This window comes from Leptidea sinapis, chromosome 12 (genome assembly GCF_905404315.1).
Source record: "Leptidea sinapis chromosome 12, ilLepSina1.1, whole genome shotgun sequence".
Taxonomy (NCBI): Eukaryota; Metazoa; Arthropoda; class Insecta; order Lepidoptera; family Pieridae; genus Leptidea; species Leptidea sinapis.
Genome location: NC_066276.1, coordinates 7,568,078 through 7,640,166, shown reverse-complemented (window position 1 = coordinate 7,640,166; position 72,089 = coordinate 7,568,078). Strand labels below are relative to the sequence as shown.

At 33.5% G+C, this 72,089-nt stretch overlaps 6 protein-coding genes across 6 annotated transcripts in view; 3 read left to right on the top strand and 3 right to left on the bottom strand.

Moving 5' to 3' along the window:
- Positions 1 to 31,529: 31,529 nt before the first annotated feature.
- Positions 31,530 to 37,850, top strand: LOC126967327 (uncharacterized). Its single transcript, XM_050811786.1, has 5 exons — positions 31,530 to 31,533; positions 32,351 to 32,434; positions 33,244 to 33,330; positions 35,174 to 35,209; positions 36,636 to 37,850. The coding sequence occupies exons 1-5, from the start codon at positions 31,530 to 31,532 to the stop codon at positions 37,793 to 37,795; spliced, it is 1,371 nt and encodes a 456-aa protein (XP_050667743.1). The 3' UTR covers positions 37,796 to 37,850.
- An 11-nt stretch (positions 37,851 to 37,861) lies between these two features.
- LOC126967249 (signal recognition particle 19 kDa protein) lies at positions 37,862 to 40,286 on the bottom strand. Its single transcript, XM_050811742.1, has 4 exons — positions 40,067 to 40,286; positions 39,807 to 39,984; positions 39,193 to 39,332; positions 37,862 to 38,001 (listed from the first exon to the last, which is right to left on the bottom strand). Exons 1-4 carry the CDS (start codon positions 40,132 to 40,134, stop codon positions 37,929 to 37,931), a joined length of 459 nt encoding a protein of 152 aa, XP_050667699.1. The 5' UTR covers positions 40,135 to 40,286; the 3' UTR covers positions 37,862 to 37,928.
- Positions 40,287 to 42,810: 2,524 nt separating this feature from the next.
- Positions 42,811 to 44,173, top strand: LOC126967209 (tRNA (guanine-N(7)-)-methyltransferase non-catalytic subunit wuho). The gene has a single exon (XM_050811700.1). It carries the CDS (start codon positions 42,989 to 42,991, stop codon positions 44,078 to 44,080), a length of 1,092 nt encoding a protein of 363 aa, XP_050667657.1. The 5' UTR covers positions 42,811 to 42,988; the 3' UTR covers positions 44,081 to 44,173.
- On the bottom strand, positions 44,165 to 57,106 carry LOC126967138 (uncharacterized). The gene is made up of 14 exons (XM_050811574.1): positions 56,728 to 57,106; positions 54,632 to 54,836; positions 53,969 to 54,165; positions 53,585 to 53,831; positions 53,061 to 53,235; positions 52,129 to 52,268; positions 51,495 to 52,032; positions 50,977 to 51,158; positions 50,027 to 50,313; positions 47,745 to 49,719; positions 47,421 to 47,668; positions 47,203 to 47,299; positions 45,590 to 45,759; positions 44,165 to 44,682 (listed from the first exon to the last, which is right to left on the bottom strand). The coding sequence occupies exons 1-14, from the start codon at positions 56,853 to 56,855 to the stop codon at positions 44,508 to 44,510; spliced, it is 4,764 nt and encodes a 1,587-aa protein (XP_050667531.1). The 5' UTR covers positions 56,856 to 57,106; the 3' UTR covers positions 44,165 to 44,507.
- A 4,537-nt stretch (positions 57,107 to 61,643) lies between these two features.
- Positions 61,644 to 72,089, top strand: part of LOC126967221 (zinc finger protein 830) — a 10,744-nt gene continuing 298 nt past the window's right edge. The window contains exons 1-3 of the mRNA XM_050811712.1: positions 61,644 to 62,444; positions 65,317 to 65,414; positions 68,880 to 69,049. Of these exons, the coding sequence (XP_050667669.1) occupies positions 61,982 to 62,444; positions 65,317 to 65,414; positions 68,880 to 69,049 (731 nt within the window). The 5' untranslated portion in view covers positions 61,644 to 61,981. The remainder of the gene's footprint in view (positions 62,445 to 65,316; positions 65,415 to 68,879; positions 69,050 to 72,089) is intronic.
- On the bottom strand, positions 64,555 to 68,142 carry LOC126967213 (ATP-dependent (S)-NAD(P)H-hydrate dehydratase). The gene is made up of 3 exons (XM_050811706.1): positions 68,004 to 68,142; positions 67,759 to 67,932; positions 64,555 to 67,110 (listed from the first exon to the last, which is right to left on the bottom strand). Exons 1-3 carry the CDS (start codon positions 68,061 to 68,063, stop codon positions 66,367 to 66,369), a joined length of 978 nt encoding a protein of 325 aa, XP_050667663.1. The 5' UTR covers positions 68,064 to 68,142; the 3' UTR covers positions 64,555 to 66,366.

The window sequence follows — 72,089 nt, the reverse complement described above, 5'->3', positions numbered from 1 at the left end:
GCAAATATGTTGGTCTCAGTGAGTCATACATCTTTGTGCCGTTTGGTGTCGAGACACTTGGCCCGTGGGGCCCAGAGGCGCGGAGAATGTTCAAATACTATGTTCAAAATACTATCTTCGCGCCTCAATAAGGCTACTGGAAACCCAAGCGCTGGCAGCTATTTCGGTCAACGGATGAGCCTTGCTATCCAACGCGGTAATGCTGCCAGTATTCGTGGTACGCTTCCACGTAATGATAGTTTTAATTTTATGTAGTCGTAGTATTGTAAATATTGTTATAAGATTTGTTTTGATTAAACCTATATATTAATTAGATTGAATAGAAATACGCAATTATTTTTATACTTTTTAGTGCATATTATATCTTTTGTTTTGAAATAGTGTTTTGAAGTCGGTGGTTTTTTTGTTAATTTTTTTTTTTTGTATTTTAAGTTGTGGTAAGGTTTCGAGGTAAATTCATCGTAACAGCAATAAATAAAGAATGTACAGCTCACCATTTGTTACTCCCGTTAACATCTTGTCCGATTGATGTGTTCTCGTGTTGAATGTGCATGAAAGTAGTCGAATGGCGTCGTAAAAGCAATAATAAAGTTTAGTCGGTGCTTATGTGTAAGAGCGTGAAGAGAATGTTTTGTCCAGTTTAATGCCGCTGCGGTACAGAGCATACTAAATTTAATTTCTTATGTCGTGTTTATTTTGTGTTCTGTCTTTATTTTGGGAGACTTTTAGTTGTGTAATCTAGCTTTGCGAATATTTTTTCTCCTTTTTCTTATTTAATGAGTTTTTTTCGAGCGTTAGTTTCCGGAATTTCAGTATTGCAAATGAAATAAATGTAAAACACCAACGCATACAAAACAGGAAATTACACGTATTTCGCCTTCAATAATTTTGATATCTTCCAAGCTGTACTGTACTGAACCAGTGGGAGGCTCCTTTGCACAGGATGCCGGCTAGATTAAAGGTACCACAACGGCGCCTATTTCTGGCGTGAAGCAGTAATGTTTAAGCATTACTGTGTTTTTGTCTGAAAGACGCCGTAGCTATTAAAATTACTGGGCAAATGAGACTTAACATCTTTTGTCTCAAGGTGACGAACGCAATTGTAGTGCCGCTCACAATTTTTGTGTTTTTCAAGAATCCTGAGCGGCATTGCATTGTTATGGGCAGGGCGTATCAATTACCTTTAGCTGAACGTCCTGCTCGTCTCGTCTCCTCAATGTAAAAAAAAAACTGTGGATACTAAAACTGCTTTACAAACCTTGACTATAACCATAGCGTCAATATCAGCATTGTTATTCTAAATCATCATCGTTTAATATCTAATTACTTCATATTGATAAATTTTTATCAATATCCAAAAAAAAAATATTGTTGTTATAATTATATCAGAATATTTACTAGATGTGCGATACAATGACGTTCTGTGCGATATCAAAAACAAACCGTGATCGATGTTCAGTTTGTCCAGGCGATTAATGTTTCGCTTTGATGCCGAAGCAATATTCACTGTGTCGCCCACATATGACGTTTGACAATAAATATTTATACTCCCGGCCCAATTCAGTACAATATCTTGTTAGTTTAGCATGTTATTTTATTTACTTGCGTTTCTGTTGTTTTAAATTTAAGTGTTTTTATAGTTTTGACTTATAATCGCAGTCACAGTTATCAATTACAATAATAAAAGTTAAAACTTTTTGGATTTTAACGGTGTAGTTTAAATTGCAGATTAATTATGAAGATATAAATAATAGGTTTAGTTCGTGAACTTCCTTCCAACCGATGCGAGTGAAATAGTTTCAATAATTTAATTTTTATCTCGATAATATCCACGTTAATATCGCTATTTAGCGTGACAAAAGTTCCAGATAATGCAAAAATTTATTTAAATATTTCAGATTTAACAATCTTGTAATTAAGTGATTGTAATAACAATAACAAAAGTATAAATAATTTTCTACAGTTAAATAATAAATATGCTTATTGAAACCAATTTTTATATAAATCATTGAAAGAAACTGTTACTCATGTATTTTATACGAAAAAAGGGTCTATATGGTACCACCATGATCACAGAACAGTTTAAAAAGATCTCTTTAAACTGTATACACTTTTGTATATTATTTGGTTTGACATTTTAACTAATGGACAGTAGGAATGGTTCTATCAGGATTGTTTTCGATTCTACAAGTATATGATCGATTTCCACGGGAGAATTTCCAGACACAAAGCAAAGCTACTGCTGCTCAATTAATTAATTTTATCGATATGCGTATTTTATCAAGAAATAGTCGTTGTTGTATTGACATAGATATAGATATATACATTTTTTTATTTCATATCACACAAATAAATATTTTATCAAAATAAAGTCAAACAATGGAATTTAATAGTATAAATTTACAGTTTCATTAACACCTTAAATTAAAATATAGCAATATCGCTTAAAGAAAAGTAGTATTTATGAAATAAAATAATAGGTGCTGCGCCCAGTGAAGCTGCAGGTCCAACTACAAATGCTCTCAGGAAGCCCAAATGATGGAAGTTTTGAGAGAAGCGCTTTGTGCGATACACGATCATAGGCCTTTGCTATATTTCCCTCCCTTTCTTTTGATAGCCGCCACCATCTATAAACAATAAACTTACTATAATTAAATGTAAATAAACTTTAAAAAAAATGTATTAAGTTTTCAATATGAAATGTGAAGAATATTTTTGCCAACCTATTATTAAGACTTAGGTGGAGTTCGTATATATTTTACAGAACATAAATTAAAACAGGAAATGAGCTTCCAGCTCCCATTTCACAGAAAAGGAAGTATTAAGATATATTATTCAACATTCATTTAGTTACTTGGTCACCTTAAAATACAAGGTATAATATAAGAATGATGCGAAAATGGACACCGCTCAGCGTTTGCCGTAGCAAGTGCTACAGCGCTGATTTTCAGCGTAGCCCATTACGAGACAACTCGCGCTGTGGTTTAGAAATGCTAAAATATTTTTAGATATTGAAAACCTATCCAAATAACTTATACATAGAAAATACAAACAACATTGAACAATAAAGAAAGAAAAATGTACCAATATAAAATATTACAACATATGCAAAAGATAAAAACGAAATATGATACACAACAAAAAGAAGAAACTAATTGCGTAATCGTTGCGATTAAAATATAACATTAAAAACAGCCAGTTTAGAAAAAAAATATTCAGTTTACCTAAATTTGTGTATATTTACTAAAAAGTCAAGCATAAATTATACTCTCTGCAATAATAAAAGACAGCAACTTCATCACAACGACTTTAAGTTTTAAATACTCCAGAGACATTTCTTTAAATTTGAGTTGGACTACGTTGAACTAGTATTAACTCTGGAGCTTCTCTTCATTGCAGTTATTAAAACACAAGTCGTAATTTAACTGCTCATACAAAAACTTTCCAGCTTCAAGGAATAAAGTGGGCTATTATAAAACTGTATTCTCATACCATTTCCAATAATAATTTTACTGTCAGCTTTTATTCCCTTGATACATGGGGTACACTAAAAGTTTTGCACTTCTAGCTATTCGGAACTATTTGAATTTCGAGTGTTATATTTTTTGAAACGTTGCAACCTTCTTAGCAACAAAAAAAAAACAATTGGCGGGCAATTATTTGTCTATTGTTTTTTATCGCACATCAAAGTTCTACCTACAAAGGCCAACAAAAGTGAGGCAGGCGAGAAACGTTGGTAAAAATATGATCGCATTTTTTTTTCTCAGCTACGGGGCCCATTTGCACAATTCCACTTGTAGATTAAAAGAGTGTTAGTGCCGAATGGTATTCTACGATTTGTTTACCCAGGGTATTAAAAAAAGTTCGCGAAAAACGACCAAAAAGCCGCGTTCTTCTACATCACGACAACGGTTCTTCACGCACGGCCAACAAAACTAAGTCATTTTTAGCTTCCGAAAAAGTACAACTCGTCACCCATCCTGCACATAGCTCCGACCTAGCACCCTGTGATTTCTGTATTTTCCCCAAAATCAAAGATTTGATAAGAGCTTTCACTTTTACCAATTCCGAAGAGGCAGTATAGCAAGTTTAAATAAAGTCATTTAGCTAAACAATAACAAGGATTGAAATTGCGTGCCCTTGAATATTATTCTATTTAATTAGGCTTTAAATTATAAAAAGGTAATACTCATATTATATGGTGATAGATTTTGAATTCTCTTCTATAATATTGGTACAAGTGTACTTTTAAACCTTTATTCTACATTATAATAATACTCTAATTAAAAACTTTACAAGCGATGCTGTTATAATTATTGAGCCCTGACGTCACTCAATATTTAGAAAAGACGGCTGCTTGCCGTATACATTAAAACTTTTATTTTATTGACTTTTAATCTATCTAATTATCACTAACTAAATTTAAATATTTTATTAAACGTTGACTTATGTCGAAGGCTTATTACAGTATTGACGTATACGTAAACAATATTACAACGTGGAATTGAATAGTATTATAGTTGTTATTTTTTATGGATTTTATGCTTCAGCATTGTATTGTTTTACTGGTTTGCTTTATTTTTAAAATATATATGTTTAAGCTTTTGTGTAATTAGCATGTATTGCAACTCAATATATATTCAAACAAAACAAATCTTATAATTATATTTACAATACTATGACTACATAAAATTAAAACTATCATTACGTGGAAGCGTACCTAAAATATTGGCAGCATTTCCGCGTTGGATAGCTAGGCTGATCCGTTGACCGAGATAGCTACCAGGGCTTGGGTATCCAGTTGCCTTATTGAGGCGCGAAGAAAGTATTTTGAACATACTCCTCGCCTCTGGGCCCCACGTGCCAAGTGTCTCGACACCAAAGGGCACAAAGATGTATGACTCACTGAAATCGACATATTAGCGACGCTTGCCGTCTTCGGCAGTCAAAGCAGCAGCCCCAGCATTAACTGACGTAACTTGGACATGAGAAGGAGCCAGAGTGTCAACCCAAGTCGCGTCCCACACCAGCGCCCTTCCCTGTGCATAACATGTATTTGAATTGTATTTTTGGCAATCTACGTTGACGAGCAATCTGTTGATTTTATATCAATAAAATAGTTTCGACTTTGACTTTGACTGTACTATGATTAAGAATATTGTTTTTTATTCATAATAGTGTTTTTAAAAAATTAATGACCTTCGAACAAAACACCTCATGAATATATTTTCATTCATCAGTCATTTGGTATCTTTCTGTAATTCTTTTAAATTTCGGAGTTTGTATTACTGATGAAACTCATCTTATTCAACTCATCAATTTCTTTAATAATTAAGCTTTCGAATCGTATATATAATGAAAGTTTGTACATGAATGATTAATATGAAGCTACATTTTGGTGTTGTAGCTTCATATCTCCACATGCTGTTGTCAATATTTTTTTGAATTATTTTTATGACAGAAAGGGACGAGACGAGCATGACGTACAGCTGATGGTACTTGATACGCCATGCCCATTACATTGCAGTACCGCTCAGGATTATTTGCACAAAAAAATGAGTATTATTCATATTCGCATACAGAATCGTCAGGCTAGGCGTTAAAACATCGAACGACATTCAGCTATGTGGTCACCTTCAAAGGAAGGCCTAATGCCCCTGCAGATTTGTGATTTATTAGGTAAATAAATAAAAAATGCCTTTAAAATTAAAGTTTGAAGCAAGGAGGTAACAAACATGAGTTAATTACTAAGAAATTGTATGACTAATCCGAACTGTATGTCGTTAAGATAATATAACGGCTATCGAATATAGACTGATGATATCTTGAATCAGAGATATGAGTTTTACGGAAAACTTATTTCCCAGAGCACGAATAAATATAATATATGTGGAAAAGAATTATGAGTGACTAAATCATAGCTATAAAACTCGGAATAGATGTGCCGTGGTAATAACATTACAAAGGCAACGTAATGAATGTTTATCTCTTTTACATAAAAAATTCTTTATTTGAATTTGTGCTTTAATACTACCCATATCTTTTGACGTGATTACTTCATTAAATTTTACCAGTAGGAGGCTCCTTTGGACAGGATGCCGGCTAGATTATGGGTACAACAACGGAGCCGATTTCTGCCGTGAAGCAGTAATGTGTGAGCATTACTATGTTTCGGTCCGTAGCTAGTGAAATTACTTGGCAAATGAGACTTATCGCCTTATGTTTGTTGGTGAAGGGTGCAATCAGTAGTAGTGTCGCTCAGAATTTTTGGGGTATTTCAATAATCCTGCATTGTAATGGGCAGGGCGTATTAATTACCATCAGCTGAACGTCCTGCTCGTCTCGTCCCTTATTTTCATTAAAAAAACTCTAATATCGCGGTTCTTGTGAACTTAGCATTTCTTAAATGGGTCAATATCTAATTCTTCAGCTGTCTCGCCTTATTACTTATGCCCCGATCTTGCTCCACTTTTTCAAAAATTGCCTCCATTTTATCAGTAACAGGGTAACCAGACTGTGCATGTTTGACATAAAATTCCTGGATTGAAAACAAACTTTATGCTTCTCTTAGTGACTCTGCGTTAGGTCAGAAACCTCACAAATATTCTTCGCAGCATTTTAAAATGCATCGAATTGCTTCGTTAGATTCGGTCACTTTGACAGACAGATAAACAAATAAAAAATTGCTGGAAACAACATTTTACTAATTTGGTTCTTTTTTTAAATGTAACGTTTTAACTTAGATTAAGAATTGGTCTCCGTTGCGCTACAACTAGATCGGTAGGCGTAGTCTTTTAAACTTTAGTAATAATTAAAAATAAAATGTCGAGTTGCGTAATAAAAACTTTATTAAAATAATACAAGAAATAAGAAAGACACACACTAAGACACACACAAATACACACACACACGCGCGGGGAATGGCGCTAGTCTAGGACGCGACTTGCGTCGACACTCTGGCTCCTTCTCATGTTCAAGTTACGTCAGTTGGTGTTGGGATTGCTACTTCGATTGCCAAAGACAGCAAGCGTCGCAAATATGTCTCAGTGAGTCATACAATTTTGTGCCGTTTGGTGTCGAGACACTTGGCCCGTGGGGCCCAGAGGAGCAGAGAATGTTCAAAATACTATCTTCGCGCCTCAATAAGGCTACTGGAAACCCAAGCACTGGCAGCTATTTCGGTCAACGGATCAGCCTAGCTATCCAACGCGGAAATGCTGCCAGTATTCTTGGTACTCTTCCACGTATTGTAAATATAGTTATAAGATTTGTTTTGTTTGAATAAGAAAGACACTTGGATCGCATAAGATGAGTAAGTATTTTGTATTTTATTAATTTCAATGTAAAATAATACAAAGCGTATGTTACAAAATCTTAAAGATTTCATTGAGTGTCAAGATGCCACGTACACAAGCATCTAATAGTTCTCGTAATAAAAAAGCCACTTTTCTTAGGTAGTGCAGTATCTAGTTGGGGCGCAGTGGAGACCAATCCTTAATCTAAGCGTTTTAATGTCATTAAAAGTAGCAAAATACAAATAGTATAGCTAACTGACATTTTATTACATGTTTATACTATATGCGAAAATACATTTTAAACGATCTATCACTTTTGATAATTCAAACGTAATAATAGATATAACAATAACAGATATCTACATTGTATAAGTATTATTTGCAAAACATGAACTTCTGTACCAAATAAACAATTCACATCACAATGCTGCACGGGACTAAAAATAACATCAATTAGCAAACATAAGGACAGACCGTTAGTGTTGTATATTTTATTATTCTTCGTGAAAGTTAAGTACCTTTCAGTTAAAATAATTAATAGTAGAGAGTGTATTGATAAGCTTCCTGAATGTAGAGAGGACAAAGGGATATTTGGCTTCCTGCGTCAGCGAGCAAAAATGGTATTCCGAAATATTTATTTAAAGATTGGCATTACAAAATTAACTATATTTAGTAGTATATACAAGTAACAAGAAATTACGATTTATGAATGAAACTATCAGTTGAACGAAATTAGTGGCAATATGCTATTCTTATGAGAAATTTTATTTTGACATTTTTTTTTTCGTATTAAATAGGTTCAGTATTGGTATCCGATAATTGTATTTTTTTTAACTGACTTCGAATAGGAGGACGTTCTCAATTCGAAAGGTATTTTTTTTTATGTATGTACACCGATTACGCTGAGATTTAGTTTGATGAGGAATGTTTGCCATTTGGTCCAATAAGAGTTTGACATAGTTTGGCCCAGTAGTTTTCAATTTATGAAAATTTTTATGAATATTACATGGACGATGATATTAATGTTTGTATACTGCTTATTTGGAATTTTCATTTAGATCGATTATATATTATTATTATTAATCAGTTCAGTTCAGACAAATGAGACTTAACATCTATGCCTAAAAGGTGACGAGCACAATTGTGGTGCCGATCAGAATTTTTAGGTGTTTCAAGAATCCTGAGCGGGACAGCATTGTAATGGGCCTGCTCGTCTAGACCCTTATTGTCATTAAAAGAAAAATGTTTTACATATTTTGACATTAGCTTGTGTTTTAAATACTCTCCCTTTCAATGAATATATTATATTATTAATAATAGATAAAGTATTAAAAAACGTTTCATTACATATATGTATGTAATGAAAAATATTATTTTAACAGATTGTTTAAGACATCGTAATATAAAACATTTTGACTTCGGCTATATCGCCAATATTAACAGCACCATAACTTTCATCCGTAAAAATAGCCAACGTAAAAATTTTCTGTAAATTGTTTGGCCGTGGAATCTGCTCATTATAACTAACGATATCGTCGAGACGAAGCTAAATATAAAGTAACATTAAAGCAGCTTTGATTTTGTTATTAAAAGAGAGTCATAAAACTCTGTAGGGCTTACTTTAATTTGAAATTGTTATTGAGAGATGGTTGGTCTTTGATATTTACGACCGATAAGCTACATCAACCACTTGCTAGTAATTGTAGTGGATATATGTGAGAACAATTTGCCGTTATAATAAAGGTGAAAAAATAATAAATAAATATAGGTACTTATTTTTAAATTTTAGTTAGAAATAAATTAGTATATATGATCATATTATTTCACATACTTATAACAAGTAATAAATTTTATCCGTCAAATAGAATTGAAAGCTTGTCTCCTACCATCAATATTCCTTTGCGCTTATGAACAATTCTTAACTTTTTTTTCCACTGTTTATTTAAGGAGTTTTAAATTAATTCCCACTCAAACAAAATGAAAACAAAATTCTCATATTAACAAAATAAACAATAAATAACCGGACGACCGAGCCTTGATCGGATTTTTAAGAATGTACAAAACTTGAACAAAAAAAACTAATACGACATAATCACATAATGGATTCGAACCGGGGTCTTCTGCTTCCCGGATCAACCAATGTCCCATCTGAGCTATTATAGTCTTGTATGTAGTGGCGAAATTTACCTTTGTATTCTAATGATATTGTAGCTGTTCGTCACTAAAACACGGATAAAACTATATTTTTTTTAAACTGAAACCTAGCTCAATTTATTGCCCCTGAAATCCCCTGTATACTAAATTTTATGAAAATCGTTGGAGCCGTTTCCGAGTTTGAGATTATATGTATACAAAAATTCCTCGTTTAAAGATATATGGTATAAACACAAAAAAAAAACAAATTATTCAGTCTTCAACAATTCGTAACTTTATTTGCCATCAAGTCAAACGTGTAATATTAACAAGAAGCCTCACATTATCACCGACATGTGAATGTTCTGTTTACCGCAACCATTATTACTATTGCTCTGAATAAATTATGAGTAAACCACCATGTCACGAACACAGAGCAATTCAAGTAATTGTTATTTTATTTATAGTTGTTACCAAAGTGTCTTGCTTTAATTGTTTATTGTTTAAATTGTTTATGACCTATTGAAATATTTTTTTATGTTTTAAAGTGATAACCCTCACTTCTGTAATTAATACACAAATAAAAATTATCAAAAAATTTTGTTTTCAAATTTGATTGAATTTAATTTAAAATAACAAATTATTTCGATTTGCAAGAGCGTCATCTCAAGTCAATTTCCTAATATGCAAATAATGGGGTTGAGCAGGTTATCAACTGTAAAGTAGCCACAGCCTCAGAGTTGAACAAAGCATACAAGATTTTATGACGATACGTCACTCGAACGGTTAGCTCAGTTTGAAGAGCACTCGCATGGATAGGTCGTGGGTTCGAGTCCCGCATCATTCATAAAATTTTGATTTCAAATTTTATTAGTGTACCTATTGAAATGTAAATATAGTTTGCAGTGGCAGAAACATCTCCTCTTATAGCTTGAACAATTTTATAAGTAGGAACTTAAAATATATTATTAACTTAGTGCGAAAGAAAAATATTAAACATTGAATTGTATCCTGTGTGTCAAAAATATTATGATAATCGGTTCAGTCGTGAAGACGGCGTGAAAGCGTAACATATAAGCAAACAAAAACAGTGGAGATTAGTATTTTATACCAAATAAATTAACAATATTATCCTTAGTATCAAAACAAATTTTATAACTATATTTACAATACTATGACTACATAAAATTAAAACTATCATTACGTGGAAGCGTACCAAGAGTCAGTACTCTTCAGCATTCCCGCGTTGGATAGCTAAGCTGATCCGTTGACCAAAATAGCTGCCAGCTCTTGGGTTTCCAGTAGCCTTATTGTATTTATTTAGCCCCAATTTTCTTTCTGCTTTAAATTAAGTATGAGTCTAACTTTGTAAATTAAAGTAATCTTTAATTTAAATAAAACACTTTTTAAAGTATTACAAGACGTGTAATTGTAACTGTGTTTTTACAGTCAGTCCCCATGTTCAGGGCGACTGAAAACGTGATCTAGAAAGGTCTCAAAACTTCGGGGTGATTGAATAATAAAAATGTAACTATTACGCTTTGTTAAAACATAGTTACAATTAGACTCGTTTTAATCCTTTAAAAGTGTTTTATTTAAATGTGTAACACTCGCTTAATCAAAGAAAATACTATTTGCAACAGTAGGAACTGCATTCTTTAATCACGAGTTCCGGAATGAAACTGACGCAATAAAAACATCTCGACATATCAGAGCTGATAGGTACACATATCGACCTATTTAATCGCTTCCGTACAGGAATACCAGCCACATAGCTGATTATTTTATGGAAAAAGAGAACAAATAAGCGTACGGGTCACCGGGTGTGAAACGATCACCGCCGCCCACATTCTTTTGCAACACCAGAGAAATCACAGGAGCGTTTTCGGCCTTTAAGGAAGGTGTACGCGCTTTTTTTCTAGGAACCCATGTCGTATCATCCCGGAAACACCGCACAAGGAAACTCTTTCCACAGCTTTGTAGTACGTGGAAGAAAGCTCCTTAATAACCGCACTGTGGAGGACCGCCACACATACAGATGATGGGGATGATATCCAAATATGTGGCGAGTCGTGCGAAGTTGGAATTCAGCGGCAGGAATTAGGTGAATCAGGTGATGAATTGAATGCGATGGTAGAAGCCGATTCGCGATGAACGCAAGGAATATCCACAAAATTGACCTTATTGCATCCAATCGATCAAATAAAAAATCTTGATTAATCACCTACAGAGCGAAGTGTGCATCAAAGTTATTCTTATTTATTTTTATTTATTTATTATATATACAGACACTTTATCACATAATATTACATTATATTTGGTCCCTACACTAGGCGTGTCCTGTAGGCAACCAATTTACATCCTAAGGTTAACAATATGAACCGAAAGGTCAAAAAGTGCACTCTGTATATGTGTGTGTGTACACGTGTGTGTCTCTGGGTGTGTGTGTATGTGTTTGTGTGTGTGTGTGAGGGTGGGTGTGAGTGAGTGTGAGTATCTGATTAATCATGTTACAAAGTATTAACATATATGAATGCTAAGCTATCACTTTAAGAATAGCTTCCATGTCTGCATAAGTGAGTGTGTGTAACCATCTCTGTATTTTAAATTTGACCTGATGGACCGAGCAATTTTTAATAGAACATTTTAAATTTACCTTGTTGTATATATATGTATGTAAGAATGGGCTAAATCTACTTGCAAATGTTGTATTTATTATTGGTGTTGGAATCTTGTACGAACGGCTATCTAGTAGGTTTTTATAATTAGGCAAATTCAAGACCTCCTTATCATGCTTGTCATAACACGCAAGATAAATATACCTCGGACAGAAAGAAGTTCTAAGTCTTTATATAGTTTATGTGTTGGGTATCTAATAGGTTTTTTAAAAATCACTTTAAGGACGGCTCTCTGTGCTCTTTCTAAGAGTATCATGTGTGAAGTAGCCGCCCCTCCCCATACGGTGATACAATAAGATAATACAGATTGACCGATTGCAAAATAAATGGTTTTTAGCAGATTTAAAGATGCCGAAGCGCGTAAGTTCTTAAAAATATAGATCAGCTTGCGGACTCTTTTCGCTGTTGTATTAAGATGTTGCTTAAAGTTTAAATTTTCGTCCATGACGACTCCTAAGTATTTTATATGAGTAGTTCTTCTTATACTATTGCAAGAGCAAGGGCCAGATAGAGCAACAAGCCATGTGTGGACTTTAATATCAAAAATGTGGGAAGGGGATGAAGTTTTCGTTTTATGGAAACAGATGTACTGTGTTTTAGTGAGATTTAAGGTGAGAAGATTATTTTGTAGCCAAGTTGCAATATTCCTCATTCCTTGTTCCGCTGTGTGTAGTGCAGTATCCCAGTTTTTCCCGTAAAATAAAAGAGCTGTATCATCGGCATAACAGATGACGACAGAGCTGGATACTTTAGTTTTGATGTCATTTATATACAAAAGGAATAACGTGGGGCCTAATATACTTCCTTGGGGGATCACTTTATCATTTTGAACTGGCACAGAAACGAAGGGATTTTAGGGCAAATTGTGACTTGGAATGTAAAGTGGTTTCTAAACGATAATCGTATGTGAACATCACAATAGCTCACTCCAGATTACTTATCCATACAAAAGTATACATTGTACATAACTTGGAATCACGGTGAAACACACAATAAGTCATCCCTTCATAAAGCAAGACCTCACACAGCTCCAGAAATCGTTTCAACTCTACAAGACCTACATTTAATAACAAAGTTTAAATTTATAAAAAAGTTTCTTCTCAATAAGAAAAACAAAATGCGTTTAAAGAATTCATTATATTATTTATACTAGGCCCGCTAACCCGGTCCAACAGCAAAGACGTAAATGACCTTCAGGGAAGGCAAATACTTTGATTAAAAAAATATATTAATTTATCTTAAAAAAAGGTAGGAATTTTTCAGTATTAAACTGCAATGTCTTACTGTAACTTTAATACATATTATAGTCTTGATAAACGTTATTCAAGTAGAAATCATTCAGCGCTTTATTACTCTATGAATAATGCTAGAGCTATGAAAATGGCATATTTGACGATTATAGGGGTTAAATTTGTCATAAAATAATATTTTAAAGCCATTTGGAATGCGACGTCGACGCCGATATCTTTTTTTTATTTATGCTATTTATAAAATATTTTATTGCGACGCAAAATGTTCTGTCACAGACAAAAGCAAATCTCATAATGGCGGCCGATCGGCTTGTATTAGGGTAAGTGTGTGCAAAGGTCTATGTATTTACACGTTTACCGGCTTGTTTTGGTGCTTCACTGTTTTTTAAGGAGACACGGAGTCCGTGCGTAACCAAGTTGTGGTTAATTTGTGTTAGTAAATTCTTTTGGGTGATGTATATGCTTTTCAAATTCAAATTCAAATATTTTTTTAAATATGATCCCGGAAAATGTACAAAACAAATGTGGTACGAAATTTAAAAGAATTATTAAAAACGTTTGTGTGTGAAAGGTATAACATAAATTATTTTCTTAATGATACCACAGACTGGGGATGAAGCGGATTTTATTGCGACGCAAAATGTTCTGTCACAGACAAAAGCAAATCTCATAATGGCGGCCGATCGGCTTGTATTAGGGTAAGTGTGTGCAAAGGTCTATGTATTTACACGTTTACCGGCTTGTTTTGGTGCTTCACTGTTTTTTAAGGAGACACGGAGTCCTTCTTCGGTTCTTTTCAGGTCTGAGGCAGTATTTTGAATGGGAAGTTCAATAAATGATTTTGAATTTGAATTCATTAATACTAACTAAAAAAGTAACTTTTAGCGTACTGTTTCGTATTTTGTTGAACAATTTATTAGTCCAATGCCCGTTTGGAATTTGACTTCTGTTAATGATGGACTTAAACAGTGATGGATGATTTGTTTGAAAAAATCCTTATTTTTACTGTCATAAAAAAATTAAGTAAAATCTTTGAGACGTTGAATTATACTATGTATTGATAAGAATGGTCATGATTTTGAACAATTAATCAGTTTTGGTTCATTTTCATTCACAGTGGAAAAAAAGGAAAAAGATATTTTGTTAAAAATCATCTCTTTCCTTTAATGTGCCGTATGACATGCCTTATTCAGTGTCTACATAGAATTCAACTTGTTTAATGAAAATAAGGGACGAGACGAGCAGGACGCTCAGCTGATGGTAATTGATACGCCATGTCCATTACAATGCAGTGCCGATCAGGATTCTTGAAAAACCCAAAAATTCTCGCTATATAGCCAACAGCGCCAAAATGGCGAATATCAAACAGGCACAAAAGCACTTTGACAGTCGCCATTCCTGCGGTATATTGTAGAGGTCAGTGTTTGCTATCAACGAAATTATTTCTTCGAACAAAACTAGCCAGTATTTATAATAAATAAATTTTATAAGTAAGCACCAATAAATACAAGAAAGTAGAAGATATAAAACGAAAGCAATTTGTAGTAATAATAAAAGTGCAATATCGTAAAATTGTTATTACTAACCCATCATAAGCTGTTTTTGTCTTGTGTTGAGCAATTTTAGGATAGTACGCGTTTTATGTATTTGATAAAATAGTAATCACATATCATTGATCGATTCGAGTACGGAGATATCAGAATTGTATCATTCATTTTGGAAGCCATTAATTATCTACCATTACAGCACTGAGTAATGTGTAATCATTGTTATGTATCGGTTTGAAGGGCGCCGTAGCTAGTGAAATTACTGGGCAAATGAGACTTATCATCTTATGTCTCAAGGTGACGAGCGTATGTAGTAGTTGTAGTGCCGCTCAGATCTTTTGGGTTTTTCAAGAATCCTGAGCGGCATTGCATTGTAATGGGCAGGGCGTATCAATTGCCATCAGCTGAACGTCCCGCTCGTCTCTTCCCTTATTTCCATTAAAAAAATAATCGTCGTTGAAAATAACAAGAACTATAATCTTATACTATACATGTAATTCCTGTAAATACATTTCATGTACCTACCTACTTCGAAAATGGCAACCCAGTTTTTATAAAATTAATAACACAGGGTTTTTATTTAGGCGAAAACTAACTTAACCAGGTCTCTACTAGTTTTAACTATATCAAATAGCTAAGACATCATCGAATCCGTAGAGCAGTATGTATCAATGTCAGTTCTAGAAACAAAATATTGCAATGTGTATAAATCGGCAGTCGGCGAGCTGTGAAGAGAACCGTACTAAATCCTTTCTACAGGCGACAGTACATTGAAGAAGCAACCGTCCACTACAATACTGCGAATAAAACAGATACTGTACCAACTGGAAATGTAATCAACATCTGTAGTTTACATTTCCAGCTAGCTGTCATCTGAGAGCGAACGATCTTTATTTCTGGAAGTGTTAAAAATAAACACAATACATTATATATCCTTGAAGTTTCAATATAATATGTTTTGGCTTTCAAAATTCGTGTGGACCACCCTTAACATTTAGGGGTATTAAAAATAGATGTTGGCCGATTCTCAGACCTACTCAATATGCTCACAAAATTTCATGAGAATCGGTCAAGCCGTTTCGGAGGAGTACGGGAACGAACATTGTGACACGATAATTTTATATATAAGATGTTACTGCGTAAACGTATAACTTAAAATATATTATTTTTGTTCGTTTTCACAGGGTTTTATTGCACGTAATAATAATATTACATCAATTGGCACTACGATCACCTGCAAATCTCATAAAACCTTCTTTCAAAAGCCTCCTTTCTTCTGATGTTAACTTCTGCCTTTTAGTATGTCTGTTATAGAAAAATAAACATACATAACTATCAAATTATCATGTACGAATACATATTTTAATAGGAAAACATAAACCAGAAACATTAATATATAACAAAATTATACAAGCATTCTAAAACTAAACGGAACTATAAGTAGGTAATGTTTTGGGAACACGAATCTATTCGGATGTAATAAGATTTTTTTTTTGTAAGACCATACTACAACACGTTCATAAAGAGATTACACTAAGGTACATATCTAATATTATTTATATATAAATAATATAATTTAAATTATAAATCTAATAAATAGGTTGAATTCAAACAAAGTTCTCTTGGTACTACTTGTTCAAACATCAAGATGTTTAGGTAAGTGCAATTCTAATTTAACCGTGATATACTTCCACTAACGTTCCACATATTCTATGAAAGCTTCTCTTTACGCTCGCAATAAACGTTAACTAAAGAAAACACATTGTATTCTAAGTTGCATTTGAAGCGGTACTCTTGATGTGCTGTTTTGTTATCCAAGCAATTATGGCTATTCTATTCTGCGATTGAATATCGATTCAACATCACGTTTTGTTACGCTTTTTAGAACTTACCAATTACAGAGTAGCAGTGTAGGTTTACATGGGGCACACTAGAAGTTTTGCACTTCTAGCTAATCGGAACTACTTGAATTTCGAATGTTATATTTTTTGAAACGTTACAACATTCTTAATAATAAAAGAAACAATTGGCGGGAAATCATTTGTCAATTGTTTTTTATCACACATCAAAGTTTACGAAAATGTAATTAAGTCGAAAATATTTTAGAGCGATGATTTTTTATGTGCACACTTTGATTTCTGTATTGTCCTTAAAATCAAAGATTTGATGAGAGGTTTCACTTTCACATTCTTTCTTGTGGTCCTTCTGTTTTACAAATGGTTCGGTCGCATGAAACAATGTTTAAAATGTAAAGGAGCGTATTTTGAATATAATAAACATAATATTATGGTGTCACAACATGTTAACATGTTGTTTTTTTAAGATACGCAAAACTTTTAGTGTGACCACAAAAACAAATGCTGCACAAAATAGAACTGCACATATTTTTTTATTTCTCAAAAGCAGTCGAAAACAATACAATTGTGTAATAAATTAAACTTATACATATAACTGAATGATTATTACATTTATTTACACTTGTGTCTAGAATAATAAATTAAAAATTTTGAATGATTTGAAACATCTTAACGTTGCAATTTTTATAATGATGAACTTGATGATTAAATATGATAAGTTAATTATAATATGGGTATTTATTAGACTCAGCAAAATAAGATTTAAAATCGAGCCAGGTGTAAGTTTTACGTTTCCTGTACGAGATTAGTATGGCCCTAAAACAACATAAAAACAACAAGGCGCCGGCAATGATAGAATTATAGCCGAGCTTCTGAGAGCTGGTAATTCTCCTGTGCTTGAGATCCAAAATGGAATGGTTAGTTTCACACAAAACCTATTTTGTCTCAAATCTATTAGCTTAGGGTAATTTGTGTCAAGTTTTGTTCCGGTTCTGATATTTTTATATTTTGAACTGCTCTTGAAAACGGTTGAGCCGTTAAGTAATTTCCAATTTCTTTCTTTTGGTATATAATTTCTTATTTTAACGAATGAGTACAATGCTTAAAGTATTATATTTTATTGTTTTTAAAATTTAATATTAAACTGATGGAACGAACCGGACCTTTAGGTCGCTTTATAAATATAAATCGCCTATTGTACCACATAATTATATATCTGTATCTAAGAAATAAAAGTATTGTACTTAAGCAACGTTGTGGATATAGAAACGAGGTTCTATTTAGTGCAGCATTTGATAAGCATGAAATGAAGTCAGTTGGCGTGAAGTATTGAACGCGCAATGAATAGTTTTGATGACGTTGGCATTACAGGAAGCATGACGTCACTATTCATGGTACGCCGGCGACTAAAGCGAATGATAACGAATCGAGACAGAGTAGCTTTGATACTCCGCGATTTATCGAAACTAGATTCCGCCATTACCAATACTCATCTTTGAAATTTCTGAATACGATAGATGCTACGATATCTTCGGATGAAGTATACACCTAGATTTGAAAATAACGTTGATAAACAAGAGCACAACACACAAAACCTGTTAGGAATAAAAAGACGACAACAATACTTTGTATATTTGTCAAAGTTTCTGTTAATTCTGGCAATTGAGTGTTGTGTACTACTCATCTTAATAAACATTATATAATATTATGCTGCAAAGGCCGTACTAGGCAGAAATCAGAAAACATCAGATCAAATTACCAATGGGAGGCCCAATTGCACAGGATGCTGGCTAGATAATGGGTACCATAACGGCGCCTATTTTTGCCGTGAAGCAGTAACGTGTAAACATTACTGTGTTTCGATCTGAAGGTTGCCGTAGCTTGTGAAATTACTGGGCAAATGAGACTTAACATCTTATGTCTCTAAGTGACGAGCGCAATTGTAGTGCCATTTAGAGTTTTTGGATTATTCAAGAATTCTGAGCGGCACTGTATTGTAATGGGCAGGGCGTATATTGAATAGTCCTTTCGCCGAGTACTAATACGGAATACCAATATATATTCTCTGGTAGAGGGCAGCTAAGAACGGATTTTACGAAAACCACCACCAAGAGTTTGTTTTACTATAATCGAACGATCAATGTCTTTCGGGTCAGTAGTACTTTATAGACATTCAAACCACAAATAAGTCTATGTAACAAAAAATTTTGGGAAAAGATCCTTAAAGAAGCGGATATTTCACATAGAAAATCCAGACTCCCGGAAAGCGTGGCCGTTATGGTATGGTATGCCGCCCTTACTTTTATTAAAAAACAAATAATATATTATTAATTAATTTGAAGAAATTATGTTATTGGGGTCACTTGAAAGAATAAAGCTACGTTAAAAATATGTAAGTGAATTTTTAAATTTTTTCTAATTTCAGTTTTCAATAACGACAAAAGTAAAATTTTCCCTTCTTTATATCTAGATAGATAGGTACCTACTTAAACACAGTAGACGATAAAAAATTATCATGTTTTTATTCTTTTTTTTTATGGAATAGGAGGACAAACGAGCGTACGGGGTATTAACTTTATATTTTAAAACTTAAAAATTAATGTAACTGATCTGTGATTATTATTTTCTTTATATTTTAGAACTTAAAAATTAATGATGTAAGGGATCTACTCGAGTACTTTTTATTTTAAAACCTAATAATTGATCTGTGATTTTAAATAAATAGATAGCATATAAGTGAACAAGAAAAATTATAAAACTTTAAATTTAATTTTTTGAAGTACTTGTATAGTGGTCAATATTAAGATGATAAATTTAAATTGTTGATAGAATAATTAATGGAACTGACTTTGGTTCGAATTGTGAATTATTAATAAATATTCTGAATTTTATGATTATACCTCTTCTTCTTGATGCATGGACTTCGGAATCATAATCTAATTAAGTTTTTTTAAAGTAAATATCAGAGTAAGTTTAAAAAAATCTATATATTGACATATTTGAAACACTGTTATACAAATTATCTTGCCCCACATTAGGCATTGCGCCTGTTATAGGTTGCAAGGCAACGATATATACAATATACTTACTTACACATACATAAATATATATAAACATCCATGTCTCTGAAACAAACATCCATATTCATCATATAAATGCTTCCACCTACCCGGATTCTATGAAATCAACAATGGCAAATATGTCTTCTACAAATATCTTATTATATAAATGCAATTTTTTGCAGATAATAAAATAATGCTATTCGTGATTAAAACAGCTGAGCTAGTAAGATATTCTAATTCGATAAATTGAGTTCTTCAGCAAGCTAAGATTATTGATAAGATCGATTGAACATATTCGTCATTTTCTCAATCTATTGCGTGCAATAAAATACTTGTAAACCTGAAGACAACTCCTTCTGTGTAACGGTATACTTTACAATTGTTTTAGTTACTATCCCATTCACGCAATTAATAATAAGCAGTACTATACACAGTAATTTATTAAGTTCAATAAATCTTAAGGACTTACTATTAGTCGGTTTGAAGTTGCACAAAATAATATGTTTTTCATTCATTTAGGTCCACCAATACCAACCTAAAGCTGTTAAGAAAAATCGGCAAGAAACTAAACAATTACTCTCTTAAAATTATCAATTGAGTTTTTTTTATGATAATAAGGGCCCAGACGAGCAGGATCTTCAGCTGATGGTAATTGATACGCCTTGCCTATTAGAATGCAGTGCCGCTCAGGATTATTGAAAATCCCAAAAATTCTGAGCGGCACTACAATTGCGCTCGTCACCTTGAGACATAAGATGTTTAGTCTCATTTGCCCAGTAATTTCACTAGTTACGGCGCCCTTCAGAACGAAACACAATAATGCTTATATATTACTGCTTCACGGCAGAAATAGGCGCCGTTGTGGTACCCATAATTTAGCCGGCATCCTGTGCAAAGGAGCCTCCCACTGGACAAAATAAACCGTGGACTTGCTATTAATCAGTTTGAAGTTGGACAAAATAAAGTTTTTCAAACATTTAAGTCCACCACTACCACCGATTCCTAAAGCTGGCTTTTCGGCAAGAAACTAAACAATTACTGTCTTAAAATTATCAAGGGAGTCTATATCTCTATTATAATATTAGTATAGTTATACCAGAGTTCAATTTGAATATCTTGCCATAGTATTCATAAAGCTCGAACGCAGTTTATACAAAGACGTGCACGTCAAATATTCAATCTAGCACACATGTAAACCGCACGTTTCACAAATATATTGTAATTTTTCTCGCAAAAGCTTTTGGCTTTGAATGCATGCCCAGTGAAGCTCGTCCAGTACCACTCAATGTGTGCAGGGAAACAAATTTTAAAGTCCCATTCGTATCGTATTATCCATTCTTGAAGCGAGATTTGTAAAATAAAAACCGGTCAAATGCAAATAGGAATCACAAAGGGTTTTGTTCCATCGAACATTATGTATTTATTAAAACCTTTTGTTTGAGAACATTTTTGGCGTGCAGTCACAAATACAAAACAAAAATCGATTTTGGGCCCTGGCGACATTTTGAAAATTTTGAAATTTTATAAGAAACTAGCAATGCCCCGCGGTTTCACTCGCGTAGATACCGACCTCTTGGTAGTGGAAAGTCTTCTAACTATAGATTAATTTTTGTTAACATTAAAGTTTTATTTCACTTATATTGACATTTTTAAACTCGTTATATCTTTTGAAGGGAATGTCCAATTTTAATATTTTAAAAAGTATTAAGGTCTTTTATAAGGATATATAATTTTTAATTTAATAATTCTTATCATTTGGTATATTAGGTTGTAGCATAAGTTAAAAATGTAACTCTTTAGTTTGATTGCAATAAAGTCTTTATTTATTCAAGGTCTTAAATAAAATATCAGTAAATGGGTTAAGGATTAATATAGTGGTATGAATAATATAGTTTGATTATTGGCGGCATTTTTATCAACTTTTAAAATCTAATAAAGAATTTATAGTGGCATAACTATAGTAGTTGGACATATGGTATCACGAACTTTTTTTTAGATATTGATACGTTCTATAATATTGTAGAAATTTTTTTTGTTCTATCATCAATAGCTGAAGCGGAAAGCGCACGCGATGACAGATTTTTTTGACTAATTTTTTCACTCCTTGGGTTATATTATTGCATTTTTGTTAGGGATACATATTTTTTTTGTAAATGTTATATATAGTCTATGTGCTAACGCGTTTATTCCGGCACTCTTATTCTAAAGGCGTAGTCCCTGACTCATGGAAGTCAGCCCTTGTCCATCCGATCCAAAAAAAAGGAGACAGTTCGGATCCGGCAAACTACAGGCCTATTGCTATTACCTCCCTGCTCTCCAAAATCATGGAGAGCATAATTAGCCGTCAGCTCTTGGTATACCTAGAGGGTCACCAGTTGATCAACGACCGACAATACGGGTTTCGCCATGGTCGGTCGGCAGGTGATCTTCTGGTATACCTGACACATAGATGGGCTGCGGCTATTGAAAGCAAGGGGGGAGGCCTGGCAGTTAGCCTGGATATAGCGAAGGCCTTTGATCGTGTATGGCACAAGGCGCTCCTCTCAAAACTTCCATCATATGGGCTTCCCGAGAGCTTGTGCAAGTGGACCTCCAGCTTCCTCACTGGGCGCAGCATACAGGTCGTTGTCGACGGACATTGCTCGAACCCGAAGCCCTTCCACGTACTACAAAGCTGTGCGGTGTTTCCGGGACGATACGACATGGGTTCCTTCAAAAAAAGCGCGTACACCTTCCTTAAAGGCCGGCAACACTCCTGTGATTCCTCTGGTGTTGCAAGAGATTGTGGGCGGCGGTGATCACTTAACAACAGGTGACCCGTATGCTCGTTTGTCCTCCTATTCCATAAAAAAAAATGTAACTCAATGAAAATGCAGATTTCTATCGTGAAAGAATTTTTGAAATCGATCAAGTAGTTTTTGTATTTAAACATTACAAACATACATACAAAAACACAAATGTTTCCTCTTCATAATATAACTTTACATAAAATCTAGCATTACATTGGCTAAGAGTGTTGCAAAAATATGAATATCGTCTCTTGTTCTAAGTTAACTTAAATGGGTTCTAGGGTGGCAGATATTGAGATAATTTTTGAAATCCGAGATGGTCGCCGTACAAAATTATCACTGCATCAATATGGACGTCAGCTTTAAGTTTCTCGGGTTAATATTATAGATAATAGAGAATAAATTTGTATACGATACGATACGACAGACAGAGACAATTCAACCTATAGTTAAACCTATTGCCACATTATTTTGCATAATGCAATATTTTCCACTCCAAGGAAAGGTTCGCAAATTTAACTTATAGCTTAAATAAACAATTTTTAAAGGATTTAAACACGTCTTATTACTTTTTCTTCCCCCTGAAAACGTGATCTGGAAAGGTCTTGAAACATCGGGTTAAATAAAATAATAAGAAAATTGTAACTTTTTTACAAAAATCTAATGTAAAAGCAAAGCTACAATTATACGCATCTTAATCGTTTAAAAGTGTTTTATTTAAATGTGTAACACTCGCGTTAATTAAAGAAAATACTAATAACTTAAAGTGCAGGTCAAATATAATAAGCAATCTGTCTCTCACTGGCTCTACGAACTCTATATGTAGAGATCGTCGTCGACGACAGTCCAAATGGCTTATAAATAATATTTTACGACATATTTAACTCTACTCATCGTTTAATATGCCATTTCCATGGCTCTAGTATTACTTAAAGAGTGATATATTATCGTTAAATGATTAATACATATTATTATCTTTATTACATAAAGTATTTAACCGATCATTATGAAACAAGCAAACATATTCTTAAGAGTACAGATAGGTACATATATAGTATAGAGTTTAATATATTTTTGGGCAATTATAACAATAGAATATGTTCTAAGTTAATACATTATATGTCTTAAATTAGTTTTTATTAAAAAAAATAAGAATACCGTAAACATTCAGTTGAAAAAGAGTAATTATAAGTTGGAGATGAATGCGAAAGATGTAATTGGTATCTGTTGGGTGTTCTTGTATATTTTTGATAAGATTCACAATTCTGTGTTAAATCGAAGATAGCGCAATTGGTAGATCACAAGCCGCTCACAATAGAGATCCGTAATGGCAGGGAACTGCGATGAACTTAAGAATAATACCGAAGTAAAATATAAATATCGCAATTTCAGGAAAAGGCTTAGTTTCACCTAGTACGTAGTAATAAGCATCGTCTACGAGAGCTCGTAAATATTTATTATCCCACACAGTGATCATTTATTGATATTTGCGAGATTGCTGGTTCTTTTAATAATGTGCAAACGTTGAATTATTTGTTTATTTATGATTTTAAAGTAATTAAACACAAAAGCAAGACAGTCTTTCTGAAACCTTACTGAGAGGGATTCTTTTTACAAATCTTAATAGCACACTTAGCTGTGATTGGACCCTACTAAGCACCATTAATTATTGTGTTTGGTTGCTAGTAAGATTATTGCGACAAAGAAAGAACTAATTAAACTGATCTTGCTAACTCAATAAGATATTGACAAAAATATCGTCATATTCAAGTTATATTGCATTCAATAATTTAAATTTTAGAAATATCTGTAATATCATCTATAATATAGGTCGATTTTAGCATTAGCTTGATGGAATGTTCCATTAATGTAACCAGAGCAGATGTGGGTTTAAGCGATGTCATAAAGGCGTATTGGATGAAGGATTATAGTAATATTAGCATTAATTTATTTGCCAGGAAGCCAGGAAGGCTTTAAGATCTGATAATGTTAGTATTTTACATATAGAATGATTATTTATTGATTTGTTAATACAAAAACATCAATGAATACGTGGGCCATATTGAGTTCCCGGACTGGTCATTCGTAATACAATTGTTTAAAAAACAGTTAGTACGAGGAGTCTTTTGTTTTTTAAACCTAAAATTGTGTGGCGGCATGCATCGAATTTCACTTGAGAAAATATTTGCGCTACAATTTTTTTTACTTCATGCTGCAGCTTAAGTCAACAAGAGAGACTCCATATGATTTAACGGATGATAAAATGAAAAAATATTTCAAGTAGAAGTGTACCCTAAGCTTGAAGGTCCCTAAGATGTATCGGTTCGGGAATATTGCAACCGATTATAATTCTTATTATATATAATTATTATTGATTCCATAAAATAGCTGTGCGAGGCAAGAAGTTGTTGAAAGCCGGACGTCAATATAATGCATGTGGAAGTTCGCATTTTGACGTAATGTCAGGTTGTGGAAATCAGCAGCTAGTATGAACCTGAACAACAATTCTGAGGACTCCCCGTGATATTTGCGGTAGAAGATGCAGAGAGAACCCACATCTCATACAACATCAGTTCTGAAGATTTCAAAACTATTAGAATTTTTAATCATATATTTAGAAATAAAATCGTAAAACAAAATTTATGATCCATGCGGGACTCGAACCCGCCACTGTGCGAACGCTCTGTCCACTGAGCCAACCGTTTAAGTGACGTATCGTTGATAATTCTTGTTCAACTCTCAGGTTGTGGCTTCATCTACAGGCTCTACTTTACAGTTTAACCTGTTCAACCCTAATATTTGCTTAATAGGAAATTGGCTTAGATGTCGCTCTTACATATCTAAACAATTTGTTATTTTCAAAGTTATTACACTTATAATTATATTATACTCCTTATTGTGTTAGCAAAAACATGACAATAATATTATTATAGATATCAAATTCACACAAACTGATCATATTCCGCAAATTGTTAATACTGAACGAAAAATGAAATCCCTATAGATGGTTTTACTATAACAATTTTATGTAACTGCACTTTTACTTTAACTGCAAATTGTTTTCACTCTTATCTACTACAACTACTAAAACTTTGAGATAAACTTTATAATAACATAGTGGTTGAAGAGGCTCATCTATCGTTCCATTGTTAAAGTTTTGTACATCGAAACGTAAACAATAAAAAAAAACTAGAACAAATATTATTCAATATTTCAAAACTGTTACACAACCGGTATTGTTTTAGAATTGTTTTTGTTCTTTAATTGACTCATTAAAATAATTCTGTTCATTAATACTGACAATCATTTTTGTAGATATACTTCTATAGGCGCGGAAAAAATGAGAGTGAAATTTTAAGATGCGCGCGCATTACTGTAACACATAAGTGGGGTGAAGTTGGTTCCTAAAATTTTCTGAGGTTTGCGACATTTGTTATTTTTTTTTGGTTACGTAAGTGGTTTAATCCCATACAGCCGCAGTATTCGTTATTTAATAATTAATTGTCTAAGGCATCGTTGCAAGATTTTTACAATATTGTTCTTTCTACAAACGTTAGCACGAGGAATAAATAATTTTAAGGATTTTTGCTTTGTTAGGCCAAATAAGTATAACTTCTTGCGTGCATACATAAGTACACACACACTTCTTTTTAAATATTTCATAAGTAAAAATCAAAGCCCAACCGTCTCTCAATAAAAATTTCCAATCAAATAAAATTAACCTTTAATACAAAGTTTTTCATTCTCTTAATAAAATGACAAAATATGGTATAATGTTTAATTTAATACTTTATATCTAGTTTTCCCTTGACGATATCATAAGTTACAATGAGCAGATCCCACGGCCAAAAGAGTTTCTTGAAAATTTTTACGTTAGCTATTTTTACAGATATTGGATAGGGGATGAAAGTTATGGTGCTGTTAATATTGGCGATATAACTGAAGTCAAAACGTTTCGTTTTACGATGTTTTGAACAATCTGTTTTTATAATATTCTCTTTCCTAAAGACTTCCGGGAGTGTGTTTGGGGAGCCCGGTAAGTTGCTACATCTGGACAATGTAGAAGTACATGCGCAGCCGTTTCCTCTGCCACCATGCAGGCCCTATACAGGGGGCTAAATACCTAGTTTTATGTTTATGTTTATTATAAGGACCGTGACCAGTGAGAGTTTCCATATTCTCGGCACATTCGTGACTAATTACAGAATTTATATTCTTGCTTGAAGCAAGAAGATCGGAAAACTAGAGAAAACCAAGAACCAGCATAATCTGGACTGTATATCGTTAAAATATTATAACGCCTATCGAATATTGACTGACGATATCATTAATCAGAGATACTAGTCCCACGTGAAACTTATTTCCCAAAGCCGTAGTTTGAATAAATATATATGGGGAAAAGAATTATGAGCGACTAAATCATAGCTGTAAAACTTGGAATAGATGTGCCGTGGTAATAACATTTCAAAGGCAGCGTAATGAATGTTTATCTCCTTTACATGAAAATTCCAGCCATAACAAAATCGTTTGACATGAATGCTTCGTTAAATTAGGAAAAATTTATTATTATTTCGTATGTGCAAGTATTGACAATAATATCTGGGGTTACAATTCGGTGTATTAGCTTTACATGTCATTAATACACTAAGTTTAATTTTTTTTTCATGGAATAGGAGGACAAATGAGCGTACCGGTCACCTGGTGTTAAGTGATTTAATTAAACCATTTGAAAGATAAATAATCAATTAAATTGTTGAGTTGAATAAGGAATATGAATTATTGCGCCCAGTGAATCACTCCCATTTTGAGAGTTTTTCGTTGCGCCGCATAGTTTAAGTTAAGTATATATTTTGAGTTGGAGAAGCTACGTTGCTGATTTGGTTTCAATCGCCAACTCCTACTGAGATCTATCATTGCATGTTTAAAATGTAAAGTATCAGAAATCTGGGTCTCGAACTTTCGACAAAATCGCTTTGAAAAACTGGATTTCCTTATGTTGACTTCTTGCACCGTTCGGATTGTCGGGGTCTCTACTACTGTAAAAAGTTCGAACCAATGGCGTTACGTAGAACCAATATGCTGTCTTTTTTATGAAAATAAGGGACGAGACAAGCAGTACGTTCAGCTGATGGTAATTGATACGCCCTGCCTATTACAATGCAGTGCCGGTCAGGATTGCGCTCGTCACCTTGAGACATAAGTTGTCAAGTTTCATTTGCCCAGTAAATTCACCAGCTACGGTGCCCTTCAGACCGAAACACAGTAATGCTTACACATTACCGCTTCACGGCAAAAATAGGCGCCGTTGTGGTACCCATAATCTAGCCGACATCCGGTGCAAAGGATCCTCCCACTGGTAAACCAGTGGTCTACTGCGTATACCCGCAGTATTAGCCCTGGGTGTGATCCTGGTTCCAAGGATCTGTCTCGAACACACTACACATTATACTAATGTAAAATACGATCCTCACAGATCTGTTCTCAATGTATTTTGTTTTTTAAATAAAAGGACGGCGAACGAGCGTACGGGTCACCTGATGTCAAGTGATCACCGCCGCCTACATTCGCTCGCAACACCAGAGGAATTACAGGAGCGTTGTCGGCGTTTTAGAGAAGTAAAAGCGCTTCTTTTGAATAGGTACCCTGCCGTATCGTCCTGGAAACACCGCACAAGGAAGCTCATTCCACAGCTTGGTTGTACGAGGATAATTTGACGTGATTTCCGCGCACGGCATATCTAGATCGATAAGACATGTTTTTTTATGAATTTTTTTTTGAAAATAAGGGACGAGACAAGCAGGACGTTCAGTTGATGGTAAGTGATATGTCCTGCCCATTGCAATCAGTGCCCCTCAGGATTGTGCTCGTCACCTTGAGACATAAAAAAAAGGCAAAAAAGGTATTTAATTTCTCAAAATTGATTCCTTTAGGATTATTTTTGATGTCATTTCTGATAACTACTAGATACTACTACCGCTTCGGAATCAAATGGCGCTCTGAGAGAGAAGAAGCGGCGCAAGAAACTCTCCCAGCATTTGTTTTTTGCGCTTTTTTCAATAAAAATATACAATATTGTACAGTCATTTCTATCGCTATAAAATAATCACAATCTAGTCCCAGGCTGTCCGATCATTTAGATATTCAGCAGTGGAGTAACAGGATTTACGACAGAGCCATTTTTTTATAAAACATTTAAATTTATTCATAGATAATGCCTGAACAGTGGCTGGGACTTTATTATAGAAGTGTATACATTTACCCTTAAAGCTACCCTTGAAGCCTACTAGAATTAGTCACAAGCAATCCCTTATTTCTAGTGTTATAATAATGAAAATCACTATTAAGAGGAAAAGGTGACGATTTTTGTGAACGTATATTAAATTTTCATAAATGTACTGACAATGAACAGTCATAATATTTATTTCTTTAAATTTTTCTTTGAGAGACTGTCTATAACCAAGCTGATATATAGCACGAACAGCTCTCTTTTGCAGAGCAAACACTATATCAATGTTAGCAGCATGACCCCATAGTAAAATACCGTACGTCATAATATATCAAATCTCATTTGCCGAGTAATTTCACTTGCTACGGCGCCCTTCAAACCGAAACACGGTAATGCTTACACAATACTGCTTGTGGTAGGTACCCATAATCTAGCCGGCTTCCTGTGCAAAAGAGCCTCCCACTAGGAGTGGGCGGCATTAGTGAGTAACTCTTGTAAGAGTGCCCACCATTCAAATACTTGTCATTAACTTATTTAACAGACGATATCGACATGGCGGTAAGAGCAAAGATATTAATATTTCGCAAATTTCATTTCATTCGCGTGATTGAGTACGTGTTTTTATGTATGATTCAATAACTTGACAGCAAACTCAGCAATTTTGACGAAGGTTATATAGAGGTATACATTACAAGACAATAGCAAATCGAATCAATGTTATTTCAAATGTCACGTAAAATACATTTGTGTCTGCGGTAAAAATGCTTGAAAATGAAATTCTGTGTGTACTGTAGTTGTGTGGTTTTTATATGTTTGGCTATGTTTGAAAGTAAGTATGTATAATAAGAATCTAGTTATGTATAAAATAATAATTAATGTGTTATTTAAATAGAAATATAGCTGATAGTTTGATATTATTTAATAAGTATTTGGAAATGTATACTGGTGGTATAATAGATACTTATTCTTACTAATTAGTATAATATCATATTACCTGTTTAAACTTATGAGGCTTTGTAATAGGTTTTCATAGATATTAATAGAACAATATCAACCGTAAAATTTTAGTTGTTTTATATTTCCGAAGTTTCTGCCAATCACATATTTTTCAAAGAAATTAAGTCCATAAATATTTTATTAAAAGGTTAAGATGATTTCTACATTGAACACAAAATTAATCAACCTTTAGACATCGCTTTTACATAAATAGAATCGACGGGTAAATAGAATATATTAACGCTCGCAGTAAGGACAAGAGTTTCATAATCAGTCACCGTGACGATTTCGGTCCCCGAAGCTTCTACAGTTACAAATTGTTTTAGTAGAAAGGTAAAACTTTTATGTCTAAAGAAAAAGAGACGGTATTGGAAACATCGTACTCTGATAAACAAATAAGAATAACACGATTAAAGTGTCCAATCGGGCAATATTATTTATATACCTGTTTGTAAAATCGTTATTTGCGAAATTAGTGATTTTCGATTTCGGAATTCTGGAGCCTCCTACACATATGGAAAAAAGATACAAGATCAGCTCTTTATTATTAAGATACATAATAAGCTTTAAGGGTAAATGTATACACTTTTATAATAAAGTCCCAGCCACTGTTCAGGCATTATCTATAAATAAATTTAAATGTTTTATTAAAAAATGGCTCTGTCGTAAATCCTACTACTCTACATCTGAATATCTAAGTGATCCGACAGACTTTCATTTAAAAGAGCACAAAAAAAAAGAATGCTGGGGGAGTTTCTTGCGCCGCTTCTTCTGTCTCAGTGCACCATTTGTTGCCGAAGCGTTAGTAGTATTAGAAATAACATCAAAAAGAATTCTAAAGGAATCAATTTTGAGAAAATAAATGCCTGTTATGCCTTTTTATTTCATTTATTAATTTAATTTATGATTATGAAAATAAATCATCTTCCAATTAGTAGATATTAATAATGAACCATTAATTTAATTATTATTATTTTAGTGACAAATAATAAGTGAAACATTTTTGGTTCGAAGACAATAAGTCAGTCTGATTCCTTTAAATGTATGCTAAATTGCTTGCAAAATTACACGCACATCGAACTTCTCGATGTTTTTTCAAGTCAAATTACTTAGTCTTTTATTGGGCGATATGTAGGTATGCTTATATAATATGATCCCAGAAATAAGTACAAAACAAATGTGTTACGAAATTTAAAAGAATTGTGAAATAACGTTTGTGTGGGAAAGGTTATTAAAACATAAATGATTTTCTTAATGATACCACAGACTAGGTATGAAGCGGACTCCCTCAGGCTCTTTAATTATAAAAGTTTACTGTACGATATTATACTGTAATCCACATTTTTATAACAAAAAAGCCAACTGAATTTCTTGTGCCCGCTCTTCTCAGGTAGGAGGCAGTATATTTTGAATGGGTGGTAGTTTTTGACGTTCAATAAGTGGTCCTATTTTGAATAAAAATATTTGAATTTCTTATTTATGAATACGATAGGATTCATTGATAACGCGCCTGCAGGACATCTGTCTGTCTGTTCGCTAGTCCAGCTAATTCCGCACAAGTAATCTCGCACCTTGCGGAACGGGAAAATGGTGTAATGTTCAAGATCTCAGTACACCGAGATTGAATGCGTGGATGATTTATAATTAAATAATGTCATCTCAAAGTGTTTGTGCCTATTATTATAAAGAGTTCTATTATGAGTAAGTTTTCAGCATTGTTAATTAACTATTCCGTTGCTGTAGAAATTTTTGGACTTCTGACAAAAACACCTGGACTCTGAAGATATCTGAACATACCGAAACAGGTGGAAATCTGAATAAGAGCTATGCAATAACACCTAACAGGCAAACTCTCTAAATTCTTTCTAAATGGATAGATATTTATAGTCTAGAGTTATCGTGATGAAACAACCCTTTTATTTGATCAATTCCGGCCGCTTTGTCTCAACTTCTTTTTTTTATATATGAGGAGGCAAACGGGCAAGACGATCACGGGATGGGATTGGTGAGGAAACTGCTCATGGACAACCGCAACAACAGGTGTTACGAGATGCGTTGCCGGCCTTTAAAGTGGGAGTATGATCTTTTCTTGAATGTCGCTAAGTCGTATCGGATCAGGAAACGGCAGCCGGTATTTTATTCCACAAAGTGGCTGTGCGTGGTAAGAAATTTCTCGAAAAATGCGCGTGGTTGTGGAATACCAGACGTCAACGTGTTGCGTGTGGTTTTGCATTTTGATGTAAAGTCCGGTCATGGAATTCGGCCGCTGGAATCAAAAATAATGGCGCGTAACCGAAAATCGTGACGAATTGCTATAAAATTTCTCTTATACGTCGATAAAGGAGTAACTCTCCAAAAACATACCGGCGTATTGAAAACTTCCTCCTTTTTTGAAGTCGGTTAAAAAGAGTGGCCGTTAATGTTTTCACGAGCTCAATTTTTTACGGACATAATATGGTAAAGTCTTAAATGATAAGTGCCATCAATTTGTGAACATTTTGGATTTTTCCTTAAACAGGTTACGAGGGCAAAACATTCTCACTAAACAAAGCAATCGAAGAGGAACAAATCAAATCAAGACACCGTGAGGGGTCACCAACAGGTGATAACTTTATTAACATCTCTCTATAATTAATATGGTCTTACATGGTTTGTGTCATTTTGAGTGATGAATTGAGGCATCTACACCGATTATTTTAATCAATAAATAATTATAACCTATTTTATTATAAAATTTGGTATTATTAATATGCATATAAGTATTTGTTTATTTATATGTTGAAAAGAACAACCTTCTCCGATACTCTCAAATCGATATAGCATCGGTATATCCCCCCTTTTTTTTGCTGCGCAACAATTCGCAGTATCTTAGGAGCGGACTAGAAGTTTTGCCAGGAGTATACCATCAAGACATCGAACAGAACAACTTTTAATGCCGGTAAAGTTCTTGTGTTTCTTTTTCTGTTGTTGCTAAAGCTGACTTTCCATCTTTCTGCTATTTCGTGCTCCTATTCCATTAAAACCTTCACCGGCCTTACAAATACACTTGGTATAAAGTACTAAAAATAAACAAAGAATATACAATTTTTTACACATATAGATTATGATTAGTCTATTCGGATAAGTCCGAACTAACTTTTTCCGCATTTATTTGCACAGCTGCTTGACATTCAGGAACGTTCAGAATTATAATTTTTTTAATTTATATATTTAGTGGCACGGGATGCAAGTCTATAGGCCAAATAATTATGATGGTACTCACAGTGTTGTCAGCGATATAGTCAACATTTTGCATATTCTTAATTTTTTCTCAGGTATTCAAATCTATCTGTGAGGCCGCACGACTTTCATGTAATGTGAATTGTACGAACAATTACGTTAATTATGTATAGTTAAATTTTCATTTAACAGATAACGAAGCTACAACATTTTCCCGTGGCAAAACCATCGCAGAAAATCGAAATAGAAGATCAAGACACCCTGAAGAATCACTAGCAGGTTGGTTAATTTTGAGTTTTTGTTAAATTAACCTATAAGTCAGCTGCTTTCATGCATTTGATAAAGCGAGATTATATCTAGATCAATAATAGTATTAGGGCTTATACTGTTCATTATAATCCTAAGATATATTCCAAAATTTTGAAATCTTTTTTATCAACTTATTATAATGTTAAATAAGGAATAGAAAAAGGGATAATTTAGAAAATGAAAGAGTATACGTTGGTAAAAAATAATATGATTATATGTAGTTATGTGATGATTAAATTATGATGTTAACCATAAATCATCATCTGTGACTTCCCATGAACTCACCCTGTCAGACTTTTTTTATTTTTCTTTTTCAATGACACTGTTAAGATACATGTTGGAAACTTTTTGAATTGCGTTCCAAACACCTACGTCTATTATTTATTTCAGATCGAGTCTGTTGAGAGATATATAGAAATTGAAATAATTATTGTATTGATTTCCATTTCTTTTAGATCATTTTATCAAATAAACTTTTTTTACAACAAATTGTGCCTCACATTATTCTACAATTCTCCGTACACCTTTGTAAAAGGATGGCAACGCTCCTATGATTCCTCTGGTGTTACAAGAGAATTTTGGCGGCAGTGTTCACTTAACACAAGGTGTGACCCGTGACCCGTATGCTGGTTTGTCCTACTCTTATATAAGAAATAATGATAATAATAGAATATTTTATTAAACAGCTATTGATTTATTGAGTTTTTTAATATATTTATGGGATATCGGAATAACCAAGCTTATCATATTCTGATGATAAGTGATTACCACCGCTTATATTTATTCTCATGTAGCTTACACCAAAGGCCTAAAAAATTTAAACTACCTACAAAAATTTTACTGGCCTTTGGAAGATTTTAAGTTATACAGTTTCATTGAAGGTACCCCAAACTTTTCCCCCAAACCAAAAATTTACTGGTTGGAAGCCTTTATATATAGATAGATCTATCTAGGACCAAGTTTCTTCCACGGTTTGGCTAAAGCTCGCTTTATTGCTTACGTATGTTGAATTTCTATAACATGTAAAAACCTATTGGAAAAGCAAAAACTCACTAAGTATGTTCCATAATAATTCATTTAATTTTTATTCATTTCAAGATTAACAAGCTTAAATAAACGATCAAACTGACACAGCGTTAGTGAATTACAAACGTTATTTTAATATCAATTAAGTTTGACATTAATTAACGTGTCAACGCGGTCTAAATTATATTTAACAGATTTATATTCGACGCCACAAATGCCGATCTCAAATTCCTTTGTTTATTAGCAAGGACTATATTATTTGATTGATAATTTACCAACTTGGGCATATAGACTTATATTGGCCATTAGTTGGACTCACAAGGTCACGAATGTAGAAGATCTGCGCCGCGTCAATCAAAAACGCGAAATCGTGCAAACCGTCAAGATGAGGAAAGTCGCATATTTGGGGCACGTACTAAGGACGAGAGGTACGAACTCCATGATGGGGAAAAGTTGCCGAAAGAAGAGGCGTGGGTCGCAGTTAGCTGCGCAACATCCTAGAGTGGACAGGAATCGCGGGTGCGGCAGAACTCTTTCGCCTCGTGAAGGACAAAAAGTTAAAATAACAAAGCTGACTGCCAACCTTCGCTAGTCGGAGAGGCACGCGAAGAAGAATAATTTACCAATCAAATAATATAGTAGTCAATATGTGTAAAATAGCGACAGGGTATCGATATTATTCATTCTCAAATCCCACAAAAACGTATTAAACCATATTAAGCTGACACTCGTTCCACTCTTGCCCATTTGGAAAATCAAGTGTTTCATACAAATCTTATATTTTCAGCAACATTCCTGAATATCCACAGGCCAAGAATTACAGGTAAGTCTATTTATTCTCTTCGTTATATAAAAAATAATATAAACTTCTCATCAAAAATTTTAAAAGGTACCTACTGGAAGTACCTACAATTCAGACGACATTTAACCACTCCGCCTCCCCAGTATTCATTATTCAGTTCACCCATTAGACCGCGTGCAACGCAGAACAGCTTGAATTGTCGCGGACCCAGTACCTACTCTATAAACTGGATCTGGCTGTGTGGCGGTCCTCCACAGGGCGGTTTTCAAGGCACTTTCTTCCACGTACCTACTACAAAGCTGTGGAATGAACTTCCTTATGCGGTGTTTCCGAGACGATAGACATGGGTCGAAATGATGATGAGACGAAAGATGGGTACCTTTAAAAAAAAGCGGGTACACATTTCTTAAAGACCGGCAAAGCTCCTGTGGCAACATCTGGTGTTGCAAGAGAATGTGGGCGACGGCCGGCGGTGATGACTTAACACCAGGTGACCCGCTCGTTTGTCCTCCTTTTCCATAAAAAACATGTGAGCATTTAAATTGGTCATATCTTTAATGGAGCAAGGTGTCTTGTCAGACGAGAGTAAGATCATGCAGTACAGGAACCACGGAAGAAAGAAGGTTTATCGAAGAGAGATAGAGAGAGCGTTTTGCACAGTGCTGCATTGAAGAAAGAGACACGGTGGGGTTCACGGATGGTTTGGGGAGGCATTAAAGGGCCGATAGGAAAACGGAACTTGCTTTTGTATTTGGCCACGTTAAATGGAAGACTGACTGAAGCCTCATGTGGTACCCTACGCATTTTATTGGAGCCGAGTTAATCTCTATGCAAAACACGAGCTTTGTTTCTAACATAGGTTTAACAAAAATTTAAAGAGTAAAACAATACCTGTTGAACAAAATACGATAGCTTAAAGGAACAATTTTAATTTGAAACATTAATATTCGACGATACCTTACAATATCCTCAATTACGTTCATTATTAATTTAGGTATTTTTATTTTATGTAAAAAAAACTCTTTCAATATTATAGTAATTTCGATTTTTTTTATTAACAAGTTTAATAATAATGTTAGAAGTTCCCAAAATCGAGAACTCTTCTAAAATTTTAATAATTAGGTACAAGATCTTGTGGTGAGAACTTTCCTAAGTCACCCATGGTCTTAAACTGGATTTAATTTCAATTCATAGATTTTTTTACTATAATAAACCTAAATGGCTCCATAATGTTTCTTGACTTGGTTTCTGATAAATTTTAAGTATGAATTTAAGTACCTATTAATTATGTACTACTACTAATAATATTACTTTCTTTGGATGGAAAAATGAGGAAACGAAAACGTAATATACCATTCCTGTACCTACAGATATTAATTTGTTAAATACTGTGTCTTATAAATATACTTCGCATCGCATACTTAAGTTTTATCTTTATATTTTTCAGATTATATAGACAGACAAGTAAAGAAAGCCACAAAGTACCGAAAAACATATCAAATCGAATCGCCCTTTAAGCCAAAACTATCGAAAAGATCACAAGCACTACAAAATCTACGACTTCCCCATAGAAGAAATAATGAAGACCTTAGGGACTATGACAGTATCAATGAAAATTATATGCCACTATTTAGAAGCCTTAGTTTGCTTCTTGATAATATTTTCATCGACGATTCGAGGGAGCCCGGTATCATCAGAAATAAATTTAAAAGGAATCCAACTCGGGAATCAAACGAAGTTGTTTGCAGCTGTTCCCCTAAGGCAAGTGAACAATATCCTTCAACAGAGTCGTATGAAGAGACAGTTGTTCCCACCACGATTATCGGCAAAGAGATCGAGATTGAGGCCTTTACCCCTTCCCCGACTACCACCACGAAGACCCATAGTCTTACCACTAATAACATCAGCAGTGTCGGACGGAATACGAACGTATCCGTATTACCTACAGGAAATACCATTAGCTTTAGGCGAAACATTCATGGAGACAGTGAGAGAAGCAGCACCACACATATCAAATACACTGAAAGACCTATCACCGGGGATAACGGAAATCATGAATTCGATTCCGGAGACGGAGTCCATGAGCCCTATACACAGAATGATGAAAACCATCCCAACAGCAATCCACGAAACGATTCAAGTAGCCATGAATCCAGAGGAGGAAAGGGAAATGGAATCGAACCCTTTAGTGGAAATGAAATCTTCAAAAGCTCTATTGAATCCACTGAAAGCTTTCAAACAGACCTATCTCAATACAAAGGAACAGATAAATACCAAAATAGAGGAAACAAGGCAGAGAGCACATCTATTCCAACAGAATTTAGTACAGAATTACAAGGAAGTGATTCCAAACACACCAATGAAGCCATACCAGGACATGAAAAAGACAGAATTGAAGCATATTACACCAACGCTAAACAAGTCCATAACAGAAATAGCACAAATATCTCAGAAAATAAAAAAAATCGTGAATCAAATGAAACAATGAAGAAGAATAAAGATTTACAGAATGGGAAAGTTGTAATCATCTATGATGGATATAGTATAGCAAGAGATGTTAATGGTGAAAATAAATTATCTGAACAAGCTATTCAAATTCATACATAAACAACCGATGATTAGCCATCAATCTTTAATGATGAAATAAGTAGCTTATAAGAAATACAACACAAATATTTTAAAAAGTTTTAATAGAATAAGTGTATAAAGATACAATTGTAGAGAAATATGGAATATTTATTTAACGTCTGCCCTTTTTACCTTTGCTTTTAGTATTGCTTGGTTGGTTTGTTTGTGGTTGTTGTTCTACAGGTCTGCAACAAAGAAAGATTACAATATTTAAAGTAAGACCAATGTTCATAATGTGTATTTTGTGATTTCAATTGCAAGTTTTTACAAAATATGGTCAATTATTATGTTAAGATTAATTCTTAAAAGTACACCTGATGTTAAGTGATCACCTCCCAAATACTCCAGAAACACCACTAGGCAGGTGTCCACATTTTTTTTTGAGGTACCCATTTCATATCGCCCTTGAAACAAGCACAAGGAAGCTCATGGAAGGTAGAATCTTCCCGACAAAATCAGTGTAGAGGAAAGTGTAGGCATGCCATGTGAAGGTTCAATTCAGGGACAGGCATCATCAAACAGCTCTTTGAAACACTCCCCATAATATATAAATGTGGCAGAAAAGACACATTATCAACATCAACAAGCAACATCTCTTCGCAACACCAATTCTCCCAGAGTGGCCTAATAGACACTTTGTAGAGCACAAGAACATGGGCAGTATTGAAGCTTGCCTTCTGTAATAATGACCCAAAGATCAGCATGGCCTGCTTTTCAATATTTTAAGGCAAAGCCAAATTGGATTTGAAAAAACTGTTTCATCAATAGAGTTAAACACTTCTTAAAGCTGACCCACATTGTAGCACTCTATATCACATTGGTCTATCCCCGCTGATCACATCCACTTATGCCTCTTAATTAACCTCACCAAATTGAAGTGTGGCATTTCTTTACAGGGAATTTTCATCTACCACATAGTAGGAACAGCTACTTACTCAGTGTTTCCAGGATAATACATGGGCTTCAAAAAAGTGTGTTCCAGATCTGTACAACAACCAAAAAGGCTAGCTTTTTGGTTGTTGTGCACAGGATGCCGGCTAGATTATGGGTACCACAACGGCGCCTATTCTGAAGCAGTAATGTGTAGACATTACTGGGTTTTGGTCTGAAGGGTGCCAAATGAGACTTAACATCTTATGTCTCAAGGTGATGAGTGCAATTGTAGTGACACTCAGAATTTTTGGGTTTTTCAAGAATCCTGAGCGGCATATGCCTTGCCCATTACAATGCAAATTACATAATTGATATCAATTACCATCAGCGGATCATCTTGATTGTCTCATCCCTTATTTTAATTAAAAAATAAATTTTATACCTTCAAATATAATCAAAATAAGAATATAACTAAAATTGACAACCAAATTCTTTATAAATACCTGTTCTGTCGTGTCCTTAGTTTAGGAATAGATTCAACTATAAATTTCATTACAGACTCCCTTGTCACAAACTCAGATTTAATTGGTGATCCATCATCATTCTTTATTTCTACCCGTAGTCTACCTCTACACATCATTTCCTAAAACAGTTACATACTTGGGTATAATAAAACTGGCCAAATTAGATAATTAAAACATTTTGGGCATAACATGATTTTAATTTCAATAGATGAAGTAAATCAATTAATGGGTCACTCTCGTAGTTTCTACAATTATTGTGATTTTTGAATGGAACATGACATCCTATTAAGATATTACTTAAATTATTGGCTAGTTAAGAGAACTGAAAATCAAAATTTGGCGTTATAGAATTAGTTGGATCCAATTTTTATATGTGCTATTGCAGTCTTGGATTGCCATTCAGTGATAAAATAGATGAGGGTTTTTTTAGGTGCCTTCTTTAATCCTACTTTATCATTATTTTTTAATGGTAGATTATTTACAGATTTGCTGGTTCAATATATTATCAGTCTACTACCACAGTATTGCACCTACTGAACATGGGACACAGCATATTATATAAAATACATTATATTTAACTTAAGTTCACATACTTTACTCTGTTCACGTGGATACAATTTATTCTCTACACCTATATGCAGTCCTGTGGTAAGAAGTACATCTCTCATTTCTGGATAGGTTGGATTTTCTACACAAATTGATTTCGGTAGCCTTCTGCCCTCCGCCAGAGTTTTTTTACTATTTATATATGCAGGGTAAATGCATATCCATCTAAAATATTATTTTAAAGTACATAACGTAAAAAATAAATCGTAACATCTTTAGAACACATTTCAATAGTTCTCATTGCTACCTTTCCACGTCAGTGTGTTTTTTATCTGGACTCCATGTTTTCTTAGGTGTAACAACGTTAGTGGCCATGGCTTTAAGATATTACACAAGTATGTCTACTATCTAGTGCATAGAAATACTCAATACAATCGTGAACACAACATGTATATAATATCAAATCATAGCAATTTTAGCAAGTTTGAAGTTACCACTTGCCAAGTTGGAGTTGCATCAATGATCAAACTTCAAAATAAAGTCCACAACAAACGAACAAATGTCATAATCAATGTCATAGATGTTTCAATTAATTATTTTTTAATTATTAGTCCTTGCGAACAGGGCCTATAGCCTAGGGCCTTACTGCCTCATCTTTTATATTATTTTCATTAAACTGGCAAGGATCCATTGGTTTCTTCCTCTTATCGTCCCATTGCTTTATTATCAGTTTTGGCCAAAATTATGGAGAATTTGGTAAAAAGCAGACTAGGATGGATAATAGAAAATAAAAATCTCCGCCATATTCCATCCGCCATTAAGGAACCCTCCTCTCACTTCAAACTGTCTGGAAGAGCCTCTCACAAGGTTCAGTGTTAAGTCCTATTATCTTCTTCTTCTTCGGCGTTACACTCTTGTCAGAGTGGTCGTGGTCGTCACGTCGAGGTTAGTGGCCTGTTTCACAATGCGACGCCACTCGTCGCGAACTGCCGCTATTCTCGTGCATTCATGCAGAGTACCGTCGACAGCTTGCCTCACTTGGTCCGTCCACCTCATCGGGGACCTGCCTCTTGGTCTAGTGCCCTCGACTTTACCCTGCACTATTAAGCGTTTTATGGAGTCGCTTCCACGTCGCGATACATGCCCGAAGAAAGTGAGAATGCGAGCTTGTACGGTAGTGGACAGTCTCTGTTTGATGCCGAGCTCCCGAAGAATGGACTCATTGGTTCGGAATTCGGTCCACGATATATCGAGCATTCTTCTCGAGCACCACATCTCAAGAGCATTGATCTTTTTCTTCTCACTTTCTCGTAGGGTCCATGTCTCAGCAGCGTAGAGGAATATGGGGAATATGAGAGCCCTTACAAGTCGTATTTTTGTGGTTTTAGTGATATTGCGATCATTCCATATTTTCCTCAATTTATCCATAGCCGATCTGGAGATTGCCGTGCGTCGTTTGATTTCGTCTATGCAGCTGCCATTATTTGAAATCAGTGCCCCCAGGTATATGTAAGTAGGCACTACCTCGCAATTTGCTACTTTTTTAACCTCTGGCGAGTTGTTCTTAGCAAGGTCGACAATCATCACTTTGGTCTTGCTGCGATTAATTCTGAGGCCAAAATCAAGACTAACGTTTTCCAGCCTGTGTAGTAGCTCTTCCATATGAGGGATGCTACTTGCGAAGAGGGTATCTTATATAATATATATTTATTATGTACTTCTGCCCTAGGCCTTACTATTAGCCAATTCTGCAAAATTCTTCAATATGCTGATGATATTGCACTATACTCCATCTCATCTTCTTTCAACTTTTCTTCATCCTGCTTTATATTACCCAATATGGCTCTTAGAATGTACTGCGGTTATTTTCTCCCAAAAACGCGCTTTTATTGTCATACGAGGGATTTTCGGAGGTATGCTGGGGTGCCCACCCATTTTTTCAAATATGTTTATACTATGCCATCGTTCGTAGTCATTTAGATATTTTTTATAGTTTTCTCCTTGAGCCGTGGAGCAAATTTGCTGTCCAAATTGGAGAAAATCTAGTCCAACGCCTACGAATTATAACTGTTGCTATGAAATGTTCCCTGTCAATGCTCTCTAAGTTGAGTGTGTAGACCCACCTCTGCATCTTCGACTTTAGTACCTAACGATTCCTAACTAACGTAATCAACCAATTCTGAGGTGTATCCCGGATGATACGACATGGGTAACTTCAAAAAAAGTGATCCTCAAAGCTTTGGTTATTACATCAAAAAAAAAAACATTTAATTGTCAGCTTCCGCCAGCATACGACTTCATTTAGGATTTGTCTGTTCTCCAGTCTTTTGACCAAAATCAAAATATTTTATTGCAAGTCACATTTCACAATAGGGTGGTACATTAAATGGGTAGACAATATGTGACGCCCTGCAAGGGCACAGCAATGTTATACATAAAATAAATAATCTTATACATTCTTATGATATTTAAAATACAGACAATACCACCATTATTATTAGTATAACTATTTATTTCTGTATTATAACGAATTCTCACACTTACTGTAATTAATAAACCATTCTATAATATGATGTAGCCTCGAGGATGGTACTCTCGAACATATTTTTTTTCCATTGCCCCAAATTGTCAGTCCCTTTAAACGACTTTCTACCGGAGGATATCCCTCACCCCACCAACATTCCTTTTCTTCTCACTTCATGCCATTCCCATTTCATAAAGCTTCTTTACAAATTTATTTCCCGCAATAACTATAGTTTTTATCCTCCATACTTTCTACACTTCTATTAGACACACATTCTCACATTTCTTCCTTCAATTTTGATTGACAAGGTAGCTAATAAATTAAGGGTGTTTAATGCTAGCCGAACTAACTCTTTTGTTGCCTATTTTTCAGGTCATAAAAGGAAACCACAGCTTTTAAAATCCGATCATTTATTTTTACTTAGTTGATAGTTCTATGAGTACTTCAATTAGCTGAATAAAGATGCTCTCCACCCTGACAATTGACAAAGTTGGCCGAATCGTCGACGTCTAGTCGACGGAGGCATATAAAAAAAGATACCATAATAAAACGCTAGTTTTAGTTACTAAGGTTAAGTTTTAAATTTTATTAAAATATAATTATACATTCAAACATTTTAAAATCATCTCACAATTTGCGCGTTTCAAGTTTTTTAAGTTAACAGTAATTATAATATTTCCAATATATAATTGATAAACACTAGTGATGAATTTAGCTGTTAATGATACTGTGATTGTAGCGGCAAAAGGAAATTTTGTTGACTGTTACTCTAATTCAAATCACAATGTTATTGATACAGGTGGAAATATAACTGATATGGTTATTTCAAACGATGATAAATATCTAGGATTGTTATTGGATCCTAAGCAACTTCAAGTGTACGAGTTGCCGCAAATGATACTAAAAAAAACATTCATATTACCAAGAAGCGCTAGTAAAATCAGATTTGGTGTAGAAAATACTCATTTATTTGTTGCTGATAAAACTGGTGATGTTTTGTTCTATGATACTTCAAGTGATGAAAGTGGTGTGAAGCTTCTTGGCCACTTGAGCCTCCTCTTAAATATATTACAGAGTAAGGACAGTAAATATTTAATTACCTCAGACAGGGACGAAAAGATTAAAGTTTCACACTATCCCAACACATATTCAATACTTACTTATTGCCTTGGACACAAAGAATTTGTAAATCACATTGAGTTTTTACCACATGATGAACGGTATTTACTAAGTTCATCTGGGGATGGTACTATTAAGTGTTGGGATTATATTAAAGGTCACCTATGCAGCAATATTGAAACGAAGAATGATATTCAAGATGATTTGCTGAAAGATGAGTTTAAAAATTTAATGGATAGTGATGGCATTGAAGTGGACAGCCTGCCTATTGTACATTTAAGTTCATCTCAATTAAATAACACAACAAGTTTAATTGCAGCCACTATTCATTCTATAAAAGAAATTTTTATATATTCACTGGAAACAACTAATTTGAAATTTTATAATAAATTATGTAATAAGATATCAATTGAAAACTTTCCTGCATCTATTATTTTCCATAAATTATCTTTGTATGTTCTTGATTCTACAAGAAATAATATAAATGTGTATAAGTTTTCTGAAAATCAGAATATAATATCAACAAATATTATAGATATGTTTGTAAGTAAAAATATTGCTTTCGATAAAATTAATGATTTTGAGCTCATTAAAGTTCTATTCAAAAGAAAATTCGACAATGTTCAAGAGTATCAAGAAAGAAAGAAGCGGAGGTTGGGAGGCAACCTACTAAATTAAATATTGTTATTGCCTAAAAAATTTGTATTACATAAAGTTGTATTTGTATTGAATTTTATAAATATATTGTAAATAAAAGAACAGTTACCATAAGTAGTGTTTGTTTATTAATTGTCATAATCACTTAAAAAAAAGGAAAATAAATCCCAATATTTACTTCAACATCATTAAGCAAACAAGATAAGCTATGCCAAATTTCATATAACACACTAACAAACTAAATATACAATATCACATTTTTTAACTAAACACAACATGGTGTTAATAAGTTTATTGATTAGTTATTGCTTAGAATGAACAAGTTTGCATTATAACACTTTGAAATCCTTATAATTGCATAATTTATCAATACTTTTTTTAATTTAATACAGATTTACAGTGTCGGTTATTTCTAAATGCAATAAATAAAATACCACCTCTATTTTGTTTACCTAGATTTAAGCACATTAGCAAAGTTGCGCAGATGTGAACCTAAACTATCTATTTCATTCAGTACACTATCAACATCAGCTTTGAGTTCCATCAGGTCTGGTAAATTGTTGCAGTCGGGCACATTGAGTAGTGTTGTGAACACTTTATCCCATAGGCTAACTTTCATGTACCTGAAATTAAATTATCTTTATAGATTTTTTTTTATTAACGTAACAAATTAATAAAACACATGGAATCATAAATGAAATTAATATTATTTATTTTGTTAAGATTACATTATCACAAATAATCACTGACTCTCACACTTCACTTCATTATACCTCTCACACCTTACTCATCACTTACAATACACCAAACACACACATACATCTTATTTCTTAGTATACATACTTCTTAGTAATTAGAATATGTTTGATTGTCTGTAAATAATGTTATAATTATAAGCTATGGAAGAGCGGAGTCTTCTAACACAGGTGCTAGTGTGCTTAAAGGCTCTTAGAGGCTCCAATCATGAATATTGATTTATGTACATACTTGTTAAAGAAAATAAACATTTTGTACTTTTTTGTATCTGTATTATTTGTTCATCTCATTTTATCGAACTCACATTTTATAGCATATACAGTTTAATTATTGGTGTACTGTAAAGTCAAACATGGGGATAAAAGAATTTTTTATTTATGAAAAAGTAGGAGAAACATGCGTACGGGTAACCTGGTGTTAAGTGATCACTGCCACACACATGGAATGAAATGAAACACCAGTGGAATCACAGGAGTGGGGACCGCCTTTAAGGAAAGTGTATGCGCTTTTTTCAAGGTAGATTTTAAGTTTAATATTTCAGTAATATAATATAGTTAGTAATGATGATACATATAAGAAGTACAATATTTAAAATAGCATTATAGGTTTTTTAATTTATTTAGTGGCACAGGATGCAAGTCCATAGGCCAGCATTATAGGTACTTTTATACAATTGCCAAATCCAATTTCATAAAATATCAATGTTAGGTTTTCTACATACTTACATAAAAAATATAACATATGATATTAAAATAACGTTGTTATCTTAATTACCTTGGTAATTTTTTATCAATGTTCCACTGGCCTAAACGATTAGCTACCTTCATGTAACTTCCCATTAAAATAACATGTATTGTTCCTGCCAAACAGTAAAGATCAGTTTGATATGTCCATGGTCTTCTTTCCCTCATTTCAGTACATGTAAATCCTTCTGTGGCAATCAACTGAAAAATGAGTAAGAATTTATGCTTATATAATAATATACTTTATCTACAACCATGCTTTAAATCCTCTATTAAAGATTCTGAAACAGTCAGCTTATTGCCAACATTAAAACACCCAATGTCTTAATAACCATTACATCATCCAAACGAGTGTTGTAATGTTGTACTGAATTTGATAACAACACTCCTTTGTTTTTTTTTTCGATCCCTTCATGCGCTAAGAGTTTCAACAGCAGCCACATTCTTATTGCTCGATGCGTGATATATGTATGAATTACAAAAAAAGAACATATTCGTTTACGCGCGTTCCACACTACCAGAATGTCGCGCGCCGTAAAAAAAAGTAGGCTATTCGAATCCCCGCCATTTTTCTTCGATATTTTTATTGTTTTGTTTACAAAAAATGAGCAATTCAACTTTTGACAGCGCACCGCCAGATATTTTAAGCGCTGCAATGTAAATTACTACCAAAATAAGTTATTTTTTCATTAATTCTTTGTCTATTTGTATATACATATAATCAGTAATGGATGATATTAGGTTACTACTAGGACTGACTGTTTTAATGTTAGCAGTAGGTAAGCTAACTGTTTCAGAATCTTTTAGAGGATTCATAATCTGGGTGTAGATAAAGTCTTATATGCAACTGTTGATAATTAGGCATTAAAACACTCATGTGATAAACCCACATTCGTGTTTTAATACCCCTTATTACATAACAGTTGCATAAATAACTATTAACAAGCATACCAGAAATTAATAATTTAGCCCAGTGATTAATGACCCTGACTACTAAGCTAGAGGTTCCAGTTTCGAATCCCAGTGTGTGCAAAGATTTATTTATTGAATATGGATATTTATGAATGTTTTAGAATTTAAGTAGTTTTTTAAACATATCTTTATCTCAGAAACATAGAATACAATAAAACATACAGACTATGCCTAATTTGGGGCAAGATGAATTTATGTGTTATATATATATTTTTTTAATTTTCCTTTTCATTATCTTGTAGGAAATTAAATTTTCACACAAGGCTTTAAAAACTAAAATAATAAAATATTTTTTTTTTCGATTATTTGAAAAGGGGACCTTCACATGCGCCAGCTTAATTTTCAAGACATCAAGCTCATTTTTTAAAAAATAAAAAATTAATTACTCTGACACAGTCTAGGATGTAAGCTTTAGTAGGAGGACAAACCTCCACTTCCATAAGAAATATCTTTTGAATTTTTATACTGCATTGCAGTGGAGTGGACAGGGTCTACCACTAACCATCAGATTAATCTTGTCTTCTCACTAATTATAATTATAATAAAAATATTGTATTATGATTATACAGAATTTGTTAATTTGGAATTATAATATTTTAACATTTGTTCAAAACAGTCTCCTGAAAGGGTAGCTAGCCTTTATCACTTGTAATAGCAATAAATTATAATTACCTCTCTAAAAGTTGTCCCTTCTGGGAACAATGACATGTCTATTGCACACCCCAGGTCTATCAATTGCAAAGATGGTGTTCTCCATTCTTGAGTTGGTCTATAAATTATGAACAAAAATCATTAAGAAACTTTTCCCTTAATGAAAAATAGAACTCTTGAAATTGACGGCATTAAGTTAAATTAATAATATATTAAAATAGTAACATTGGAATACTTACATTTTCATTAGTAAAAAGTTATCCGGTTTGATATCGGCATGTATAATCTTAGCCTTATGTAAATAATGTACAATAGATAACATTTCCGCAGTCAATAAGATCACAATAAACTCATTTATGCATTTTGAGGTAGCAATACGAATTTTATTAGCAACATCTAATAAAGAACCATATTTTGAGAATTCAGATACAAATAAACTAGCATTTTCGCCAAGAAAACCTGTTGATATGTCCATGTAGCCGGGTAACTGTGAATAAACAAAATATAATTTAAAGATTTCAAATGAAATGCCATATAATAATAATATATACAAGAAAACTTACCATAAAAGGATCTTTTATCCTAGCCTTGATTTCTTGGCAAATGTAAAATTCCCAAGGTCGACTTGGCTTTTGGTATTTGACAGCAACTGATTTATTTGAATGAAGGTCTAAGCATAAGAATACGGCACCATAGTTGCCTTTGCCAAGCTGCTTATCAATGGAGAACTTTGTATTCCCAACTGTTACAACAGTAGCTAATTGCAACTTTGGAATAGATTTTACTTCAATATAGCCATCAGCATGAGTTTTATTTGGGAACTTTACATATTCAAGCAATGTAGTAAGTAGCTTTTTGTTGAATGGATCAATTACTTTCGGGAAATCAATGTCAGCTGGTCTAGGAATATCACTAGTTTCTATAAGAGATATTGAATGAGTAGACTTAAAGGCAGCACATTCCATACTATTTTCACTGTCTACATCCATTCCATATCCATCAGATTGGAAATCTGACTGTCGTGAGTATACAGATGAGATTCTACTATCCTTACTGACAGAGTCCCTGCTGTCTTCAGATTGTAAATCAACTCTGTGTTCAAAGTCCAGCTGTCTCTTTGATATATCTTTTATTTTGTCCACCTGGTGCGAAATCTTAGCTGATTGGATGGGTGTGGCTACTTGGGCTGTCATACCATCTTTACTGTCGGAGTCAGACATACCAGATGATGGTGGTATCTGAGCTTGTTCAGGACTTGACACATACAGGTTTTTATGCATTTTTTGTGATATATTTGGACTATTTGTAAACTTAGGAGTATTTGCATTGTCTTTTGGTTCATTTCTATTGGAAATGAAGTTAATGAACTGGTTAGAAAATCCCACATCGGGCGAATTCTGCCCCATTTTAATGTTTGACTGATCATGCCTCACATTTCTCAACACAGCAGTAGGACTGTTAGTGGCAGCAGCATTTCTGATTACAACTGGCATGATATTTTTATCCTCCTTAGATTGATTTCCTTTCACTGAAGTGTTGCCTTCAGCTGACACCATCTGTACATCGCTACAAGGTGCTGGGTTCAGGTTATTATGCATTGAAATATTTTTAAAACCATTACTTTGAGACTGATGTGGACTTTGGTATATTTGGTAAGGCTGATTATTATTATTGCTCCCCATTCCAAAGGCTGCTTGATTATTTTCAGTCATTTTAGGATGCTGTCTATTGTAGGGACTTTGCCCTGGATAATTTTGATTGGTAACAAGGCTTGTATTTTGATAAATATTTGCATTGCTGTATTGATTCTGCATAAAGCTTTGTTGGTTGAATGCTTGCCCTTGTGTTACCTGACTAGGCCTCTGATAATACTGTGAATTTTGATACTGTGTTTGATGTGGTGGACTTTGAAAAATATTCGCTTGTTGTTGATTCGCAAAGTTATGTTGTCTTTCATTTTGGTTTGGGTAGTGATAATCTTGCCTTGCTGTGTAGCTTTGTGGGCTCATCATAGCATGTCCGGGGCTATGATATCCTAATTGGTTTGAATATGTAGGGCTTTGAAATCCTACTGGGACAGAATTTACAGGATTTCCTTCATGAGGGCTCTGCATACCAGGGTGTTGAGGACTGTGATACATATTATTAGGACTTGGACTCCCGAAACCTTGTTGTTGGTTTATCACTTGGTTATTTTGGTATCCTGGTTGATAGTTGAAATTCTGTTGATATTGTACCGATCTTTGAGGGGTATAGCCATTAAAGCTTTGAGGTGTAGGTTTTTGGTATTGGTGATCATGAGTATGGTAAGCTACAGATGGGGATGGCTGAACTATAGTCTTGTTTTCCATATCACGTTTCTGAGCTGAGATTCTATTCAGTTGATTGTTGGGTGCTCTTCCCTGGGGTGGTATGGAATTTCTCTTGGAAGCAGTATTTTGTTGCATTTGATCATGACTATACATTGAATCGAAATTTGTTGTGTAACCAGTGAAGTTTGTTCTTGTGGACTGACCAGAGGAGCTGGAACCTGATTTGCTGAAAGTGAATACGAAAACTGTGATAAAATATCTCTTGACCATTATACAACTATATTTTATTTCATATAACTCAAATCCAATTTCCGTAGAAAGGAATTTGATTTGATAAGTTTAAGCTGAATAGTCTTAAACTTGCATATATTTTGAAATTGTCCTTATACATAGATAATTTAATTTAGTTTTGTAAGAAAACAACTAGATGGATTAGGATTATTAGCACACATATACCTGCACGAATCTTCTCTACGTCATCTTTCTACAATAACAATTAAAAAGAATATTGTATGGCTTATGTAAAAAAATACCTATTATACTCCCGTGTTGCTTCCATAATTATAGATAAACCACCAGCCTGGTCCTGTGTCATATGCTGCTCTGTAGTTTGCTTAACACTATCATCTCTTTTTGTGTTCTGTTCCTGGTTTTCAATACCACTTTCATCCATATTGAATTTTGGCATAGATGCGAATTTCGAATGATCCACACAACTGACTGGTTTTTTGAACTGTGACATGTTTGGTGTGCTCGCATCTTTGATGTTAAAATTGAATACTTGCGTACACGTCGGCTCTTCGTAGTACGTCGTTTTCATCTATAAAACGGGTAAAGACAATTATGATGATTTTATGACTGTTATATGCCAGACTCATATCAAAACTCTGAAGACACAAAGCTTTAAAGAATTAACAGCTATGAAGTTTCAAAGGTAATCTAGTACTTAAAACAGTGGTGGAGAGAATAAATTCCTGCTGTATATAAATTGAAGGTGTTGCACACTAATGGTTGGGTTGAACTCTGTACCCAGTAGTGTAAAACACCTGAATAGGCGCAACTTTGGAATGCTCAACTAATGGATAAATTAAGTTATAATTTCTCAGTGGGGTGTGACGCTGCACCACACCCACTCATACATCATCAAATTTGTTAGAAACATTGACCATATCTCGTCATTTCACACATTTTTTGGAGAATATTTTGCATGACAGAAATGGCCGATAACATTGATATCTTTAAATTATTTACACCCATTGTTACATCTTTTCTAGCAAAGTAAAGGATTTATTTATTTGTTTATTTAATAATTTTGAATCACAATAGTAGAATGAGGTGTTTAGGAAAACAGAATTGCAGTAATGTCTGCACAAAGTGGGTATGAAGCTATATTTTATGATAAAATTAATCTTACATGGGTGAAAACATAGGACAGCTTGTAGATTATAATAACATATATATAAAATATATAACTACAACAAACCTGAGGTAAAGATGGCGGTGGACAGACTTTCTGCTCATTCTCCTTATCATCAGGTATTCCTTGCATTTCAGCTAAATCAAAATTCTTCTTAACGTTCATTGCCATTGTCATGGATCTATCCTCGTGTATATCAAACTTCGGAACTTCGAATTGTTGCATTACAGGCTGGACCATAGATGGTTCTATAAATATTATTCCAATAAGTTCAACTATTAAAATTAAAATAGTATGAGTATTAAGTATATTATTATGAATAAAATTACTGTAAACTTTAAGCATATGAATGCATGTTATATAAATGTTTTATATTTTTATCTGTCTTTTATGTTCAGCCTAATCTACAAAACGGTTGGACCAAGCATGGCAGGAACAAGCTAATATAACTGAGAGTAACTCAGGATTCTTTATTATTAGAAAATTAATAGTGTTCCTCAATAAACAAAACCAATAAAATTCTGAGCAAAATTCATGTAACCACTTATACAAAATAACATATAAATTGAACATGTTTTCATTACCATTGTCATTAAAAATGTTTCTAAGTTCCCATCGCGCCTCCTTAGTATTCACAGTAACCGAATCTCCCAACAGGTTACCTATCAAACTTCTATTGAACTCTTCTCTTAAATTGTTCCTAGGGTAATTTGTACTATTTTCAGCATAATTATTCTCTAAATTATGTCTATCTATGTGATTTTCTTTGCCAACAAGCCTTTGGTTATCATCACACTTTTTACTTGCATGTTCACAAACTTCTTTTGAATCAAGATTAACTAGAACTTTGGGTTCTCCAGGTGAATGCACCGATGTTACTTTAGTGACATTTTGCAATGAAGGAATTGTTAATGGCAACAATTGTGCCATATGATCTTGTTCAGTGTCTAGTGCACAGTTAGCTAATGTCTCTAGCGCACTGCACTGTGCAAGTGTTTCATTGATATTATAATCACTTCTTACATCAGCACTCTCTACTCTTGCCGGTTTAATAATCTTCTCTACATTATACTTTCTCGACCTTATCTCTTCTAAGCTATATTCTTTATCATTCACATAAACCTATAAGAAAATTTTGTTATTAAACCATATAAATAGATTCTGCTACATATACATACAGAATAATGACATTAGTAATAATGAAACATAATATTATACCTGTGTTTTATTATAACATGGAATTTTTGTTGGATCTTTAGGATCAGGTACACATAGAGGCACATTAAACAATAAATCATCCACACAATAAGACAAATGTTTCGGTGGCAGCCGTAACTCATCATCCAGATCTTCATATGCTGTAAAATTAAGAATCCATGAATTATAAATTGTGACAAGACATTTTCTGTAAAATGATTAATGTGGGATTCATATTGATGTCAATATTACTACTATTACTTTGCCTGTGCCAGTCAAGAAGTTCCTATGGAATTTTGATTTTAATGTGATGTCCAGTGGTGGAATTCGGTTGCTGGTATCAACCCGAACAACTCCTTTGAGCTCTTCCTGTGATATATGAAGTAGAAAATGCAGTGGAAATCCTAATCTCTACACAACACCAAATAATTCACAAGCCGAATGGCGATGACTTGATCGTCAATTATTGGAGCAGGTCTTTATTTTATGGGTCAAATGGAAGAAGTTGGTACTGGGGATCGCACACCCAGAGATGAGAACAGTATTCCAAGTGAGGCCAAATTTGTACCTTACATAGTTGCAGGTTGTAGCTTGAAGTGAACAACTGTATCATAGCACTGAACTCACAGAGATATTTAGGGGTCAATTTGTCTTTCGTTTCCAAGTGACCACGATCCGAACGTCACATCGCTCGATTTATTGACGCCGAGTGTTCCCACAAAGGGATACTTTTTAGCGGTGAACACACAAATTTATGTCTTATAGGTACATGAACACTATACAAATGATAAAGTGTTTTAGTTACTGAGGCAGTTATTTAAATATACTTCTTCCTGGTTTAAATTTAAAAGTACAAATTACAACAACAGACAGTTGCCTATAGCAAAAAAATTTAAATTTTATCTGAGATACATTTAGCAGATGTTAATAATTTATTTTACAATAGAACTTACGTGTAAATGACAGTGGCTGATGAGGCACAACATTAGACTGGACCATCTTTGTTTTCGGATTAGTCCATATTCCAACTTCCTTTTCATTTTCTACATTAGCACAAGCCTGCAGCAAGGATGATGGGCCAGGATCCTCCGCAGAAGGGATAAGCCCAGTGGAAGTTGAAGGTGCATCCTGTGGTGAAAATAAGAATCAATTAAAAATTTTCAAATAATTTTAATTTTAATAGAATAACTGTTATAGGGTTTATAAAAATCACTAACATGTGATGCTGTCATTCATATAGACATTCTTTGAAATATAAAAACCAGAGAACAAACTGAGATTGTTTATTTTTTAGTGACAGGTTGCAAAGATTTTAATTTTTTTTTTTGGTGTAACTATGAGGCTGGTAACTGAGGACTCAGAGTACTAGGTAGGTTTTAAAGGGGTAACAGCAAACCTTCCCAATTATAAAATATTTTTTCATGTAAATTAGCAGCTACCAGCTGACTTATTTCTCCTGACATGACAGATAACATACCTCATACACATTAACCATAACATTAGAATTGGGTTGTCTGCCATCATTACCCTGCCTAACGACACCCGGCCTTGGATTTTTTATGCAACCTCCAACTCTTTGTACAGGTACATTAGCAATATTGCGCCGTTTGAATGACTTCAACGATGTTAAAGCCATTCTTGTTTCAGCAAGTGCAGATGCGGCTTTCCTCTTAGTCGGAGAATCATCATGTAACATTCTCTGGGCGAAAAATAACTGGAAGTTCCTGAAAATAAATACTTTGTTTTAAAGCAAAAAAATTATGTTTTTGATGTACAAAAATAAAAGTGATTTTTATAGAACACAGAGGTATTAAAGCGAAATAAGTCACAATAAAAAGTATAATACAATTAAGAAACTTACATATGAGCTTGCTCAAGTTCATCTAAAGGTTGAGCTTTAGCTTGAAGACCCAACATATACACTTGATTGACTTTCTTGTAGTCCCCAGACTCTTCGCAATAACATGCCCAAGCTCTATAGAATTCTGAACATTCCACACCAACTCCAGTATTGTACAACCTTTGGTATATTTCCAGCGGGTTGGACAAGCAGTCAATCTACAAATTTTAACAATCAATAAAGTTATATTAACATAACTTTAGCAGAGCAAATTAGAATGTATGATTTTACATAAAAAATATTTTTCAACTTGTAAAAGCTAAATCATTAACAATAAATACTCCAATTTATTAAGTCTAATATTCATTATGGTGTAAGGGACTCTAGTCTATTGAATGCACTTCCTTACTTAGTCTTTCCAGGATAACTTGGGTACCCTAAAAAAGTGTGTACAAACAACTAAAAGGCTGCCACCATAGGAGTGGTGCCATAAGTGTTGCAAAAGAGTGGCAGGTTGTTATCCCATACCATCCCATGACTTGCACCGTTGTTAATCCCCTCCCCTTCCATATAAAAAAAAGTGAAAATAATAATAATAAAGAAAGGATCAATCAGTGCAAAACAATATAAAACTATCAAGCAATAACTTTAAGCACAATAATAATATTTGCTAAATAAACTTACATATTTGATCCATAGCTTGACAAGCCTCCTATCCTGGAAATACCTTTCATCTTTTTCAAACAGTTGCAAACAGTCCTTTATCAACTCATCCATATGACCTTCGTGGCCATGTTTTGGAAATGATTGCTCAACCCACTGAATGTAATTGAACCAAGGATCAAGTGGATCCGGTCCTTGGTATTGCTTTATTGCTGCTTCATGTTCCCTTTGACAATAACAAATTTTAGAGAATTATCTCATTGCTATACTAAAATAAGGCTAGGTTAATGTTGGCTATAATAAACAATATTTTTTTCTTTGTAGACTTCTTGATTTGAAACAATTTGAGGCCAGTCTATTACACTATTGCTGGTGGTATTTACAAGGCTGAATGGTTTACACAATGGCCAAATCAAGAAGCTATGTGTGAATGTCAATTTTTTGAGCACTCTGTCTACCTGTGGGTTTTGTAGAAATTAATAATCTGCTATAGGGCTTGGGATGCCAGCTAGAATTGCTATGTGATCAGAAAAAGGCTATGGCCACACCCTTTGGTGATGGTTGGTTGGTTATACATAAGGTCAAAGTCAAGAAATGGCCCCAAAAGATATCCTGCCCAACTCCTGCTTTACATTCCAAGTGGAATATCTATCAGATACAACTATGATAAAGTGAAATAAGAGTAGGGAAGAGAGATTTTTCAATACCAGAGATGGCCCTATGCTGAACTCTATTGAATGGCTTTTACACATATCATCAAATATTGCTGGCAGGAGTGTTATTGGGAGGTAAAATACAAAGATTGCTGGTATTCTGGGCTTGTGAGTCATAATTATCTGGGACACCTTCCAGTGATCCAAAAAGACAGAAATCCATAAAAAAGGGTTCACTTAAATCATAATAAATACTATTGCCTTAATTGGGAGTTATTTCATGACTATCTTTGTGATTATGGCAGGTCCAGGAGTGGAGTGCTCAACAGAGCACTGAAACATCAAGATTTCTGTCATTACTTAGAGGTGTAAGCATGATCGAGGAATCTGGATATGTTTTGTGGTTGAGAATTTGATTTAGTAGATCACAGCAGGAAGCAGTTTCATTAGGTAACCATGTTTTGGCAAGATGCTTGCCAGAGGCCAGAATGTCACTCTTTTCTCTCTGCTATATCTAGCCCATTAGAAGTTTCTATGGGAGGTTTGCACCTTTGATTTATGTTAATAAACTCCTTAACCCACCAGTTTTACAGAATGAGTAATTGATTCACTTAGAGACTTTACATCATGAAAAGTTTTAATTCTATGCTTGCTTTGTTGTAAGCTTTTTTGTCAATGAATGCCAGCTAGAAGGCCAAAACATTTCGGCTGTCTCTTTTCCTTGATTTGAAGCTTTAAATCAGTTGACAGTACTGCATCAGAGGGGATTCTAATCTGGCATTTAAGGGTGCATTTCCAAGCCTCTTCCTGAATAAGGCACAAATATATATTTTGTTGCAAGATCTAGATCTAAGAGCTACATCATTAGGAATGACATCAACCAATCAAACCCATATAATTGTTAGTGTGACTGACCTGCGTTCATGAGGGGAGACTTGTGGTAGGAAAACTTTGAAGACTTGCATAGAACCATCAATACTCAATGAAATCGAAAGAGGCTTTAGATACTAGGTTAGATATATAGGAAGAGGAAATATCACCTTGCCTAGGCTTCAATCTATATGATTAGAGAGATTTAAAAGCAAAACAAGTAATATCAATAATAAAGATCATTGACAATAATTATTATTTAGAATAAATCCATTTGAAGATGAAGTTAGTAAAATGTAGAGTGACTATTGGACTACTTAATTATTCTACTTCTTAAAGCACAGTACAGACCCATTTTCTTCAATTAAGCCAATGCTTCCTACTTATAATATTCACCTAACACAAACTCGGGTATGTTATGAAACGAAAAATTTGTAAACTAACATAAAATAACAAATAGTTGTCTCAAAATATTAGTACTACTAACAAGTAATGATTAATAAAATTAATGATATTTACTCGAGTTGTACCCGCCAAATACAAATTTAAGCTTAAAAATGTATAGTCAATATGTTTTATACGAAATTTACTCACTCCTTTTGCAGTTGTAGCTGCTTCTGGGCATCAACATCAGACTGTGCTTGCAATGCTGTGCCCAACTGCGTTAAATTTCTGCCACCTCTTAAAGGTTGGATATTCTCTTTACTAACATCAATATCCATTTTATTAATAAAAAGTTTTAAGTTTAAGCTACGACTTCATATGGAAGAAACACTGAATAATCTTCACACAAATACGAATAATTCAAAAAATAGAGATTACGCTCAATTGAAGCCTGTAAATCAAATATTTGCAAGGGACAGTTAAAAACACAAATTGTATTAATAAAACTATTAGACTTTAGCTACAATGTGGATTACAATGTTTAAATCCTGAAATTTATGAGAGCCCAAACTGAAGCACAAATCGGATATCAACCTACACTTTCAGAATGACAAGATTAGACTTCATGAAAATTGTCTATGGGTGTATTTAAAATAACAGCCGTTATAGCTACTCCAATAGGGTTGTTACAAACTTGAAAAGTACCATGTCGTAAAACAATACTTCATAATAGTGGTGAAAATATTCCAAACAGTTACTGTTTGGTAGTCACTTCAGAGTGTAACTCACTACAGCTTTGGATCCGGTCAAGCCAGCAGATGTCCTTTAAAATGAGCTTCGACCAATGACTTCGAAACTCGCAGTGAGCGAGCCCCGACTAGTCAACTGATATTTACTAGTATTGTTTCGTAATAAAGCAAGACTTCACACGTTTCGTAAGTATTGAACTTACAAAAATAAACTATTTTTACATAGCTTATCCATTCATTAACTATTATTAACAACACAAAACTACTAGAGTAAATAAAGTATCGATAAACTAGAATTGTGGGGTATTTACGCCTTTATTTATTTTCGCCATTTTATTTAAGTATTTGTAATTTGTTATTCAGTTTAACGCCAGCTTTCGGAATGTGTGTACGATGTCTGGAGTGTCCAAGCGAGTGCTTTACGCAGCCCGCGATTATTTCAAGTTTTTGTTGAAAAAGTTAAAGTTGTATTTATTAATTTAACTTTCTTAAAGTTCAAGTCAAATGTTTCAATCAATTTTCATTTCTTCGATAATAATTATGTTATTGTTAAGAGTTTGTTTACGAGAAGAGAAGTAACAGCCAATTCGCCGCTGTGAGCTAAATTGTGGCTCTTCGGGGTCAAAGTACGTAGTCTAAACAGACTGTTTTCTTTTTTCTTATTCAATTTTGATAATTAGTTTCCTTGAAAATTTCTTTTTTATAATTTAGAGATTTTAATTTAATTATTAATTTTACTATACATCTGTGGACCAGTATGACATGTATTTTCATTTATTTCATGTAAGCTGTTTCCATACTGTATAAAGATAGCTACACTAAACTAGCCTAAAGATTTCGTAAAATCATTTCATGCTTCTTAGACTACCTACGATAAAATCAGCTATCACAATCATACACATTGAACAGTTTGGCGACGCGTGGTATATAACTGTTTATTCTATATTGAGAATGGTTGGAAGGTACGTATAGAAAATTATGCTTTCTTACTGTTCAAGTTGGAGTTCGTAACGCAATCATGCTGAGACGTTCAGGATAATGCACCAAACTTTGGGCTTTTTTACAGGAAACCTAATATCAGTCGAGTCTCTTCAAAGCTGAAGTGGTAATTAATGAATTTGTGACAGCGTTGAGGATATTCAACTCTAGGTACTCTAAATTTATAGGAAAGAAAACGAGTAAATTTCTTCTGAATTTTTTCTGTATTATTAATATATGTGACATAACAAGGGTTCCATATTTTCGATGCGTATTCTAAGTGGGTTCGCACATAAGCACAGCAAAAAGCTTTCAAAGTTTTCATATTTTGTTTGAAGTCTTGAGATAAACGGACAACAAACCCTAATGATCTGTATGCCTTGCTTAAGAATGTAATAATGATGATTATTAAGAATGCTAGTAATAATCATTATTACGTTTTATTAATTTTTACATATTTGAACATATGAAAAATATGTTCACGTATTACTTAATCATAGTACAATAATTATATTATTGTGTAATAATTAATAAAATGTGTAAATATTAACTTGGTGTAAAATGTAGCATCTAAATCTCTGATAGTATTAACACGAGATACATTTTGGCTTTTAATATTATGCTGTTTGCGAGTAAAAGATAATAAAAAGCATTTGAAACATTAAGGCACAGTTTATTGATAGCACAATACTGGTCAAGACTATAAAGATCTTCTTGCAGATGAAGAGCATCGCAAATGGAACCAATAGATTTAAAGACCTTCATACCATCTGCAAAAAGTTGAAATTTTGAATTATAAAAACAAGTGCTGATATTGTGCAAAAATATTATAAATAATAGAGGCCCCAATAAAGACCCTTAGGTGCTCCAGATGGAATTTTAACCCAGGTCGATGAATACCCATTTAAAAATCGTGAATGCTATCTATTGTGAAGATATCGTGAACCAACGGTAGAGATCCCCATTAATATCTAACGCAGATACTTTGACTAATACCAAATGGTGATCAATGAGATCAAACTCTTTACTGTAGTCAGTGTATCCCATGTCAACCTGATTACCGTTGTCCATAGCTTTAGTAACAAAGATTATAGCCCTACCTCCGAGAAAACCATGTTGCTGTGGAATAAATACGTCCTTAATTTCATTATACAATTGATCGAAAATTATTCGTTCAATTTCAAAATCTTTCGCTAATAAAGATAGCTTTGAAATGGGTGTATTGTATTCAACAACATTATTTGGGCTATTTTTGTGGATAGGGGTGATATAGGCTGATTTCCGCATGTCAGGGACTGAACCTTTTTTTAATGAACGTTGAAGTAGTATGCTTACTGGGGAAGTTCTCTAGCGCAACTGGTTAAAAGTAGAGCAGGAACTGTATAGGGACCCGCTGATTCCTTCAGGTCTATTCGCTTCGGCTCCTCGAACACGTATTTTGCCGAAATTTCAATCGAGGATATGCTGCAAGGCGTGAAATCGGTTGTGGAAGTAACTGACAATGGCTAATAATCAGAGGGTAAAAAAGTAGAAGAGATATAAGAGGAGGAGAGTTGGGAAATACATGGACCCTTGGACTTCGTGTCACAAAATTGATCAGAGTAAGTCATAGTAGCCGGATATGAGGTATTACTTATTTGAGATTGGGTGTTTGGAGATTGAATAAAACAACTGCTTGAGTACTATGAAGAATGTGAGGAATATGTGGAATATATAATTTATTTCAGTTACACGATATATATACAAAATCCTTAAAACTAGTTAGCCAATTACAATTGTAACTTTAAAAATATTTAGAAGTTTAGAAATTACCCACCAATACTAAACATTTTGACCAATAGTTAAACGTTTAATTCAATAAGAATTGAGAACAATATAATGTGTTCTATCTCGCTCTAAAACGAATGCTATCGCAGTAAGCCGGCCAGCAAGCGCTTGTGTAAACTCGCGTTGATGCTCGATCGGCGGATTTGAATGACGACTCACTCCTGTTGCTCATTGATTAAAATTGAATGAATAGTAATCAACGCGGTCTTGCTGTGAGGTTGTGTAACGCGGAGCATATGACTGGTCACGTGAGTATATCTGCGGTTTTCGAGAGAACGTGACGATGCTTGTACTTCGATGAGTTGACTACTGGTGATCTGCATAATTCTATGACTTGAGGTACAGCATTATGAAATGGTTCTTATCAGAGCTAATATTACGGTACATAAAATAATATGTTCTTTTAAGAACGAATCTTTTGGCATATGCTTATTACAGTTAATATGCACGATTTATATTTCTACGATCTATAATGCTACGAAGGTATTACGTTACAAGTTAGATATTAGACATTTATATTAATTGATATTATTGGTTGTAGGTACAGCTACACTATATTTGTGTGACAGTGAAAACATCTGATGTAACTCGGTTTATTGAATTATTAAGAAATTTTCTTTGAATTATTTAGATCAAGAATCTGACAAAAATTAATGATCTTTAAGGTTGTTTCAGGATTAGTTCCGTTTCTTGCATAAATGTATACACTTTTATAATAATGTTCCAGTTTTTATGTAATTGTCATCTAGAAATTTAGTGTTTTTAGGTTTTACTAGCTGACCTGGCAAACGTTGTTTTGCCATATAAATCCTTGAGCTTCACCGAATCTATTACAAAAGATTTCATTGAGATTGGTCGAATAGTTTAGTTATTAGGGAACATACAAACATACATTCTCTTTTATATATACATAGATTTGATTTGAAACTGTGAAAGTTACTCTATATTACGATGTTCATCGTATTGATAACAAAATTGTGACAGCACAACACTACGTAACCAATATTTGAAAAAAAAATTCATATACAATGAGGGTCTCACAAAGTAAATTCAAAATCCAATATTTTATAACACATAAATAAAAAAAAAGCTCAAAACATAATCTGTGAAATGACAAATTCCTGTCTTCATACTGATACGGTTTTTATAGTCATAAGCACCGCAAGCCATGTAATTTTTGATTAAATGCGTCTTCGGAAACGAACAATGAAACAAAAATACACTTTTTTTCGTTGTAACAATACTTTAAATCACACACGCAATAGTCACTAGACTGGCAATCAATATAAAATAGAACTTCAAGCTTAGAATATACACGTAATATTCTAAGGCTTCAAGTCTTTTAAGTTATTGTTTTGCAATTTAAGACAGACAAGGTGAGATAATATATATGCCTCCTTTCAGTGCATTGCGTTAGACATGTCAAGCCAGTGCTGTACAGCTCGAGACCATTTTCTTTTCATATGGCTTAAGGGTCTCGTTACCAGGCCATAAAATCCAAAAAAAAATCTTTTCAGTTTTGTCATAAGTTTGACAAAGACTAAGTAATCAATTAAATATGGCGATGAATTTTAAAGTCCGGCTATGTTTGAAAGCGAACAGTTGCTTAAAACGTAGTGGATTTCGTCTACCTCCGTTTTTAAAAGGATTATAGCCGCCATTTAAAATCACTGCACGTTTCATACAAATTGCAATCGCTAATTTCCATTTTTTTAGAGTTTCGGACTTGGCTACTAATTAAAAATAAACAATCCGAGTTAAAATAAAAATATTATTTTTTGCTATTGACAATATTTGTATATTAAGTAAATATTTCTTAAATTTTTTAGCGTGCTTTATATTTTAAGAAAAATAAAAAACAACTCGATATTATTTTAAAAATCCTCTTCTGCTCATGTTATGAGGAAACAATGTCTGCCAAACAGATCATGGAAAAGAAAAAAGCTCAAAATGAGATGAGGAAGTTAATGGCAGAAAGAAAAAATAAGGACAAAAAACCCATACAAATAGATAACCCATTGGCTAAGTATAATAATGCAGGTCAGTTAACTTGCATACTTTGCTCTTCCATCATTAGATCAGCACATGTATGGCAGGTGCATGTCAATAGTAAACAACACAGGGGAAATGTGGAACAAGCAAAGAAACTTAAAGAGCTTACAAAGAATTTCACTGATGGTAAAGTTAAAAAAAGGTCAGGTGGAGTTGTAGAAGGTGATCCTCAAGAAAAGAAGCCTAAGGGTATTTTGAAAAATGTATCATCTATTCCAATTACTGTAAAAGTAAATAATAATGTACCAATTATATATTCTCACCATGATGAAGAAATCAAGAGATCTCCTTTGGTTCAAGTTGTACAAGATTATTCTTCAGGTATGTTATAAATAAATTAAATCTAGTACACATTTAGATGTGCCACTCATTCCTTTCTGGTTAGTACATTGTAACAAGAAATATATAAATATGATATCTTAACTGAACTGTTGATGTGGATTTCAGTGTGTTATTTCAATTATTAACTTAACATTTTTTTGTGAACCATTTTGAATGACCACAATACATCATATTTCTATCTGCTTAGCTCGGTTACTTATGTACTATATATAAATGATAATTAGTTTAAGAGGAGTCTTGCATAGAACAAAAGAATAGCTGATTAGAATTATTTAGAACTTTGTTAGAACATTAGATTTTAAATATCAAATCATTATACCTATTTTATTTGTGCACAAAAAGTAAATAGCTTAAATAGTTTACAGCACATAGACTATCTTACTATGTGCATACACCCTAATTGCAAGCTACTTTAAATCCCCATGGTTCACTTGAAACTCAACACAGCACACACTTGATATGTTTACTTTACTGATTGTTTTGAGAAAAATACTCAATGGATCGTTATCAGGTCTTTTTTATTAGGTTGACAGATGACCAAGCTTGATAATTGGTCAATAATTATGTGAGTTTTCTTAAATAATTATAATGAACAACACCATTGTCTCTGGGTTAGGAAATATTCTAACACTTTTAATATAAATGGCTAAAAAAAAGATTTTAGTAAACATATTTAAAATCATATACTATTAAATTTTCTAGCACATTCAATCAAAAACAAGATTGTAATTGTTACATACCAAAAATGTCAAGAAAATGAGTGTGAAAAAAAAACTGTGATGGCATATTTTTGAGATTATTATTTTGTATGGTTACAATAGCTGCACTAAAAGTATCGGGAATCAAGGAAGTGACACAACATTACTATTTAAAAATGTACTTATTGCTTTTCGAAGTATTCTCCATGCAATTTGACACATTTTTCCATACAATGGAACCAATCATTCAAGCAACCATTGGATTCGGAAGTTTGGGTCTCCAAAATGGCTGTTTTGTAGGCGTCCACAGCTTCTTCAGGTGATGAAAATCTCTGACCACGCAATTTATTTTTTATTTTAGGGAAAGTATAATAATCATTAGGGCTTAGGTCGGGCTGTACGGCGGATGGTCTAATAATCTATGTTTTCTTGCTCTAAAAACTCTTTTGTTCTATGTGCGTTGTGAGAACTCGCATTCTCGTGATGGAGGATGATGCGGCGATTGCAGTTCTCTTTACGGAGTTCAGAAACGACTTACAAATGCTAGCATACCATTCTGCATTAACCGTTCTTTGTGCCTCAAGAGGAATAGTCGCAACATGGCCGGTTTTGGAGACAAACGTGGCCACCATTTTTTTTGCAACACTGTGAATGTACAATTTTTGTTCGCTTTAACTCATTTTCGAACACCCAAACTCGTGACTGGTTTATTGTTTCGGGTTCGTACGAGTATATCCAGTATTCGTCACCAGATACGATGTTGTATACAGCATTTGAGGATCCTACGTGGAATCTTTCGGGTGTTCTGACGCACCAAGTAACGCGAGCCACTTTTTGCTCTTCACAGAGCAAATGCGGTATCCATGGGGAAAACAATTTTTTTACATCTAATTGTTCATTCAAGATTATTTGTATTTGACTCATGCCAATGTCTAAAGTTGCCTGAATTTCGCGGAATGTCACATGTCGATCTTCCTCAATCAGCTTACACAGAGCATCAACATTTTCTTTGGTGACTGCAGTTTTTGGCAGCCTCAACGGGGATCATCACTGAGCTTGACACATCCACATTGAAATTCAGCAAACCAGCGATAAATTGTGGTTTGGATAGGGCTTAATCACCAAATGCAGAAATCATCCGGTCAACACACTGTTTTTGTGTAAAACCACTTCAAAAGTCATAATAAATCATCGCTCTAGAATTTTCTCAAGTCAATTCCATTTTCTCAATGACTAAACAAGTTTGAAAAGACCAAGAATCTTTTTTTAAACCAAGGAGTTTTCAAGTAAAATGATTTTAATATGACAGTAACAGTGGAAATATTCCATTCCCGATACCTTTAGTGCAGCCCTTGTATAAAGTTGTCTTATTGGGTAAATAAAACATCTGCTTCACATATTTGCTTTTATTTGTAGAAAATATAATATTATTACATTTATTTAAAACCACATACTTCTACAACACAGAAAATTTAATACAAGTGGATAAAAATCACAAGAGGGACAAAAAATGGCTGTGTTTAGCACTTGTAATAAATGCTATCATATATGTTACATTACAAGTTTTATAATCCATAAGGTACAGATTAGATTGTATTTCAATAAACTGTTCTATTTTTCCTACTATGGCTACTGTGGAAGATATACCACAAGTTTGCCAATGTCACGTTAAGGTAGACCACCAAGCTTAGAGTATTCTGTTACTAATTTTAATGGTAGTGATCGGTGCTTAAACACTTTGGGACTAGAAACTGACTTTTACTTAGCTTCCAGAAGGCTGCCCTTCCAAGTTAGGTTCAACAAGTGAATTATTTTGTGAAATTGGACCTGCCTAGCTGAATTATTGGTCCACGGTACTCATCAAAAATTTATGAGAGTACAGTTCCCAATTTTTTTTTTTTTTTATGAAATAGGAGGACAAACAAGCGTATGGGTCACCTGGTGTTAAGTGATCACCCACATTATCTTGCAACACGAGAGGAATCACCAGAGAGTTGCCGGCCTTTAAGGAAGGTGTGCGTACTTTTTTTTGAAGGTACCCATGACATATCATCCCGGAAACACCTCACAATTGTTACTGTTATTTAATGTATAGATAAAAATTAACAATAAACAATTCAGTATAATACCAACAATAAGGTTATTTTCATCAGAAAAAGCTGAACAACAAGATAATAAAGCAGAAGAGGAATCAAAATCCAGTCAACCCATACCTGAAGGATTTTTTGATGATCCTATATTAGATGCCAAGGTGAGTTCTCTATCTGATTTTCAATATATTACCTTATTATTGAGGACATATAACTGAATAGCCTGGCCTTATTGGTGAGTAAAAATTACTTAGAATGTAACGAGATATCAGATAATAAATAATTAAGCCCCTTGAGGATCTAAAAACCAAGCTAGATTGACTCAAACTAAAGTTCAATCTTTATAAAATAACATTTTTACTCTAAAAAGTAAAACCTTGTGGTCACAGTAGTGACAGCACTTGATTTTTTAGGTATACAACTTTTCATCAAGCAACATTATTATTACTACTAACAGACACTAATTCTACTATTGTTCAGATTTTTGTTGGTCTATAATTCATAGTTTCTCAACCTTATTTTGCTCACCGCCCACTTTGATAATATGTTTTTTTCTAGAGTATTTTCGTGTATTTTTTTGCCTTTTTAGACTATATTTTTTAATGTACCCACGCCCCATCTGCGCCATCTCAATGCTGATAACTCAAAAATGTGCTGACAGATGATAATTAAAGAAAAAATACTCACAGAGCTTACTCAGTGACCATGAATACTAAGCTAGGTTGTGAGACAATAGCATTCTGAGTACTTACTTAATTGAATGTTTATGTAATAATTATAATTTTGTATTTATTTACTGCAAGCTGAAATTAGCAAATTTAACTTGAATTAAATAAATATAATTTTTTCACTCTGTGTTCACCCTAATACAAATTTATTAAATTAATTTGATTGTAATGTTATTTGATATAATAGGAGGATTGTTGAGTGCCGCTTGCCTGTTTTGGTCTGAAACATATCTTTTTGAATTGATTCATTAAGTGAGTTTAGAATCCTATTTTAAATTAAATAATCATATTTAATTAAATGAAAAAAAAATGAATTTAGTTTTTCAGTTCAGATACAGGCTTAGTTATGGGCATTTTATAAGCATATTATATTATTTGTATATTTCTAGATTTCAAACAATGTTTCAAAAGAATTGTGTATGTGTTCGATCATATCTGATGCTACCATGCTACGGCCTTTAACTTTAAAAGCATTCTCATTACATTTTCTTACTAATACAGATCCGGCATAGGAAGCCAATGATGATGCTATTAAATTTTTATCAACATCAACACCTATATTCAGATCATTTTTTTGTTCTAATATCCAATGTAAAAATGTAGCAATCGACCCTGACAGAATATCACCCTGTCCACCACATCTTCGACCAGATCCACCAACATTTGATTTCCATTGAACTTCAGGGCTATTACTTATAACTTCGTCAGTTTCTCCTTTCCTTAGAATAATTATATTTCTCCCCAAGTTTTGTAAGCCTGAGGTTTCATTACTTTTATTAAATAACCTTTCAAACTCAATTTTATTTGGAGTGAAGATAACGGGTGACGCGAAGTCCTTAATCAATTCAATGTTCTCTGTTAAGAGAAACAATCCATCTGCATCTATAATCAATGGAATTTTTTTATCTCTTATAATTTGAATTAGTTCAGCCACCACTCTTAATATACTAGATTCTCGTCCTAATCCAGGTCCAATAACAACAGCATGAAGCCTGTCTAGCCAAGGACTAATTAGTTTTGAGGCATTCTCTCCATCTAGTAACGGATGAACTATCAGTTCTGGACTGTATGATTTTATTACAGTCGCAGCTTGTGAAGCACAAAACACATGAACTAAGTCAGCTCCAACCTGCAAAAATGTAAAATTATTATTCATATACCTCATATACTAATAAAATATTAACTATATAATTAAAAAGTTTTATGGTTGATCATATAAGTTTGAAAAACATATAAATAAACTAATAGAATAAGTACCTACCTTTAACAAGTGCTTTTAAGTTAAATTTTTATGGAATTTTAAATATTTTGAGGAATATCTAATATTTTCTCTTAGGATTCAATATGTATATATAAACCTAAAAAAATATAATGTGGGACAGATATTTATAATAAATCTGATTGGGCATTCAAGGAGTAGATAAAAATATATGAATTGCACTCTGAACATTTTTGTAACTTGCAGACTGAGACATAGATATGGATGGTTTGAAAGGTTAGACGTTGTTGTAAGTTTGATACCATAAAACTGACCTTTACTATAAGAAAAGAACCGCAGGTGTGGGTTACTTGTTACTACTCCTTACTCTTTTAATTTATAGATAATTTTAATTAAAAACCTGGATATCCTTAGCAATAATACTTCTAAGAATTATATTTTATCCATTGTATATTTCAATTGGAAATATGTATGTTCACATAATATACATTTGCCGTCTCAAATATATTAGTTTACCTATTATTTCATATATTCAATAATTAACATAAATGTACTCACTTTTAAAGCACTTATTCCCGCAAAGTAAGGTGCACCAGTATATTCTAAGGAGCCTCCTACAATACCAATCCTACCAGCTTGACCTTTATGTTTATTATTAGTCAGTGGTGGAATGCATGATTTTATTATTTTGACGAATTTTTCTGTCTCAGCCATTCGTGAATATTGTACGCTCTGAAAGTGAATACTTCTGAAATAATGTCGAATCATGTGTAGTTTATTTTACAAGTTGGAATAGTACTAACATTAATAATAATGATAAGCACAATCAGTGATACTATAGTTTTAGACATTGCTGATTCCATTTTTAAAATAAAAGTTCATGTCAATGTCAAAATACAAACTTTGCATAGACATATCACATACTATAGGTACACCACAGTATACATATTAAACGGCGTTAACGACCACAGAACAGAAAAAAAAACTGTTCAGTCCTTCGCTGGGAGACGAAGTGCAACCCAAGTTTAGTTAATCGGATAACGCAACGCAACTCCCTCCCTCTAACTGTAAATTCGTTCTTTTCGACCTTCGGAGAGTTGCAACTTTCTATCATTTTGAATTTGCATTTCTTCAAAGAGAGTTTCACATTTAAAGTTATTATGTTAAAAAAGTGATTCATAACAAGTGAACTACTTATTAAAATAATAATTAATGATTATGTTGATGACATTACAATATAGTATTAAATAGTACTATAGTTGTTACCTTTTATAAATTTTATGGTTCAACCTTGTGTAATTTTACTAGATTGCAGTATTTTTTAAATTTAAGTGTATAAACTTTTGTGAAATTAGCATGTATTTAAATTGTATTTTTAGTTATTGATATTGAAGAGCAACCAGTTGGTTATATTATATCAATAAAGTTTTTTGACTTTGACATAGGCAGGCCTGTCGCACTCCCCGTGTAGGTATCGAAAACGTAAGTAGGTAAGCGCGGCGGCCTCTACAGAGAGGCACTTATTGGAATTAGCTCGCCAAAATCGTTTGGTTATAAACGGAATTGAAGCTTAGAGGGATCGGATCGCAAAGGCTTGGATGATAATAACAAGAAAAAATATGTATAAAAGCTGATTTTCAAAATATTTTTAAGAATTAATAAGGCGTCGTTCTTTTTAGGCACGTAATATAGAATATAAGGACCCTGTCGAAGAGGAATGGGAAAAATTTCAAAAAGAAATAAAGGAAGAAGCCACCACATCTGCAGAAATAATAGCAGGCGAACAAGAGGAAGCAACTGCAGAAAGGCAAATCGATGAAATTGATGAACAAATCAGGAATTGGTCAAGGTATTTATAAATTACAATAGATATTTATTAAGGCTGTCTTAGAATAGTCTAAAAATTTCTCTTTTTTTATGGGCTTCGGAAATTAATCTCCACCACCAATTTGCACCACCAAAGGAACCACAGAAGTGTTGCTGGCCTTTTAGATGGATGTATACTCTGTTTTTCAATTCACCTGTCTCGTTTCCACCAGTAAAACATCGCACATCCGAATTTTAATCCTTCGTAATCCTAAATCCTCATTGAAATCATATTTGATACTTTTTTTTGTTTCTTATAATAATAAGAGCTACACAATAATGAAGTTTGTAGAAATATATTATTCTAGAAAACTATAAAGTTTTGTTTTATTAAGACAGCTAGTTCATTCCCAATCCCATCTTTATTCCTAGTATTAAATTTAGGACTATCACTATTTTTCTTAAACAAATTAATATTCCTGTGCACATACATACAATTTTCATATATATATTGACAAGTGACGGTCATTATACTTATCTCTTTAAATTTTTCACGGAGTGATTCTTTGGGATACTGTAAATTGCACGAACAGCCTTATTCTGCAGTACAAAGATGGTGTTAATATCTGCAGCCACTTCCCCACAACAGTATAAGACAAAATGCTGTGAAAGTAGCTGAAATAGACTATCCTAGCTGTGGCTACCTCTGTAAAGAGGCGGATAATTTTGACTGCGTATGCTGCAGAATTGAGCTTCTTCGATAATGAATTAACGTGAGGGCCTCATTGAGGCTTACTGTCGTGTTACGAGGCTTACTTGTTATACCTAAGAATGTGGTGAACGAGAGCTAACTCTTAGTTTGTAATTGTAATAATTAGCTTTTACTTGCTTAACAACATTTGGTAGTGTAAATTTTGTTTTCTTCTCATGAAGTAGTACATTATTAACATTAAACCACTTTATTTACTTCGAGATTGTATTGTTCACATCGTCAAAACGTTTCGTTGTCGCTTATGTTTAAATAAAAGTGACGCGTCATCTGCAAACAACCCAATGATTTCCCTCATAAAAGGGGTAGATTGTTTATGAACACTATAAATAAAAATGGTCCAAGTATTGAGCCTTGTGGCACACCCAAAGTATGCGCTGACCCCGAGGAACGCTTTCCATTCACGTCAACTCTTTGGACTGTATCACTAAAGTAGGAAGAGACAAAATCTAAGGCAACATCGCTTACACCATAGTAGTGTAGTTTCCTGATTAATGTGTCATGACTCATGATGTATGATGTCATTTAAATGCCCTGGACAAATCACAGAAAATGCCCAGACCGTCATGCGACTCCTCCCCGGCATCATGAATGTGTATTATCTGCTCGAAATGATGTGTATTAAAGTGTGTTAGAATTAAAATATTTTTTTCGAAAATTTCACTAAAATATGTAGGTAATAGGAACCAGTTCTAAAACTACCAAAGTCAGCACAACTACCTGATTTGAAAAATGTAGTTATTTTACTTTGTTTCATTAAATCAGGGAACACACCACAGTTGATACATTCATTGAAAATTAATGCAAGTTCGGGCGCAATTATATCGATTATTTGGTTTTACAAGGGTAATAGAAATGCCCCAGAAGTCTGTTGATTTCTTAACATTTATAGGTTTAAAAGCTATAATGATATCATTACTATTAATACAGTTAAATTTGAATTGAAATTTGCACTACGTTACGTTTTGTTTTAACAGTGATTCTGCTATTAAGGGAGAGTCTAACATATTGGCGTTTAATTTGTAGTTAGAGCTCTTTCCCTCCTTTATGAATTTTTGTCTAAGCACCTAGGGGTGAGACGTATTTATCGTCACAGGTATCTGTAACAGGTATTAAAATATCACCGGTTGTCACTGTGACAAGATATCAAAAATAACAGTGACAAGTACTAGGAGTATTTTGTAACAACTAGTATATTGTAACAACTAGTATTTTATAACACCTAGTATTTTAGTAACGACTGTTATTTGAGTAACACCTGTTATTGAACAAGTATTTCATAACAACTAGTATTTTAGTAACAACTGTTACTGAACAAGTATTTCATAACAGCTAGTATTTTAGTAGCAACTGATATTTGAGTAATACCTGATATTGAACAAATAATTAGGAGTATTTAGTAGGTATTTTTAACAGTATTTTGATACAGCTATAGTTGTGTGATTTGTAGGTCTGTTATATTATTTTTAATTCAATAGATAATAAAATAGTTATGGTTCAACTATTCTTTTAAAATATGTGGGATAAGAAAAACCCTGTTTACTTTTATTGTTTACTGAATATTTTTCTTTTAGACACATTTGTAAATAATAGATACATCACTTTCATACATTTATTTAACATACCTACTATCTTTAAGATAAGATAGGTAGGTACCTAATTAAAATATTGAAGTAAATTTCAAATGGAAGACCCTGTCTCTGATATCATTTTTCGTAATCGTATTTATTCACAGTTATATTGTGCAGGAAAATACGGCTCACCTCTTCGAAAGAAAAAACCTATATTGGTAATTTGATAGTACCTACTGAATAATATATTTTTATGATGTTTATTTCTACTTTATTGTTGAATTATTCGTATGATAAGGGCACATTTTAATTGTGTACTAAGTAGGTAAGGATCACTGTTTAAGCATAGAGGTACTATTGAAACATAATGAATACGAAAGTATAATGATTATTTTTATTACATCAAAACTATAAAAATAATTAATAGGTCTGTACAGCTTTACCTAAACAGAACTTTTGAAATTCGAAGTTACCACAAGAGAAAGTACTATGTAATACGTATAGATGGCGCTAACAAGTAACACCAAACAACGAAAAATATACGCCTCACTACAGTAGCTAGTATATTATCACAGATAGTATTAAAATAACAGCTAGTATTTTGTATCAGGTATTTGACGTTGTTACTTTTGAGTCACAGTCACCGTCATACCTAGTATTGCATTTTACCTAGTACGTCTCAACTCTACTAAGCACAATGCGCTGTGATTGATATTGTTATGAGTCATTATGATTATTATGTA

Coding starts and splice junctions, on each gene's coding strand:
- LOC126967327 (XM_050811786.1), top strand. Junction 33,331..35,173: donor CCCTGAAGAATCACTAGCAG/GTTGGTTAATTT, acceptor TTATATTTTCAG/CAACATTCCTGAATATCCAC. Junction 35,210..36,635: donor CCACAGGCCAAGAATTACAG/GTAAGTCTATTT, acceptor TATATTTTTCAG/ATTATATAGACAGACAAGTA.
- LOC126967249 (XM_050811742.1), bottom strand. CDS start 40,134: ATGGCCACTAACGTTGTTACACCTAAGAAAACATGGAGTCCAGATAAA. Junction 39,985..40,066: donor AAACACACTGACGTGGAAAG/GTAGCAATGAGA, acceptor ATAATATTTTAG/ATGGATATGCATTTACCCTG. Junction 38,002..39,192: donor CTAAGGACACGACAGAACAG/GTATTTATAAAG, acceptor TCTTTGTTGCAG/ACCTGTAGAACAACAACCAC.
- LOC126967209 (XM_050811700.1), top strand. CDS start 42,989: ATGAATTTAGCTGTTAATGATACTGTGATTGTAGCGGCAAAAGGAAAT.
- LOC126967138 (XM_050811574.1), bottom strand. CDS start 56,855: ATGGATATTGATGTTAGTAAAGAGAATATCCAACCTTTAAGAGGTGGC. Junction 53,236..53,584: donor TTATGGTTAATGTGTATGAG/GTATGTTATCTG, acceptor TTTTCACCACAG/GATGCACCTTCAACTTCCAC. Junction 47,300..47,420: donor AACTTTTTACTAATGAAAAT/GTAAGTATTCCA, acceptor CATAATTTATAG/ACCAACTCAAGAATGGAGAA.
- LOC126967213 (XM_050811706.1), bottom strand. CDS start 68,063: ATGGAATCAGCAATGTCTAAAACTATAGTATCACTGATTGTGCTTATC. Junction 67,933..68,003: donor TGCTTATCATTATTATTAAT/GTTAGTACTATT, acceptor ATTCACTTTCAG/AGCGTACAATATTCACGAAT. Junction 67,111..67,758: donor CGGGAATAAGTGCTTTAAAA/GTGAGTACATTT, acceptor ACATTTTTGCAG/GTTGGAGCTGACTTAGTTCA.